Here is a 72,089-nt window from a genome sequence, read left to right as displayed (position 1 = left end):
TCTGACCACTTGGAGGAGCGCATTATAGGCCAGAAATGATCCCACTCCTAGCCTGTGAGCATCCTGCAGGTCTCGAAAAAAGCACAAGGAGCCATCATCATAGAGGTCACTAGGCTGACTATTACCACCTCATGCCAAGGAGTGGGGTCATGGTCAGTGTTCTCATACCAGGCGTGCTCCCCAGCAGCAGTTGTGACATGTAAGGTAGCATCCCATATCCAGGCTGTATGTACCTATTCCAACAGAGCTTGGTGGCCTTCCCAAAGGTAGCCAGGACCACAGTCGGGCCACCACATGAAAGCAGACAGTCCAAGATCCCAGCTGCCCCGAATAGCCCCACTCTTGCCCAGCACATCACCAGCTAACCTGCGCATGGGCCACTGCAGCTGTTCCGCCGCATATTAGAGATCAAGAACAGAAACTCCCAGACCACTGACCAGCATTGGACGCTGAAGCATCTGGATACCCTCTTATGTGCTCCATCCCAAATCAAGTCGGAAAGCAACCCGCGGAGACCACCAAAAAACACTTTGGCCAGGACCACTGGTAGTGCCGCACAGATGTAAAAGAACTACAGTAGCACAATTATCTTGCCCATGGAGGCCCGGCTTATTGAAGAGAGGGGCAAGTGCATCCAAAAGCCAAGGGATTGATGTGTTGACACTAGGATCTTTCCATGATTACTATCAAGGAGGTCTGTATCAGCGTGGTATATATTGACACCCAGATAGCGAAATGTTGCATAGCACCAGGGGAATCAGCCATCCTCTAGTCTCCTCTTCCATTTGTCTCATCTTGAGTAGAGGTAAGACACAGGACTTTGCCCAGTTCACGTGGAGACCCGCCATTTAGTGAAAGAGATCAAGCAGGTTAAATAATGCCAGAATTACTTGCTTCTGGTCCCGCAGATAAATCAGGACATCATTTGTATACAGGGATATCATATGCCGGACCGGTCCCACCCCATGCCCCAGTCCGGATGCTTCGCTCGCAGTAGGGCAGTGAGTGGCTCCATGGCCAGTACAAAGATTATGGGCGGTAAAGAACAACCCTGGTGCGTGTCCATGCCAATAACAAACTGGCGCTATATTTGACGTCCTGTTCTCACCGTGGTCCTCAGGGCAGTGTATACTAATTTGACCCAATGTAAAAACGACAGCCCAATCCCTAAAGCATCCAACACCAGGATAGGTGTGACCACCCAAAGGTGTCAAAAGCCTTTTCAAAGTCTAGGAAGACTGCCACCAGGAGGTCTCCATTCTCTATGACCACGCTCATAATATGCCACACCTGCGGTGTGCTGTAGTATGTTGCCCTATAGGGAATGAATCTGAAATGTTTAGGATGAACCAAGGTTGGAAGCAAGAGGAGCACCTGATGGGCGAGCACCTCACATAGAAATTTATAAGCAATATTGTGCATTGATAATGGGCCTCCTTTATTGAGTTGGGCAGCGGTCCACTCTGGTGAGCCTTCTGATAGACCATCAGAAACTCTGGGGCCAGAGTGGTGCTACACGTGGCATTAAATTCCACCGGGAACCCATCGGTTCCCGGGACCTTATTCCAGGCCATCTGAAGTATCACCATTTGTACCTCCTCTAGCTGTAGGGGTATCCCAGCTCTTGGATCTGCAGAGGAGGTCAAACGGGGAAGGTTGGCCCCTCAAATATAATTCCATATCAGGTCTAACGGTGGGTCTGGTTGAGGGGAATAGATTGCTTCATAGTAATGGATGAAGACCTCATTTTTGTCCACCTGTATGTTAACGATATCAGCTGCGGCTGTGGGAACTGCCCCTACCAGTGTCTTGGGCAGAGATGAATGCAAGAGCCAAGCCAAGGTACATCCTAGCTTATATCATCTGCTTGCTGGTGCACTGGAGAGGATCGGTAATCTATGTTGCTGAGGCAGCATACCTCTTCCATGGGTGGTCCCTGAAGTTCTACCAGACATGCACACACCGCTGCCACAGTCACCACTTCTAATTCCATCACCCGTAGCCGTGTCTCAAGCTTCAAGACTCTACACAGCAGGGATGATTGTTTCCCCATGTTGTCTCAATACAGTGTTTCCGCATTACAGTTTTCATTGCTTCCCATTCCAGACACCTGGACTGCACAAACCCCTCAGTTCCAGTAAAATACTGTTGTAAGTGTGCACCAGTGATGTCCAATATGCCTGATCATGCAGTGCTTCTATATGTATTCACCACGTTAATATTTGTTGAATCTGGCCCTTTTTGTTGGGTCATCCCCAAACATTTTGCATATTTCCTCCTATTGTGCTTATGTTCTCTGTCTAAATTGTATTGGTGATTGGTATATCCATCACTGGCATATTTGATATACCATTAAGTTCCTAGTGAAGTGCACAAGAGGTGCCAGGGGCCTATAAATCAAATGCTATTAGTGGGCCTGCAGTACTGATGGTGCCACCCACATGAGTAGCTCTGTAAACCTTCCTCAGACCTGCCAAAACCTTCCACTTTACTACATGTAAGTCACATGCCCCATAGGCAGAGTGCAGTGTATTTAAAAAGTAGGACATGTACTGGTGTGTTTTACATGGCCAGATAGTGAAATTCTGCATAATTTGTTTTTCACTATATCAAGGCTTATCTCTCCCATAGGTTAACATGGAGATTGCCTTTAAATAACTTTAAGTGTAGTTTCCCATTGGGAGCAGATAGAGTTAGGGGTCTCTGAATTCACAATTTAAAAATAAATCTTTTGGTAAAGTTGCTTTTTAGTTTATTAAAAAGTGGTCATTGTCATTGTCTTGCTTAGCCATTCTGTGCCTTTGGTTTGCTTCTGAATCCATGTGTGGATCAGACTAAATTCACTCTAGACAGTAAAACAAAGGGAGCTGAGGTGTATCCTGCACATCCTGATGAGTCTTCATGTACTAGAGTGGGAGGGAGGAGCTGTCACCTGCATTTGAAAGGGCTGTGTCTGTCCCCTAACAATACAGTCACCAACCCACTAGTGCATGTCTGGGGCAGAACAAGGGAGAGCACGGTCTTGTGCACTACAAAGACTTTCCTTTGAAGTTTGAAGGCAGAAATGAGTATAAGTATTGGACTGCTGACCCCAAAAATGTAGATTACTTCTGGATCAGAAGGAACCTCTGCCAAGGAGAAGAGCTTGATGTTTGAGGATGACCTGGAACTCGACCTGTTGCTTTGCTGTGCTGGCCTGCTGCTGCTGCTTCTGCCTTAGGAGTGAAAAGACTGGAGTTTGCTTTCTAAAATCCTGCTTGTGAAGTTTCTCCAAGGGCTTGGACTGAGCTTCTCCATGTTCGGAAGTCTCAGGCCCATCAAAGACTTCATCTATCAGCACCTGTGCTCTCTTGCTGAGACTCCTTCTCTGCCAAGTGGTGCTACATCCAGTCCCTAGGCCCTTGAAAGTAGAAGTTGTTGAATCCAAAGATGAAAATCAACGCAACGGAGCCGAGCAGCAGAACAATCTATGCAGTACCTGCACCATGACTGAAAAATCAACACATTGCCAGTTCAATGCAGAGTCATTGCTGCTACGCATTGTCCCTAGGTGTCAAAATATTTTAAATCACCACACGGACCCGAGGCTGCTGCCCAGAAATCAACGCATCCCTTCCCTGACACAACGCATAGCCTCACTTCTGAGTAAGGAATCTACTCATGAATTGCTTTTCCAATGCATGCTCGCCCCTGCGGCTTTATATTTGAAGCATACCAGGTACTTTGTGCTAAAACAACACCTGTAACATGTAAACTGACTGCCAACTAGAGACCCCATTTCTAACAGTATTGGTGCTCTCTTCTCCACCACTGAAAGACAACCTTAAGTGGGCTGTAATCAGACTAAGTCCTGCCTAAATACTCAGAATCAATCACCTGAGCTCAAAATTCAACATTGCACAGGATGCAATCCAACCTTGTTTGCACCTGATGTCCCTGGGCATAGTAAGGGTATTCCATCTCTCCTGAGTAGCCCATCCTCCAAATATGCAACTGTGCTGCATTCATCCATAACCTAAAATGTTTAGTTACTGGGAGGCCTTGTGTCCCAGGGAGTGGGGGCATGGAACGGTCCATGTCTGAATGATGTACACAATTAAAACCCTACCCAGATGGTCGGTGACAGGGGATTCAGGAGCAGGGCTGGTGACAGTGTGTGTAGGAGCCCACCCTGGAGTGTGTTAGGTCATATAATGACATTATCCATAGGGTCCTACTATCTTACTCCTCCTCCCAAAGTACATATCAGCCTTCAGGAGCCTTCAGGGTCCAATATTGTCCTACTTGCCACATAGGGTACTCCTTGCACGCTCCAGATCAGGACCCCTGAGCATAGGAAGAGTAACCCGTACCAAATATCTGCCCACTCCATCATCTAGTTACCTTGTCTAACTCTGTGGCAATCAGTTGTATCACCTGGAGACATGTGATATGAATGTACCTACGGCAAAGGTATGCATACACCATGGGCCGTCTCATCGGCATCGCCATGCCCCTGCTGTTCCAAGTAAAGACATTATAAGTATTCACCATGTGTGTCTGGAATACCCAGGACTCAATATCTGCGATGTGCTCCTCCACCCACAAACCCATCACTCCAACTAGTCCCCTGGTGCTGCTCTGCCCAGCCCTAACAGAAAATAAACAAGTTATCAGAACAAAAACTCCCTCGCTCTTGGTTTGGATGCTAATAGGCATAATGCCACAATACTCAATGAACCTAACATGTGTGCACAATGTGAAGCAGTCCTTATGGATGTCTCTGGAGGGGCAGGCAAAGAGTTATATGTCCAAAGAAAGATCTGTAAACAGTTGCTGCCCCGGGGCATATGTGTGAAGAACTGGCATCAATGGGTACCCATCAAGGTAAGACTAAAGATCCAGTGTCATCCACACTTCCCACATCTTGTCATCCCCAGCCTATGACAGCACATATCAACACAGCCTCCAAGAGCAAAACACTATGAGATTGGGGCCCCTGTGTGGAGCGATCTTACTGACCCAGTTGTGGATTCGCCATCTGACAGTTTGGAGCCGGGGGCCCCTGGTATCAAGCCTTGGTCAGTATCAGGAGCTAGGACTTGAAATCTTTTGGCTCCATGATGAGAGACCTTTGCCCTTTCCCTCATAGTCTGTCCTTGGTGGGACAAGATTGTGGTTGGCACTGGTGGTGTCAGCACTTGGATCCCCCAGTGGTCCACATAAGTGAAGCATCCCGGATGATCAAAGCTGCTTCTGGATTCCCTTGGAGCAAAACCAAGTCCAGACTTCAATGGGGAGGGGAAAAAATGTGTTGTGTCAGCATCGCCTACCCTAACCTTGGCAGGTAAAAGAAGTGCATATTTCAGTCCCATAGTGTGAGGCTGTGCCTTGACTGCTCCAAACGTGCTGTGGCATCTCTGAACCTATGTTGTGTAGTCCAGGTAGGCTGTGATATTATTTCCATGGTATGTCCGGGTGCCTTTGGCTCAAAATATTTGCAACAGGAGATCCCTATTTCTGTAATTGAGAAGACATGGCGGAGTCTGTGGCAGTGGGGGGTGATGAAGGATCCTGTGCGCCCTCTCATTATGAAAAAAAAATTGGTTTGCCAATACCGTTGTGGTCAGCCAGTCTTCAAGAAACAGCTCTGTGCTGGGGCCTTCTGACCCCTCAGGAATGTCCAGGAACCAGATATTGTTGCATCTGGAGTATCATTCTGTGTCTTTCTCCCTCATTTAAGATCCCACACTTCAGTCGCTAGGGCTTTCAACTGTTCCTGTACAGTGACTTTGGAGGGCAGCAATGATGTCAGGGAGGACTGCAGTTCGTTTACTTGTTCTGTAAGCTTGGAATGGTCACCCCTCAGCAGACCTGACTCAATTTGTATTACACTGAGTTGAGCCTCCATGTCTTGGATAGCCTGCATCACCCTGTCAAAGATCCTTGTATGTTTTTCAAGACTGAAATTCCAGCAGACGCATTGGATCCACTGGCACATGATAGGTTGTCACCATATCCATGATTGTTTTCTGGGGCAGCGGCTGGGAAACCTTCAGCAAGACCATTCCCTGATATCTGTCACCAGCATAATCCGGATCGCAGCAACAAAGAATGGCCTGGACTCCAGCTACAGTTCCAGAAGCGGCCAGTGATGACCAGGGCATCAGCAGGTAGGGAGCAGCAATCATGGAAAGTGTCCAGAAGAAAAGTAACAGGGCTATGTGGTCAGAGCATAGCACTCCAGAGGGGAACAGTGACTTCCAGGTTGCAGCGAGCTGCCAGCAGTGGCTCAGGCCCAGCAATCCACTCCCCAAACATTGTCAAAGAAGTAATCAATAACATCTCTGCCCTGACAGATCACCACTGAGGACACAACCAGACGAGAAGAGAGCCCTCAGCAAACCCTGGGCTGCCAGCTGACATGCGGTGTAGCTGGTAAGAAGTCTGGGGGGGCACAACACTCTCATTAATCCTAGTCCCAGGTACACATCACTTCAACAATTTAGGCTCCACGTATGTTCTCTCTCATCCGGGGACCCATACCATGTGCCTCAGGAGCCATAGTCCCAGAGTCCCACAATGCCATCCATGGCCAGCCGCGTTCTATCAAAGCACTTGCACCACTTTTTCCACAGTCCCATGTGACGCGCTCCATTTCATAAGCACTCCTTGTGCTTGTTTTGTGCATTGTGAATACATCTGAGTTCTTAGCAGCAGTTTGGCCGCGCAGCAAATGGTAAATCCACTGAGCTCCTCATAGTGGGGCAAATAGGGCGGGGACTTTCAGTTGCAACAGTGTAGAAAAGTACCGTCTTCCCTGGCATGTCACCTACATGTCTAACCCTCACTTAGTGAAGGTTAGGTGCAACGTTACTAAGTGTGAGGGTACCCTGGCACTAGCCAAGGTGCCCCCACATTGTTCAGGGCAATTTCCCCCCTACTTTGTGAGTGTGGGGACACCATTAAACGTGTGCACTACACCTAGGTCAATACCTATATGTACCTTCACAACGGTAACTCCGAATATGGCCATGTAACATGTCTAAGATCATGGAACTGTCCCCGCATGCCAAATCTGGTATTGGGGTGCCAATCCCATGCATCCCCGGGCTCCAGCATGGACCCCGGGTACTGCCAAACTAGCTCTCTGGGTTTTTCTCTGCAGCTACCGCTGCTGCCAACCCTCAGACAGGTTTCTGCCCTCCTGGGGTCTGGGCAGCCCAGTCCCAGGAAGGCAGAACAAAGGATTTCCTCTGAGAGAGGGTGTTACACCCTCTCCCTTTGGAAATAGGTGTTAAGGGCTGGGGATCAGTACACTCCCCAGCCTCTGGAAATGCTTTGAAGGGCGCAGATGGTGCCCTCCTTGCATAAGCCATTCTACACCGGTTCAGGGATCCCCCAACCCTGCTCTGGCGTGAAACTGGACAAAGGAAAGGGGAGTGACCACTCCCCTGTCCAACACCACCCCAGGGGTGGTGCCCAGAGCTCCTCCAGTGTGTCCCAGACCTCTGCCATCTTGAATGCAGAGGTGTGAGGGCACAATGGAGGCCTCTGAGTGGCCGGTGCCAGCAGGTGATGTCAGGGACCCCTCCTGATAGGTGCTTACCTGGTTAGGTGGCCAATCCTTCTCTGAGGACTATTTAGTGTCTCTCCTGTGGGTTTCTCAGACAACGAATGCAAGAGCTCACCAGAGTTCCTCTGCATCTCTTTCTTCAACTTCTGCCAAGGATTGACCGCTGACTGCTCCAGGACGCCGGCAAAACCGCAACAAAGTAGCAAGATGACCACCAGCAACATTGTAGCACCTAATCCTGCCGGCTTTCTCATCTGTTTCCTGGTGGTGCATGCTCTGAGGGCTGTCTGCCTTCACCCTGCACTGGAAGCCAAGAAGAAATCTCCCGTGGGTCGATGGGATCTTCCCCCTGCTAACGCAGGCACCAAACTTCTGCATTACCGGTCCTCTGGGTCCCCTCTCATCTTGACGAGCGTGGTCCCTGGAACACAGGAGCTGGACCCAAGTGGCCCCAACAGTCCAGTGGTCCTTCTGTCCAAATTTGGTGGAGGTAAGTCCTTGCCTTTCCACGCCAGACAGTAATCCTGTGTACTACGTGATCTGCAGCTGCTAGGGCTTCTGTGCACTTTTGCAAGGTATCCTGTGTTCACAGCACAGCTCACATCCCCAGCACTCCGTCCTGCATTGCTCAACTCGCTGAGTTGACCACAGGCTTCGTGGAACCCTCTTTTGTTGTGTTGAGACAACTGCTGTGCTCAGATTTCTTGAATGCCTATTCAAGTGCTTCTGCGGGTGCTGCCTGCTTCTGCGTGGGCTCTCTTTGTTGCTGAGTGCCCCCTCTGTCTCCTCCTCCAAGGGGCAACCTCGTGGTCCTTCCTGGGGCCGGGCAGCACCCATTATCTTGAACCATGACTCTTGCAGCTAGAAAGGCTTGTTTGCAGACTTTCTGCATAAAACAACTCTGCATCCTCCAGCAGATTGTGGACATCTTCTGACAAAAGGAAAAGTTCTGCACCTTCCGTTGATGCAGAATCTTCAGCTTCTTCTACCCGAAGGCAGCCCTTTTGCACCTTCATCCGGGGTTTAGTGGGCTCCTGCCCCCCAGACACGTGCGTGACTCTTGGACTTGGTTCCCTTCCTTTACAGGTCCTCAGGTCCAGGAATCCATCTTCAGTGCTTTGCAGTCAGTTGTTGCCTTTGCAGAATCCCGTATCTCGACTTTACTTTCTTTCTGGGGTACTACGGTAACTTTACTTCTACTTTTCAGGGTCTTGGGGTGGGGTATCTTGGACACCCTTAGTGTTTTCTTATGCTCCCAGCGACCCTCTACACACTACGCTAGGCCTGGTGTCCATTTGTGGTTCCAATCGACTTTTGGAGTATATGGTTTGTGTTGCCCCTAGGCCTATTGTCTCCTATTGCATCCTATTGTATTTTACACTGTTTGCACTACTTTTCTAACTGTTTACTTACCTTATTTTGGTTTGTGTGTATATTTTGTGTATTTTTACTTACCTCCTAAGGGAGTATATCCTCTGAGATACTTTTGGCATATTGTCACTAAAATAAAGTACCTTTATTTTTAGTAACTCTGAGTATTGTGTTTCTTATGATATAGTGCTATATGATATAAGTGGTACAGTAGGAGCTTTGCATGTCTCCTAGTTCAGCCGAAGCTGCTCTTCTATAGCTACCTCTATCAGCCTAAGCTGCTAGAACACTACTTATCTACTAATAAGGGATAACTGGACCTGGCACAAGGTGTAAGTGTCATCAGGTAACTACTATAAGCCAGGCCAGCCTCCTACAAACGGCAGCACCTTTAGATGCTCCTCCTGCTGTCACCTCTCTACATCAGTGCCAGGAACAGCATTTTTCAGCACAGCCACTGCAACACCCGAGCAGAACCAAGCACCGGTCTGCCAGGATGCACTCTCATGTAACTGCCACCTCTAGTCCAGGTCCCTCCTTTCGAGTCCTCTGCCGGTCACCTCAAAAGCACTTGTAATAGCTGGCTGCTTTCCTGGGTGATGGAAACATCGCTCTCCCTAGCCCACCACAAAGCGCAGTACAGGCATGTGCCACAAAACTAGGCCATCAGGTCGCCACTCTCGTTGCTCCATAGGCCATGACACCCCGATTATCAGTGGCACTGAGGGAGAGTCTACCCCTCACTTTGGGGAGACTTGTTCCTTTGGTTCCATACTGGATGTACAATGATGGGCCCAGATGGGAGTGGAGGCTCACAAAAAGGTGACTGCTCACAGCATCATCTTGGTTATGCCCCCACTGCCCTGTCCCTTTCTGGTAATGCACTGCATCACATTTGCTTGCTGCACTGATTTTTTTTTTTTTGGAGTCATAGCCCCATGTTGATAAACAGCTCAGACAACATGATCCATACATGTTGAAGCCTACATCTGAGTGAGAATATGTGAGTGACTAGATTGGTACAGTGATATTCAGACATACACAATACAATATATGATTTCAAAAAAAGTATTTATTGAATTATAAATTGTCATTTTTCTGTTGGTATTACCATCAATATATTTTCTGTCAATATTACAATCAATTGCTATTGATTAATAAAAAGAAATGGACACAATTTGGTTACGTCTCCCTCGACCTGCCATCGTTTGCTGTATATCTTCATCTTTGTCTGCATCCTCTTCCAGTTCCTCTGGATTTTGTGGCTCATAGTCACACACCATTTTTACTTTAAAACAGATAGTGTGCAATATTGTGCACACAAGAATGATTTTACACACCATATGGGTCGAGTACAACAGCCTTCTATCTCACATGTTCAGGCAGCAGACCCAGGACTTTCGGATCTTAGAGCTACTCTCAACAATGGTACTTGTCTTGTTCATAACAGTGTTAAATCATTTTTTGGCCTCCGTCTGAGGATTTTTTGAATGGGGTTATGAACCATGGCCGAAACCTATATCCTTGATCAAGTGAAAAGTGGAAAAATCAACAGTAAATAATTTTGTACACTGTTACTCAGACACAATTGACAATATGTGCTATGTATACTGGCAGACTAATATCCATTTCATTCACTTTTAACAGACGTGTTAGGTACTGTTGACCATTGATTTACACATGTATCTTCAAGTTCTATTTGTCATTGCACATATTGTTTGTGTCCTGAGACATTGGATAATTCTACATGCTGACTTTTATGTTTAGGCAGAGGAATACCATGAAAAGTACTTTGGAATGTTCTTAATAGCTTTCATTTGATTGCACTCACTATGTTTGCAAATTTACCACTGTATGATCAGAATCTCTGATTGACACTCACACATACATGTGTCCTTTTGTCAACAATGATGTCCTTCCTTGCCTACATGACATTGGCACAACCATCTGATTGTTGACCTGGGAAATAGCGAGGGTCTGGCCGACAGTAAGAACGTGTCCTCTTTCTAGCATTGGTACCCCCACTTTTGGCCTGTTTGACTGTGTCTACTGGGATACTGCTAATAGGACCCCAGTAGTTATGCTCTCTCCCTGAAAGTGTGGTTATAGGATCCTGGTAATCGAGTATTTCACCCACAATTGGCATATTGGTTCCCCCTTATAAGTCCCTAGTATATGGTACCTAGGTACCCAGGGCTTAGGGGTTCCAGGGGATCCCTATGAGTTGCAGCATTTCTTTTGCCACCCATAGGTAGCCCATGCAAAGGCTTCTACAGGACTGCCATTGCAGCCTGTGTGAAAAGGTGCATGCAACATTTCACTGCCATTTACACTGCACCAGGTCACTTATAAGTCACCCCTATTGCAGGCCCTCCAGCCCTGAGGGCAGGGTGCAGAGTACCTGTATGCGAGGGCACCCCTGCACTAGCAGAGGTCCCCCCACAATCTCCAGGACCATTTTCCCAGACTTTGTGAGTGTGGGGTTGCCATTTTATGTGTGTATTGGACATAGCTCACGACCTATGTCCAGCTACATAATGGTAACTCCGAACATAGGCATATTTGGTATCAAACATGTTGGAATCATAACCCAAGGCTTTTACAAGCATTGGTTGCATGATTCCATGCACTCTGGGGGCTCCCTAGAGGACCCCCAGTATTGTCATTACAGCCTTATAAGGTTTTCCAGGCAGCCCCAGCTGCTGTCACCTTTCAGACAGGTTTCTGCCCTCCTGTTGCTTGAGCAGCTCAAGCCCAGGAAGACAGAACAAAGGATTTCCTTTGGGAGAGGGGTGTTAAACTCTCTCTTTTTGGAAATATGTTTTACAGGCTTGGGGGGGAGCCTCCCCAAGCCTCCAGAAATGCTTTGAAGGGCCCTCCTTGCATTATCCAGTCTATACCAGTTCAGGGACCCCCAGTCCATGCTCTGGTGTGAAACTGGACAGAGGAAAGGGGAGTGACCACTCCCCTGTCTATCTCCACTCCAGGGGTGGTGCTCAGAGCTCCTCCAGTGGGTCCCTGGGTTTTGTCATCTTGGATTCCAAGTTGGCAGGGCACTCTGGGAGCATCTGAGTGGCCAGTGCCAGCAGGTGACGTCAAAACCCCATCCGATAGGTGTTCACCTGCTTAGCTGACCAATCCCCCTTTCAGGGCTATTTAGGGTCTCTCTCTCTTTTGGATGGTTCTTCAGATTCAGATTGCAAGACTCCAGCAGGAATCCTCTACATTCTTTACTTCACCTTCTTACAGATGAAACTGCATCTGGACCCTCCAGGAACTCTACAACTGCAACAAAGAAGCAAAGATGACTTTTGCAACATTGTATCTTCAGCTCCTGCCAGCAAACTACAAGTGTTTCCCGGTCGTGCATCCTTACAGGACACCCTGTCTTCAGCCTGCACCAGAAGAATGAAGGAATCTCCTTTGGAGTGAAGGAGTCACTCCCCTGCTTCAGCAGGCATGTCTCTGCAATGACAACCGGTCATGTGGGACCCCTCTCCTGACAAGCTGTGTGGATCCTGCATCATGGACGATGAGATCAAGTGGTCCAGATGGTCCTGACATTCACCTGTCCAACTTTGGTGCAGGTAAGAGCTTGCCTCCACGTGCAACACAATACCCCCATGCGCTGCGTGTTTTGCTATTGCCAAGGCTTGTTGGTATCCTTCCATGAACTTCTTTGTGCACCCTGCAGCTCCGGCCTCCAGCACTCCTTCCTTCGATGCACAGCTTCCTGCGTGGTTCTCCGGCAGCGTGGGATTCTTTGTTGTAGTGCTACATGGGCCTCCTTTTGCACCTTCTTTGTCCCCTACTGTGGGACTCCTGAGCACGCTACCTGGTCCTCTGAGGGCTCTTTGAGTTGCAGAGAGCCTCTTTTGACTCACCCTCCTGGGTAGAGTCCACCAGGTCCCTCCTGGTCCCAGGCAGCATCATTTTCTGCTAACCATGAGCTTTAGGTGTGCCAAGGCTTGTTGGTGGAATCCAGCGATGCAAACCAGACTGCAATCATCCCTCTGGCGTGGGACATCTTCTGCACCAACCAGGAACCCGCATCTGTCTTTTTGGGTGCAGTGGTTCTTCACCAGTGGCTCTTCTTTTACACCTTCATTTAAGCTAGCAGGGGCTACTGTTCTCCCTGGACTCTTCAGTGCTTCTTGGACTTGGTCCCCTTCTTCCACAGGTCTTCAGGTCTCTTCTGGTTCTTGCATAATCTTCTTTCTCGTGTTCTTGTGCATTCTAGGAATGTTACTGTGATTTACTCCTTCTTTCCTGGGCTCTGGGGTGGGTTCTATTACTTACCTTTGGTGTTTTCTAATACTCCCAGCGCCCCTCTACACACTACACTTGCCTAAGTGGGAAATAGACTTTCACATTCAACTTTATTAGTATATAGTTTGTGTTACCCCAGGCCCTTTTTCTAGCTATTGTGATTGTCACTATTTGCACTGTTTTATAACAGTTTTTACATTTATTTCTGCATACTAGTGTATATAATTTGTGTATTACTTACCTCCTAAGGGAGTATATTCTCTATGATATTTTTGGCATTTGTGTCACCAACATAAAGTACATTTTATTTTGTAACACTATTTTCTTTCTTGTGTGTGAGTACTGTTTGACTACAGTGGTATTGCCTGAGCTTTGCATGACTCCTAGATAAGCCTTGGCTGCTCAGCTACAGCTAACCCTAGAGAGCCTGGCTTCTACACACTGTCTACATTTCACTAATAAGAGCTAACTGGACCTGGTATAATGTGGAAGTACCTTATGTACCCACTACAAACCAGGCCAGCCTCCTACACCGGCTAATCTTGAAAGCCCCTGAGGAATTAACAAAACGCACCTGACACCCATTTGTGTCTATTGGCCGCAATAATCACCTGCTGGGACTTGAAAGTATAGAATCATAGGTGTCATCTTGAACCCAAACATGCAGTTATTCCTCTATGACATTTAGGAAAGTTTGCCTGTTGTTGATTTTGGCTGGATTAGTGATACTGTGCGCATTTATTTCCTTTACTTTTTGCTAATTGTTGGCAGGATGTTTGTTGAACTGCGTCATTTAAAAATATAATTTGAACAGGAATAAAGCATGCTCTAAAGAAAACTTCCCTACCCCTGAATTTGCCAACCTTGTGTTCCCCATACACTTTTCACATCAATAATGCTCTTCCAGTATTCATAACCTTCAACAGAAAGTTGAGAGAAAAGGAATCTGAATAGATCAATTTGGTGTCAGATAGCAACATTTTCTGTATTTTAGAAGATAGTAACTTGAAATAATATGACTCTGCATTAGTTGTACCATGCCCAGAAAAGTATGCAAATTTGTCTACATGTGTCTTGGGGCTCCCCGCAGGTAGAATTGAGCAGTGTTCCCTCTGTGTTCAATTAAATACTAATCTATGGTGGTCATTATGAACATGTCGGGAAACACCGCTCTGCCGGCGGTGGTGGAAACTGCCTCCAACAGGCTGGCAGTTTGAACCGCCAAATAATGAAGCACATGAGAAACAAGTAGCAGTCTAGCTACACACCGCCAACATTGGAGTTCCATGGAGGAGGCCGTCCACAGGCCGGGGGAAAGGCCCCACCCACCCACCAAATAATGAAGCACAAGACCGCCGTCAGTTCCGGGGCAGGAACCACCACCATGCAAAGAGTGGCGGAAATTAACAATATAAATGGAAACACTCACCATAGGCACACACAACATGCCGAAGCAGACATGGAGAGACAGTTACAAATAATGGCAGTGCTGCTCCTTGCCATTTACCTCCATGACAGTGACCGCCGATGAAGATGACGACGGTAAGTACCGCAATCTAGTACACATGGGAAGAAAGGGAACAGTTACACACCCAACCTACCCACCCTGCAACGCACCCCCAACCCCTCACACCATCGCACACCATATACACCAGGACAAGATACATTTACCCGATGCAAGGCAACAAAGTCCGTGACCAAAGTACACACATGTGCACACCACATCCCCACAATGAAACAATGAACAACGTTACCATATTGTGCCAACAGCATCATTGGGCACTCAAACTTTAATAAAACTTTAAAAAAAGGTTTGTCGGAATAAGGCCTTCGGCCAGTCCATGCAGAATACCCTGAAGGGCCCAAATAGGCCGGACTTGACTCCCACATGTGCACAGGGTACTCCACTGTAAAGGGAAATCAATGGGGCAGCCAGGCACCTCAGGGAATGGGGCAGGCGATGGCAGGGGTAGGGACTTAAACCTGGAAGGGGGTTTGGGCTTGCCCTTAGAAGGTGGGGGAGTGGGCTTGAACAGAGGGTGGCCGCGGGACCTGGGGCAACGCGGGGCTTCTTCCTCCCTGGGAAAGGAGCACCGGAATTGGAAGGGCAGACTGGGGCAGACTTGGACGAGGAAGGAGTGGACTGGGCAAGGAGATGGGCACGTTTAGGGAGGGTGGGTTTAAACAGGTCAACACAGGAGAGGAAAAGTTTCTTAGGGGCAGTTGGGGTGAATTTGGAGAAAGGTGTGGGAGTGGAGGTAGAGGGACTGCTTGTAACAGGTGTGGGTGTGCCGGACATGGATACAGGTGCCTGTATAGTATGCTGATGTGTGGTGGATGTGTGTTGTGTGGGTGTTTGTGAACGTTTGAGTGTTTTGGGAGCAGGGGTGGTGGACACAGTGGGACAAGACAGGCTGCCATTGTACATGGATGTTGTCTGGGTGTCTGCAGGTCTGGTGAGTGTGCTGCATGTGTCAGTTGATTTAGTTGTGGTGAGTGCAGGTGTGGTGTATGCAGTGCATGAATGGATGTCTGATTTTGTGGTGACTGCCAGACTGGGGTCAGCAGTAGTGACTGAGGGTGCAGTGCTTGTGGGTGTGCAGTTGAGGTAACAGACAGGGAGGTGGGAGAGGTGGACACACTGGGGGAAGTGGATGTTGTTGTGTGTGCCTTTGTATGTTGGGTGTGTGTATACCTGTGGTGGGAAGTGTTGTGCTTGTCTTTCTCTGTGTGCTTCTTGTGTGTTGAGGTGTGTGCATGGCTGTCTAAACGTGTGCTTGGGATGGGTGAAGGGAGTGGGGTGCTTGAAGGGGTAGAGGTGGTTGGAGGTGGGACGGAAAGAATAGGGACACTGGCTGCCGTCAAAGTGGAGGCCAGAGCCTGAAATGATCTCTGTAGGCCAGAGCCTGAAATGATCTCTGTAGGCCAGACATGGCAGAGTGAATGCCTTACAGGTATGCATTGCATTGCTGCATCTGGGATGCTAGCCCCTAGATGTCATTCACAATGGTTGTTTGCCCTACAGAGATGGTTCTCAGGAGGTCAATAGCCTCCTCCGTGAGGGCAGCAGGGCTGACTGGGGCCGGGGATGAGGTGCCTGGGGCGAAAGAGATGCCCACCCTCCTGGGTGAACGAGCACGGACAATTGGGTGAGGAGCAAATGGGAGGGTGGAGATAGCATGGGGGTGGCGGAAGATGACAAAGAGTGAGTGGGCCCACTAGGGTTCGCCACCACAAAGGAGCTGCCATCGGAGGAGGTATCAGAGTCTCTACCACCAGTGGTAGTTGCCTCCCCTGTGGTACTCCCCTCGCCCTCCAAACCACTGGTCCCCTTCGCCTCCACCGACTCTGTCTCCTTGGAACCGTGGGCGGCTGCATCCCCCTCGCCGGTGCCACTGCTCCCTTGCAAGATGATGCTGATGTACACAAAGGACATAAGAGCACAGGGGTGGGGAGACAAAACATGAGAGAAATCTGTAAATACCAGAATGAATGTACATTCCTTTTTCACACACACTCACATCCAGCTCACACACATACACGCAGCACCTACAACAATAGTCATGATTGTGCCCCCCGACTAGTGGCCACTACCCCACATTATACCACATTACCCACATTAATCACAAACCTGATGAACTGTGTGGACTACACACATGGGGGACCATGCCCAGCCAATGCACCCACTAGTCCATGGGCCCACAAAGCATCCAAGAGTACAGTAAGGTGAACCCCCATGGGACTATTTGGACCGTCGACACCTGCCCCACACCATTTCTGTGTCTATGGGGGGCAGGACTGCATGAATACACCTGTCAGAGTGCCTGGCGCTACACAGCATACATACCACAGCAACCAAACACATCCATCAAAGTAGTATTAAACCGTGTTGGTACTCACCCCCTTGTGGCTGCTGTGCTGCCTTCAAGTGCACATCCAAATCCGGATAGGCCACCACCAGAATGTGGGCCATTATGGGGGTCAGAGTCCGACGGGCAACCCTTTCTCACTGGGAGGCCTTCCACAACTGGGCCTCGCAGGTCTTCCTGGCACAGCGCCTCAGGTCCTCCCTCCGCTTCCTGCAGTGGGTGCTCCGTTTGTTGTAGACCCCCAGAGTCTGCACCTCCTTGGCAATGGCTTGCCACAGTCCTCTCTTCTGATGGGCGCTGACCTGTAGGCGATACACAGAACAGAAAATCAGACATCAGGATGTGGGCATCTTATACAGATGACATGTAGTCCCCTATGGGACGGACATTTCACAGAATCATGTTACCAACTCACAAACAGTACATGCCACACAATCTACGCCTGAGCAGTTACAAATCGAACACACATGGATACAGGCATCCTCCCCCTCACACACATCCAAGCAAGACAACGGCAAACTCACCTGCTCCTCTGGTCGCCTATATAACTTGGCATAAAGGGGAAGGACCCTGTCCACCAGCCTCTCGAGCTCCTTCGTGGTGAAGGCCGGGGTCCGTTCCCCTGTGACTCACGCCATTTCAGTGACAGAGTCGGGAGGCAGCAGCACAGTCAGTGGAGCACTTGAATGCACAGGAATTCGGAGTCAAGTGTCATGGGTGTGACGACATGGTGTCGGTGTGCAACCTTCACGGCCGGTGGCAATCATGATAGGCCCAGGTTCCCCATTGACAACCATGTAAACCAATGATTGGGTGCACGGCGGTGAACACCGCCTTCCACCATGATGACTACCGCCAGCGGAATGATGTCACTTCTACTCCCTCAGACCTGGATGGCAGGAGGCTGCCATTTTGCTAGCACCAGGTACATATATCCTGGCCAGGGGTCCCATTCAGGGCCTCCAAATCTCAGCCCTTAGTCGCTTAGTCAAATGAGTGACTGATCCTCACAGGCACCTGTACGAAGGTAGCCTCTTTATAGCCTTGTTACCCCCACTTTTAGCCTGTTTGTGAATATATGTCAGGGTGTTTTTACTGTCTCAATGGGATCCTGCTAGCCAGGACCCCAGTGCTCATAGTGGAAACCCTATTTGTCAGTGTGTTTTATATGTCTCACTGGGATCCTGCTAGCCAGGACCCCAGTGCTCATAGTTTGTGGCCTGAATGTGTTCCCTGTGTGGTGCCTAACTGTGTCACTGAGGCTCTGCTAACCAGAACCTCAGTGCTTATGCTCTCTCTGTCTTTAAAATTGTCACTGCAGGCTAGTGACCATTTTTACCAATTCTGATTGGCACACTGGAACACCCTCATAGTTCCCGAGTATATGGTACCTAGGTACCCAGGGTATTGGGGTTCCAGGAGATCCCTATGGGCTGCAGCATTTCTTTTGCCACCAATAGGGAGCTCAGACCATTCTTACACAGGACTGCCACTGCAGCCTGAGTGAAATAACGTCCACGTTATTTCACAGCCATTTTACACTGCACTTAAGTAACTTATAAGTCACCTATATGTCTAACCCTCACTTAGTGAAGGTTAGGTACAAAGTTACTTAGTGTGAGGGTACCCTGGCAGTAGCCAAGGTGCACCCACATAGTTCAAGGCAATTTCCCTGGACTTTGTGAGAGCGGGGACACCATTACACGCATGTACTACATATAGGTCAATACCTATATGTTGCTTCACAATGGTAACTCCGAATATGGCCATGTAACATGTCTAAGATCATGGAATTGTCCCCCCATGACAAATCTGGTGTTGGGGTACCAATCCCATGCATCCCCGGGCTCCAGCATGGACCCCGGGTACTGCCAAACTAGCTCTCTGTGGTTTTCACTGCAGCTACCGCTGCTGCCAACCCACAGACAGGCTCTGCCCTCCTTGGGACTGGGCAGCCCAGTCCCAGGAAGGCAGAACAAAGGATTTCCTCTGAGAGAGGGTGTTACACCCTCTCCCTTTGGAAATAGGTGTTAAGGGCTGGGGAGGAGTAGCCTCCCCCAGCCTCTGGAAATGCTTTGAAGGGCACAGATGGTGCCCTCCTTGCATAAGCCAGTCTACACCGGTTCAGGGATCTCCCAGCCCCTGCTCCAGAGTGAAACTGGGCAAAGGAAAGGGGAATGACCACTCCCCTGTACATCACCACCCCAGGGGTGGTGCCCAGAGCTCCTCCAGTGTGTCCCAGACCTCTGCCATCTTGAATGTAGAGGTGAGAGGGCACATTGGAGGCCTCTGAGTGGCCAGTGCCAGCAGGTGACATCAGAGTTCCTCTGCATCTCCCTCTTCGACTTCTGCCAAGGATCGACCGCTGACTGATCCAGGACGCCTTCAAAACCGCAACAAAGTAGCAAGAAGACTACCAGCAACATAGTAGCGCCTAATCCTGCTGGCTTTCTCGACTGTTCCCTGGTGGTGCATGCTCTGAGGGCTGTCTGCCTTCACCCTGCTCTGGAAGCCAAGAAGAAACCTCCTGTGGGTCGACGGAATCTTCTCCCTGCGAATGCAGGCACCAAACTTCTGCATCAACGGTCCTCTGGGTCCCCTCTCATCTTGACGAGGATGGTCCCTGGAACACAGTAGCTGAATCCAAGTGACCCCGACAGTCCAGTGGTCCATCTGTCCGAATTTGGTGGAGGTAAGTCCCTGCCTCCCCACTCCAGACAGTAATCCTGTGTACTGCGTGAACTGCAGCTGCTAGGACTTCTGTGCACTTTTGCAAGGAATCCTTTGTGCACAGCACAGCCAAGGTCCCCAGCACTCCATCCTGCATTGCTCAACTCGCTGAGTTGACCACCGGCTTCGTGGGATCCTCCTTTGTAGTGTTGAGATGACCGCCGTGCTCAGTTCACTTGAACCCATGTTCTAGTGCTTCTGTGGGTGCTGCCTGCTTCTAAATGGGCTCTGTCTGTTGCTGGGCGCCCACTCTGTCTCCTCCTCCAAGGAGCGACCTCCCGGTCCTTCCAGTACCCATTTTCTTCGACTTCGACCTTTGCAGCTAGCAAGGCTTGTTTGTGGTCTTTCTGCGTGGAAACAACTCTGCATCCTCCAGCACGCCGTGGGACATCTTCTTTGCAAAGGAGAAGTTCCTAACATTTTCTGTTGTTGCAGAATCTTCAGCTTCTTCCACCCGGAGGCAGCCATTGTGCACCTTCATCCGGGGATTAGTGAGCTCCTGCCCCCCCTGGACACTTGCGTGACTCTTGGACTTGGTCCTCTTCCTTTTCAGGTCCTCAGTTCCAGGAATCCATCTTCAGTTCTTTGCAGTCAGTTGTTGTCTTTGCAGAATCTCCGATCACGACTCTAGTGTGTTTCTGGATATGTAGGGTTACGTTACTCCTACTTTTCAGGGTCTTGGGGAGGGGTATCTTGGACACCCTTAGTGTTTTCTTACACTCCCAGCGACCCGCCACGTACTACACTAGGCCTGGGGTCCCTAAGTGGTTCGCATTCCACTTTCTTAGCATATGGTTTGTGTTGCCCCTATGCCTATTTCATCCTATTGTATTCTACAGTTTGCACTACTTTTCTAACTGTTTACTTACCTGATTTTGGTTTGTGTGTATATTTTGTGTATTTTACTTACCTCCTAAGGGAGTATATCCTCAGAGATATTTTTGGCACATTGTCACTAAAATAAAGCACCTTTTATTTTTAGTAACTTTGAGTATTATGATTCTTATGATATAGTGCTATATGATATAAGTGGTATAGTAGGAGCTTTGCATGTCTCCTAGTTCAGCCTAAGCTGCTCTGCTATAGCTATCTCTATCAGCCTAAGCTGCTAGAACACTACTAATCTACTAATAAGGGATAACTGGACCTTGCACAAGGTGTAAGTACCATCAGGTACCCACTATAGGCCAGGCCAGCCTCCTACAGCACCCATCTCATAAAATGTGTCCATACTGGGATGCCATTAGAACAGAGTTGGCTCTGCATACATGTGCCTAACGTTGTACATAATATATAGCGTGTGTGTGTAACCTACGTATTGCACATCCATTTATTCATTTACAACCTGTTTTGAATGTGTATGTGTGCCCTTCATATGTGTTCTTTCCTCCCCCATAGTTACTGACCAATGTGGCGAGGGAGGGCCACATCTGTGTACAGACCTCTTATTGATTTGGAAACCATGGATGAACATCACATCATTGTCACCTACAGACTCAATTGTGCAACAATCCATGACCTATGTGCTTTACCGGATCCTATACTTAGACCGGCTAATCGGAATCAGCATGCCGTTCCTACTGAATTGCAAGGGCTATCTGTACTTATTTTTTTGACTATGGGCTCATTTCAGGTGACAGTGGGCATCGGTGCAGGGTTCTCACAGTCAATGTTTTGCCTCATCCTGTCCAAATTCCTGGATTAATTCGTCCAACACATGCAGACATATGTCCAGTTTCCCCAAAGGGCTGAGCTCCCTGCCATCAAGTCTGGATTTTATGCCTTTGCTAACATCCCCATGTGATAGGTGCCATTGATGGAACCCACATAGCTCTCATATCACCTAGAGTGAATGAACAGGTGTACAGGAATCAGAAGAACTTCCACTCAATGAACATACAATTGGTGTTTACTGCTGACCAGTTCATATCACATGTAAATGCTAGGTTTCCAGGATCAGCCCATGATTCCTTTGTCTTGAGGAACAGCAGTGTACCACACTCTCAGGGACTACTACAAGGGGACCAAGGATGGCTCATAGGTAAGTGTGTATGACACTGGATCAGTACATAGCTGACAACTAGCCTGTATGCAAGTAATGGCAGTTTGTTTAAGTGCTCTTTCGCCCACATTTGCAAGTGATTCTGGGTACCCCAACTTGCAATGGCTCCTGACACCTGTGAGGAATCCCAGGACAGATGCAGAGAGGAATTATAATGAGGTCCATGTACGTACTAGGAGGGTGATTGAGCGCACTATAGGTCTCCTGAAGGCTAGATTTTGTTGCCTCCATGTCTCTGGGGGATCCCTGTGCTATGGCCCTGAGAAGGTGTGTAGAATTGTGGTGGCCTGCTGCATGCTGCACAACTTGGCTGTGTGGAAAGCTATCCCCCTTCTAGAGGAGGAGGGTGCTGTCCAACCAGACCTGCAACCTCTGAGAGGGGATGAGAGTAATGGTGAGGATGAAGAGGGGGACAATGTCAACTCCAGGAACCAGCTGATCTGCCTATACTTCCAGTGACTATGAGGTACTGTTCACTGATGCTATTGTCTTCACTGCATAATGTAAGACTGACTTTGCTTGGGGATGTAGTGTCTGTAGTCATTGACACTGTTAACTGAAGACTGAAGTGGCATGTGCCAGGGAAACCGAAATGGTGTACATTGTGACTTACTTCAGACACTGTTGTGTGTGGGGTACCATTCCTGCAATAAAGGTATGAATATGGAATTGACTGGCTAATGAATAGACACTCACAATTGTATACTCATTATGACAGAGGACATACGATTTGGTGTAGATGTGTTTTATTAAGTGTCACAAATTTGTAAGTGCGCTCTACAGTGATAGGGAGTGGGCTCATGTTGCATATCCATACTCTTGTACATGGGCTCAGCTGTTGGTGGCAGTGGGCATTGGTCCATTTATCCCTTGCTAGTTGGTTTGTTGGTATTGGCGGGTCAACATGGTAGCACAGTGGCACACTTGGGAGACAGTTCAGGGCAGATTCACTTCTTAGCGGGGGCCTTGGTCTTGGCTGGTGTTCCAGTGCCATATCTGGGTCTGAGGGCACATTTGAGTGACTGGTGCTCAGCTGCAGGGCTAGGGGTGCTGCTCTCTTGTGTGTCCTCTGGAAGTGCCACCAGTCCAGTAGCTGCTGCAGATGCAGATGGCAGGTCAGTGTCCTGGACAGTGGTAGGGGCTTGCAGGTGTGTGGGGGTCTCAGGCTGGCTAGGGTAGTGGTGCTGCAGCACCCCTGCAATGGTGGCCATGGTGGCATTGAGCTGTTTCCATTGCTCCATGGCCTCTTGGTGTTGTGCTATCTGCAGCCTTTGATTCTGCTCCAGGGTGCCAGGATCTGGCCCATCCTGTCTTGGGTATGTCGGTATGCTCCCAGGACCTCAGAGATCACCTCCTAGGCTGCAACATCCATCCTTTGGCCTCCCCCGTAGGCCACTGATGCCATCCCACTGGCCCTTGCCCCCTGTGCCTGTGTCCCCTGCACAGGTCTGGCAGTCCTACTTCCACTGGGGTCATCATTGTCCTGCCTGTTGGTGGGTGGGGACTCTAGCCTCTGTACATGTGGTCTGCCAGTCTGTGGCCTGGTGACAGTGGTGTGGGGTCGTTTGGCCAGAGCTGATGGTGGTGGCTGGGTGGAAGGGCTGTCAGTGGTATCCTGGATGGGGTTGCTGGAGGGTTACAGTCCAGGACTGTGTGACGTGCCAGGGTATTCATCACTGACCATACATCCCTCTCTAGTCTCCTGAGTGGGGGCTCTGTCTCCATGTGGGGCGCTGACACACCTTGGCCTTTCCGTCCGGGTGTCATGGGTGGTGGTGCCTCTGGGGGTGAATGGGCATGTATGTTACATATGTATATATTCGAAAATTGATGCACAGCTCTGCCCTATTTTGTGCTCTTATTCCCCTGTTTGGCCATGCAGGGATCTTTTGTGGAATTATCCTTTCATTGCGTGGGATGTGGAGGTGCATTGTGGGTGCAGTAGTGCCATTGCATTCAGGGGTAGGTGACTGTGCACAGGGAGAGGGAGTGGGTTTGTGGGCATGCAGGGTGACTGGATGTGGGTGTTGTGACCTGAGTATGGATGTGGTCTTGGTGGTAGTGGGAGGGGTAGGGTGGTACATGCATTACAGGCATGGTGGAGATGAAGTAATTGTAGTTGACTTACCCAAGTCCAGTCCTCCAGTGAGTCCAGTGAGGCCCTTCCGGGTGCAGTATAGCCAGTACCTTCTCCTCTCAGTCGGTATAGTCGGGGTGTAGATGGGGGTCCTCCACCAGTCTTCTGTACCACAATGTTGTGCCTGGATGCCATAGACCTCACCTTCCTGCGCAGTTCGTTCCACCTCTTGCGGATGTCGTCCCTTGTGTGTGGATAGTTTCCCACTGTGTTGACCTTGTTGACAATCGTCTGCCATAACTCCATCTTCCTGGCGATCTTTGTCTGCTGCACCTGTGCCCAGAAAAGTTGTGTCTCGACCTTCAGTATTTCATACACCATGGTCTATAGCTCCCTATCTGTGAAGCGTGGGTGCTTACAGGGTGCCATGGTGTGTTTTATGGGTGTGGTGTTATGGGTGTATTGGTGAGGGTGCTGTTGTGTTTTTGTGTGTTTGACATTTCTCATGTTGTGTTCAGTCTATGCGTGTAGTGTTGTCAGTCTCATTCATGCAATTGGCATTGCAAAGGATTGTTGGGGTGTGTATGTGAGTGTCTTATAGTGTCATGGATATATGTCAGGTGTGTGGGTTTCAAACTTGCCAATGTGTGCATTTCTTGTTGTTGGGCACCATTGCTGGCCGTGGCAGTACGTACCGCCAATGGTCGTTCGACATCCACTATCTGCCACAGTGATTTGTGCATCATTATTTGGTGGGCAGAGGATTTGTCTGCTTGGCGGTGGCAGGGTGAGCTGTACAGCCCTCCAACCATCATGGACCCTGGCAGTGGCTGGAGGCTGCAGGATTTTTGGAGGTTTTTGTTTTTGGCATCATTATACCGCGGTGCGCTGTTCACCGCCACTGGCGGTCTTCTGTTCACTGTCGCCACGGCGGTCAGCGGTGATTTCCGCCATGTTCATTATAAGGGCCTATGTCTAGTTGCTCGGTGCAGATAATAATGTCCCCAATGATTATAACAGAACATTTCCCCATAATTTGCTGCGTTCATGTACACATCATCACTTTCAAATACAGGGAAATCCTGCAGCTCAGTAAGCATGAATGCGACTGTGTGAACTTCCCAGTCGTCAGAAACAACACCGGGTATAATTGCATCAGTCACTGAAGTTTTGAATTGATATGGAATTTGAGTAACCTCAGTAGGCCCTTAAATATCAAAGGGAACTTTTTTCACAAAAAATCCCATTTGGAATTGGTACTGCTGAAATGTTCACAAGGGACAAGTCTCCTCAGACATTATGGCCCTCATTACAACCCTGGCGGTCGGTGATGAAGTGGCGCTAACACCACTATCAGGCTGGCGGTAACTACCACCAAATCATGACCATGGTGGTGAGAACTCAGATAGACACCCACTTTACCGCACCGACTGCCAGGGTGGAAACAACAGGCACCACGGCGGTAGTCGCCTACAGCCAGGTGGAAGCCAATGTTCCGCCCACTGTATTAAGACATTGGAAACCGCCACCTTTTCCGGGGCGGTACAATGACATCAAAACACTGCACAGAAGGGAAAGGACTCACCTTTGGAGACACAGGGAAGAACCACTCTGTCATGGAACCCGAGCTGCATATATTCCCAATGATTTTCAACGTTCTGCTCCACCACGAACACCACGGCGGCGAAGACGACCATGGTGAGTGCAGCCGCCTAGCACACAGGTAGAGGGGAGGAAAAAGAGAGTGACACACACAACACACACACCCCCACCCCCAACACCATACACACATACAGTTGCAGTAATAAATCATATTTACCCCGTACCCCTGATGAATAATGCAGGGACAACAGGAATGTGCTAAAGTGAGTGTAATAATATCAACACAGTAGAAATACAAAAATGCAATGTAACTGTTATATAAATATGTACAGTTCAAGGGACACTGCCCAGTCCTACTTGTGCGTGGAATACAAGGCCACAGGCCAAAGTCCAAGGCCCCACCTGTCACCTGCTGCAACACGGAGAGAACAGTGCAGGGGCATCATTTGGAAAATAGGCAGGCACCGCAGGGGGACATCATGCCCTGGGCTCTTGGTCCTGGGGAGGCTGGAGTAGGTGGGTTTCTTACCCACTGGTTCTGGAAGGGGTATTGTGCCCCATGCTCTAGGTCTTGTGGAGGCTGGGGTTGGTGGGTGTCTTACCCACTGGTTCTGGAGGGGGCATCGTGCCCTGTGCTCTTGATCCTGGGGAGTGCAAGGCCACAGTCTCTTAGGTGGGTGACTTGCCCACTGGTTCTGGAGGGGGCAACAAGCCCATTGCTCTGTCCTGGGGAGTGCACGGCCACAGCCCCTGGAGGCAGGACTACATACCATCCGCCGGTGGTGATGGCTGCTCAGTGGTGGTAGTGGTGCTGCTGGTGGTGGGAGGTTCCAGCCCATCCCCTACAGCCTTGGATGGCTGCCCACTGATGGTGGTGGTGGTGCTGCTGCTGCTGGTGGGGGGGGAAGCTCTAGCCCATCCCTTGCAGCCTTGGATGCCTGCCCACTGGTGGTGGTGGTGCTGCTGCCTCTGGTGGTGGTGGGGGAAGCTCCAGCCTATCCCCTGCAGCCTCGGAGGGCTGCATAACCATGGTTGGGGGTGGTGGCTCCTTCTGAGTCTCTGCCCCTGGCTCCTTACCCTACCTGGCAGCAGCTGGGCCTGGCTCCTTGCCCTACCTGGCAGCAGCTGGGGCTGGCTCCTTGCCCTTCCTGACAGCAGCTGGGGCTGGCTTCTTGCCCTTCCTGACAACAGCTGGGGCTGGCTCCTTACCCTTCCTGGCAGCAGCTGGGCTGGCTCCTTGGCCTTCCAGCCCGCAACTGGGGCACGTACCCTTTCCTTGATGCTGCCTGGTGCAGGCTCCTTCTCCCTCTGCACAGGGGCCCTGGATCCTTTCCCATCGCGAGTGGGTGTGGAGACTACTGGGCCTGTCGACTGGGTGGCTGAAGTGCTTGCCTGGGTTTTTGCCACCCTGGCCAGACATGAAGGACGGGGGGGTAGGGAAGAGTCAAGTTGGGCAAGGAAAAGCTTTTTAGGGACATTGGGGCGGGAAGAGGGAGAAGGTTTGGGAGTAGAGTAAGAGTGAGTGGTTGTAGGAGGTGTTTGCTGATTTTGGGTGCAGGTGCATGGGCTGGATGCTGTTGTGAGGTAGATGTCTGTTGAGTGTTTGCGTTTGTGTACTTTAGGAGGGTGGGACAGACACATTGGGAGAGGACATAGGTGATGTGTGCATGGCTGTTGTGGAGGTGTCTGGCAGTGAGGTGTGTGTTCTGCTAGGTATGGTCGTGATGCGTGTTAGTGGATGAGGATGTACTGCATGCAGGTGTAAGTGAAGACGGAACTCAGAGGGAGGTGGAGGAGGAGAAGGAGGTGGAGACAGTGGAAATTGTGGATGTTGGTATGTCTGCATCGGGATGATGCTTGTGCGCATGCCTGTGGGATTATATGTGGTGCTTCTGTTTGCCTGTGCCACTCTTGTGTGTTGTCATGTGTGCATGCTTGTCTGCCTGTATGCTTGGGATTGGTTGGGGTTGAGGGGAATGGGATTGGGAAGAGGAAGTTGGAGGGGGGAGGTCCAAAACAGGGATAATGGCTGCCATCAGAGAGGAGGCCAGAGCCTGGATCGATCTCTGTTGGGCTGCCAAGCCAGTGTGAATGCCTTCCTGAAGTGCATTAGTTTGTTGCATTTGGGCTGCCAGCCCCTGGATGGCATTCACAATGGTTGACTGCCCTACAGAGATGGATCTCAGGAGGTCAATAGTCTCCTCACTCAGGGCAGTAGGGCTAACTGGGGCAGGGCCTGAGGTGCCTGGGGCGAAAGAGATGCCCACCCTCCTTGGTGAGCAGGCACGGGCAACTCTCTGAGGGGCTGCTGAGAGGGCGGGGCTGGTTGGGGGATGGCGGCTGCACCGGTAGCTGGGGTGGTCACAGAGGTGGAAATGTTGCAGAAGCTGGAAGGAGCCGGAGAAACAATGTTGCAGGCTAAGCCTTTGTCTTTGTTGCAAATTGTCATGTCCTGGAGAGAGCAGTGCAGTTTCATTCAGAAGTCAAAGTAAGGGATGCAGAGCAATCCTGCTGGAGTCTTGCGTGCCGAATATGAGGAACCACCCAAAAGAGAGACCCTAAATAGCCCTGAAAGGGGGATTGGTCACCTAGCTGGGTGACCACCCATCAGGAGGGGACTCTGACGTCACCTGCCTGACCTAGCTACTCAGGTGCTCCCAGAGTTACCTCCCAACCTTGGATCTAAGATGGCAAAACCCAGGGATCCTCTGGAGGAGCTCTAGGCACCACCCCTGGCGTGGTGATGGACGGGGGAGTGGCCACTCCCCTTTCCATTGTCCAGTTTCACACCAGATCAGGGACTGGAGGTCCCTGAACCAGTATGGACTGGTTTATGCATGGAGGGCACCAAATGTGCCCTTTGAAGCATACCAGTGGCTTGGGGAGGCTACCCCTCCTAAACCATGTAATACCTATTTCCAAAGGGAGAAGGTGTAACACCCGTCTTTCAAAGGAAATCCTTTGCTCAAGCAGCAGGAGGGCAAAAATCTGTCTGTGAGGTGACAGTAGCTGGGGCTGCCTGGAAAACCTCAAAAGCTGTGGAAGCAATGCTGAGGATCCTCTATGGAGCCCCAGAGTGCATAGAATCATACAACCAATACTTGCAAAAGTATTGGGGTATGATTTCAACATGCCTGGGTTCGGAGTTACCATTCTGTAGCTGGATATAGGTAGTGACCTATGTTCAGTACAAGCATAAGATGGCGTCCCCACACTCACAAAGTCCAGGAAAAGGGGTCTGGAGTATTTGGGGGTACCTCTGATAGTGCAGGGGTGCCCTCACACACAGGTACATGCATTCTGCTCTCTGGACTGAGAGGGCCTACCAAAGGGGTGACTTATAGTGACTAGGTGCCGTGACCTATAGCGAAAATGGGTGCTTGTACCCAGTTCATGCAGTCTGCAATGGCAGACCTGCAGAACCCTTTGCATGGGCTCCCTATGGATGGCAGAATTACTGCTGCAGCCCATAGGGATCCCCTGGAACCCCAGTGCCCTGGGTACCTGGGTACCATATAGTAGGGGCTTACATGGGGGCACCAATATGCCAATTGTGCGATGAAATACAGAGTTTTGGGAGAGAGAGCATAATCACTGGGGTCCTGGATAGCAGGATCCCAGTGAACACAGTCAAACACTAACATCAGGCAGAAAAAAGGGGTAACCATGCCAAGAAAGAGGGTACTTTCCTACACCTGTGCTCTGTAGGATGGGTCAAATTCCTTCTTCACAGCCATCTTCTCACAAACTACATCCCCAACTTTAGGGCTCTAGCCTATAGATGTTGGTGGCACATCCCTTATTTCTAAGGTGGCAGCACTGGCGGATTAATTACCATTACAGAATTGCTGAACCTCCTGTAAAACAGTGAGATGTTCATTTATGTTAAAAGGTGTGTCTGCTGCCACCATACCAGGGCCATCTAGATCTGAAACATACATCGGTATCCCAAAGAGGACCTCATAGGTAGTATGTCCTCCCAAGGACCGTCTTGGCAGATTATTCAGTGCTCTATGGCCCCCATATAGGTGATACAGTCATGATTCCTCCTCTCCACAACACTGTTACCCTCAGGATGATAAAGAGAAGAGTATTGGAGTTCAACTCCCATTCCCCTCATGGTGTCCCTGAATGCCCTGAAGGCAAAAGCAGGGCCTTGGTCTGAGTGGGATGCTGCTATCGCATATGTACTGATAAAGACCAGCAAGTCTTTTATAATGGGGCCCTAGAACAAGAATTAATAGCAACTAAGATGTCTTTGTATGCACCATCAAGCTGGAAGGGACCACAGAAATTCAGGTACACACATTGTAGTGGCCTGTTGGACAGTAAGAGTGATGTCTGTGTTGGGCATTTGATCTTTGAGCCTTTTATTTGCTTGCAAATGTCATAGCAAAGGACACATTGCTTGGTCTGTTTGTATTGACCTGGACACCAGAAGTGTTTCTGCAAGAGTGATATTGTGGCCACCACACTAGCATGAGCAAATGTGACACCCTCATTTGCTGCTTTGATGAGATCTAATCTCTGGTCTTCGTTGGGGATCACTCCATCTTCAACCCCAGAAATTGTCACAAAGGCAACATTCTGTGCACTGATATGGTATGAATATTTAGTAGGGTATGCTTTTGGAAGAGGCTTGCCTTCAACTGAAGCTTTTACGGCAGCCTGTATTTCATTATCAAATCTCATGTGGGAATGAGTCACTGCACCAACAGAAGCCGGGCCTACTGCAGATTTGGCTGCTTCATCAGATTTGCGGGGACACCATTACACGCGTGCACTACATATAGGTCACTACCTATGTGTAGCGTCACAATGGTAACTCCGAACAAGGCCATGTAACATGTCTAAGATCATGGAATTGTCACCCCAATACCATTCTGGTATTGGGGGAACAATTCCATGATCCCCCGGGTCTGTAGCACAGAACCCGGGTACTGCCAAACTGCCTTTCTGGGGCTTCCACTGCAGCTGCTGCCAACCCCTTAGACAGGTTTCTGCCCCCCTGGGGTCCAGGCAGCCCTGGCCCAGGAAGGCAGAACAAAGGATTTCCTCTGAGAGAGGGTGTTACACCCTCTCCATTTTGGAAATAGGTGTGAAGGCTGGGGAGGAGTAGCCTCCCTCAGCCTCTGGAAATGCTTTGATGGGCACAGATGGTGCCCATCTCTGCATAAGCCAGTCTACATCGGTTCAGGGATCCCCCAGCCCTGCTCTGGCGCGAAACTGGACAAAGGAAAGGGGAGTGACCACTCCCCTGACCAGTACCTCCCAGGGGAGGTGCCCAGTGCTCCTCCAGTGTGTCCCAGACCTCTGCCATCTTGGAAACAGAGGTGTTTGTGGCACACTGGACTGCTCCGAGTGGCCAGTGCAAGCAGGTGATGTCAGAGGCTACTTCTGATAGGCTCTTACCTCTCTTGGTAGCCAATCCTCCTTCCTAGGTAGCCAAACCTCCTTTTCTGGCTATTAAGGGTCTCTGCTTTGGGGATCTCACCAAATAGCGAATGCAAGAGCTCATTAGAGTTCCTCTGCATCTCCCTCTTCACCTTCTGCCAAAGGATCGACCGCTGACTGCTCAGGACGCCTGCAAAACCGCAGCAAAGTAGCAAGACGACTACTAGCAACCTTGTATCGCTTCATCCTGCCGGCTTTCTTGACTGTTTCCAGGTGGTGCATGCTCTGGGGGTAGCCTGCCTCCTCTCTGCACCAGGAGCTCTGAAGAAATCTCCTGTGAGTCGATGGAATCTTCCCCCTGCAACCGCAGGCACCAAAAGACTGCATCACTGGTCCTCTGGGTCCCCTCTCAGCATGACGAGCGTGGTCCCTGGAACTCAGCAACTCTGTTCAAGTGACTCCCACAGTCCAGTGACTCTTCAGTCCAAGTTTGTTGGAGGTAAGTCCTTGCCTTCTCACGCTAGGCTGCATTGCTGGGTACAGCGTGGTTTGCAGCTGCTCCGGCTCCTGTGCACTCTTCCAGGATTTCCTTCCTGCACAGCCAAGCCTGGGTCCCCGACACTCTAACCTGCAGTGCACAAACTTCTGAGTTGTCCTCCGGCGTCGTGGGACTCCCTTTTGTGACTTTACATGGACTCCGGTTCACTCTTCTTCCAAGTGCCTCTTCAGGTACTTCTTTGGGTGCTGCCTGCTTCTGTGAGGGCACCCTGAGTTGCTGGGCACCCCCTCTGTCTCCTCCTCCAAGTGGTGACATCCTGGTCCCTCCTGGGCCACAGCAGCACCCAAAAACCTTTACTGCGACCCTTGCAGCTAGCAAGGCTTGTTTGCTGTCTTTCTGCGTGGGAACACCTCTGCAAGCTTCATCGCGACGTAGAACATCCATCCTCCAAATGAGAAGTTCCTAGTCCTCTTCTTTCTTGCAGAACTCCAATCTTTTTCCAACAGGAGGCAGCTTCCTTGCATCCTCAGCTGGCATTTCCTGGGCTCCTGCTCACTCTCAACACTGTTGCGACTATTGGACTTGGTCCCCTTGTCTTACAGGTACTCAGGTCCGGAAATCCACTGTTGTTGCATTGCTGGTGTTTTTTCTTCCTGCAGAGTCCCCCTATCATGACTTCTGTGCTCTCTGGGGGTAATAGGTGCACTTTACACCTACCTTTCAGGGTCTTGGGGTGGGCTATTTTTCTAACCCTCACTGTTTTCTTATAGTCCCAGCGACCCTCTACAAGCTCACATAGGTTTGGGGTCCATTCGTGGTTCGCATTCCACTTTTGGAGCATATGGTTTGTGTTGCCCCTATACCTATGTGCTCCTATTGCAATCTATTGTAACTTTACACTGCTTGCATTACTTTTCTTGCTATTACCTGCATAATTTTGGTTTGTGTACATATATCTTGTGTATATAACTTATCCTCATACTGAGGGTACTCACTGAGATACTTTTGGCATATTGTCATAAAAATAAAGTACCTTTATTTTTAGTACTTCTGTGTATTGTGTTTTCTTATGATATTGTGCATATGACACCAGTGGTATAGAAGGAGCTTTACATGTCTCCTAGTTTAGCCTAAGCTGCTTTGCCATAGCTACCTTCTATCAGCCTAAGCTGCTAGAAACACCTCTTCTACACTAATAAGGGATAACTGGACCTGACACAAGGTGAAGAAATACACAAACAAGCCTTGCTAGCTGCAAGAGTAATGGTTGAGGATTTTGGGTGCTGCTGGGGCCCAGGAAGGACCAGGATGTCGCCCCTTGGAGGAGGAGACAGAGGGGGTGTTCAGCAACTCAGAGAGCCCCGACAGAAGCAGGCAGCATCCGCAGAAGTACCGGAACAGGCACTTAGAAGATCTGAGGACAGCAGTTGACTCAGAGTCACAAAGGAGGGTCCCACGACGTCGGAGTCCAACTCAGTGAGCTGGGCAATGCAGGATGGAGTGATGGGACCCAGGCTAGGCTGTGCACAAAGGAATCCTTGGAAAAGTGCACAGAAACCTGGAGCAGCTGCAGATCACGCAGTACACAGGATTAATGTCTGGCGTGAGGAGGCAAGGACTTACCTCCACCAAATTTGGACAAAAGGGCCACTGGACTGTGGGAGACACTTGGACCCAGCTCCTGTGTTCCAGGGACCATGCTCGTCAGGATGAGTGGGGACCCAGAGGACTGGTGACGCAGAAGTTTGGTGTCTGAGTTAGCAGGGGGAAGATTCTGTAGACCCACTGGAGATTTCTTCTTGGCTTCCAGTGCAGGGTGAAGGCTGACAGCCCTCAGAGCATGCACCACCAGGAAACAGTTGAGAAAGCCGGCAGAATGAGTCGTACAATGTTGCTGGTAGTCGTCTTGCTACTTTGTTGAGGTTTTGCAGACATCCTGGAGCAGTCAGCTGTCGATCCTTGTCAGAAGTTGAAGAGGGAAGTGCAGAGGAACTCTGGTGATCTCTTGCATTCGTTATCTGAGGAATAGCCCAGAGGAGAAACCCTAAATAGCCCAGAAAGTAGGATTGGCTCCTGAGAAAGGTAAGCACCTATCAGAGGGGGTCTCTGACGTCACCTGCTGGCACTGGCCACTCAGAGCTGTCCATTGTGCCCCAACGCCTCTGTATCTAAGATGGCAGAGGTCTGGGACACACTGGAGGAGATCTGGGCACCTCCCCTGGGAGGTGCTGGTCAGGGGAGTGGTGACTCCCCTTTCCTTTGACCAGTTTCGCGCCAGAGCAGGGCTGGGGTATCCCTGAACCGGTGTAGACTGGCTTATGCAGAGAGGGCACCATCTGTGCCCATCAAAGCATTTCCAGAGGCTGGGGAAGGCTCCTCCTCCCCAGCCCTTCACACCTATTTCCAAAGGGATGAAATTCCTTTTCTGCCTTCCTGGGACCAGGCTGCCCAGGCCCCAGGGGGGCAGAAACCTGTCTGAGAGGTTGGCAGCAGCAGCGGCTGCAGTGGAGACCCCGGAAAGCAAGTTTGGCAGTACCCGGGTTTTGTGCTAGAGACCCGGGGATGCATGGAATTGTCCCCCCAATACCAGAATGGTATTGGGGGGACAATTCCATGATCCTAGACATGTTACATGGCCATGTTCGGAGTTACCATGGTGACGAAACATATAGGTATTGACCTATATGTAGTGCACGCGTGTAATGGTGTCCCCACACTCACAAAGTCCGGGGAATTTTCCCTGAACGATGTGGGGACACCATGGCTAGTGCCAGGGTGCCCTCACACTAAGTAACTTGGCACCCAACCTTCACCAAGTGAGGGTTAGACATATAGGTGACTTATAAGTTACTTATGTGCAGTGAAAATGGCTGTGAAATAACGTGGACGTTATATCACTCAAGCTGCAGTGGCAGTCCTGTGTAAGAATTGTCTGAGCTCCCTATAGGTGGCAAAATAAATGCTGCAGCCCATAGGGATCTCCTGGAACCCCAATACCCTGGGTACCTTGGTACCATATACAAGAGAATTATAAGGGTGTTCCAGTGTGCTAATGAAAATTGGTAAAATTAGTCACTAGCCTGTAGTGACAATTTTAAAAGCAGAGAAAGAGCATAAACACTGAGGTTCTGGTTAGCAGAGCCTCAGTGATACAGTTAGGCATCACACAGGGAACACATATAGGCCACAAACATATGAGCACTGGGGTCCTGGCTAGCAGGATCCCAGTGACACATATCAAACATACTGACAACATAGGGTTTTCACTATTAGCACTGGGCCCTGGCTAGCAGGATCCCAGTGAGACAGTAAAAACACCCTGATATATACTCAAAAACAGGCCAAAAATGGGGGTAACAAGGCTAGAAAGAGGCTACCTTCCTACACCAGGCACTTCTTTTTGGCAGGTTGAAGGTTCAGGGATTCTTCACCAGTGGTATCTTGTCCAGGAGTGTCTGACTTCAGAAGTGTCTTGAGAAGTAGACGTGTCTGAGTTGGTAGGGTCAGAGGCCCTGTATAAATACCCAAATGTGCCTTTGAAGTGGGGGAGACTTCAAAGAGTGGCTTAGAAGTGCACCAGGTCACCTTTCAGTTCCATCCTGTCTGCCATGGTCCAAGAGGGTGTGTGTCAGTCCTTTGTGTGAGGGCAAACTACTGTCCTTTGATCATGTAAGTGGCAGGCCTTCCACCCTCCCAGCCCAGGAAGACCCATTAAATATGCAGATGTGTGCAAGTGAGACTGAGCATCCTGTGTTTGGGGTTGTCTGAGTGGATGCACAAGGGAGCTGTCAACTAAACCTAGCCAGACATGGATTGGAAGGCACTGAAGGATTTAAGTGTAGAGAAATGCTCACTTTCTAAAAGTAGCATTTCTAAAATAGTAGTATAAAATCCAACTTCATCATTAAGCAGGATTTTGTCTCACCATTCTGACCATAATAAATATGACCTGGCTACTCCTTTCAGATTAGGATCTACCACTCAAACAGTATATAAGCGTAGCCCAAATGCTATCCTTTGAAAGGAGCAGGCCTCACAGCAGTGTAAAAATTAATTTACGAGTTTTACACTACCAGGACATATAGAACTCACTTGTTCTTGTCCTGCCTTTTATCTACATAGCACCCTGCCCTATGGGCTACCTAGGGCCTACCCTAGGGGTGACTTATATGTAGAAAAAGGGGAGTTTAAGGCTTGGCAATTACTTTTAAATGCAAAGTCGAAGTGGCAGTGAAACTGCACACACAGGCCCTGCAATGGCAGGCCTGAGACGTGGTTAGGGGGCTTTCTATGTGGGTGGCACAACCAGTACTGCAGCCCACTAGTAGCATGTAATTAACAGGCCCTGGGCACATGTATTGCACTTGACTAGGGACATACAAGTAAATTAAATAAGCCAATTGGGTATGAGCCAATGTCACCAAGTTTTTAAGGAGAGAACATATGCACTTTAACACTGATTAGCAGTGGTAAAGTGTGCAGAGTCCTAAAGACAGCAAAGATTAGGTAACAAAAAGAGAAGGAGATAGGGCTAAATGTTTGGGGGTGACCCTGCAGAAAGACCATTTCCAACAAGAAAGAGTTTTCGTTTCCTGTAAAAGACATTAGTAGTTTGTATATTTGTGAACTTTTGAACTGCTCTCCAGAGAAACCTGGAAACTTCTTACTTCTGGAGAAAATAAGATATGTAGTTAACATTGTTGTCTTGGAGAGAGGCTAGTCTCTCAAAAGATCCATGTTAGGAGAACTATAAGTACAAGACCAAAGAGGGTCCCTGACATCAAATCAGTAGCTCAACCAGGGAAATAATAGCTTAAGCTGTAAAAGAGTACTAAGAGCTTCTCTCGAATGCCACTATACAGATACATATAAAGAAAGGCATCAAGATATAAATGAATTCAACTTGCTATGTATGTCAACAATTATTTAATGGCTATATGACCAATCCAAGGCTACATCAATGTCATAACCTTCACTTCAACAAATCACATTTCCTAGAATCATAGAATTGTTTCAACAATATTTTATTATATAATACCAAATAGAAATTCAGAAAAAAATACATTAAATCAATCACACCACATTCATGCAATCATTATATATACATCAATATACAAAAATACAATAAAAAAATATATTTATAAAATATATAAATTCTTATAATGTTATAATAATAATACAAATATATACACATACAAAAAGCTCTAAAGTCCAGCATCTGATGTCACAATTTTCTAGTACAATAGTACAAGGACATAGTAGGAACCCAAAGCCCACACGAGTTTCGGTAATCCTCTCATTAGGAGGCCACCTTCATCAGGGCAGTTCTCAACCATATGATCAAATGTAGATAAAGATGCCATGGAAAAGGACACATGAACAGAACAATATGGCCATTTTTTTTTTTATATATGCCAATTCCATAGATAATATCTGCAGATATTTATGGATAGATATTTTCATAGAGGATAAACCGTCTTTCAAGGGGGAAAGGGAGGGAGAGAACCACTGTCCACACAACGTGAAGACCACGCCAATGATTGTAATAGAGGAGAACTATAGAATTGGGTGAATGTGAATGGCTGAACAGTTGCATGCAAAGTAGGAAAGTACTTGTCTATGCTCTTATCACCCAACTGCAGTTCCTTCCTTTAAAGAAATCCCAATAAGAAGAAAGGTACAGGTTTTCAGAGGCACACAATGAATATCCTATATTCAAGTGGGAAACACAGGCTGGAACTGGACCTGGAGGCGGTCTCTCTTTTTCAATTCCCATTGCACTTTCCCCCTAGTGGATGCAGGGTTCAGAAAATCAGTTAAAGTCTAAGAACGCATCTTTTGGAGGGAGTTCGGTAAAAGGCATCTGCTCCTGTGGAAGTTTGATTTAATGGGTAATCTCCTGACAGGCCGCAACAGAAATCTTGGCGGAAACAGAAATTAAAAAGGAGATACCACACTTCCAGGAACAGAGATGCGGCCGCCATGGCAAACTAACTGCTTATCTTCCCAGCGTTGTATCTTGCCATAAACCTTCAGGGACAACAATGAAGATGACAACCGTAAGTAGGCCTAGCACAGAGTGGAGGACATGGCAGTGATACACACCCACACTAACACGCACTCCCAACACAGACAGCGAAGGCCACACACTCGCGCATACAAACGTACCATAACAGCACACACATCCACACTCACACAGGCATACACAAAATATGTCAAAGCCAAGTACCCAAAACACACACAAAGCCAAGCAGATACGTGCCAAACATAGAGCACAACACACAGCAACGCATTCACACACATCCATACACAACACTCCATAACCACACAATGACAACTAAACCATAAATAGCTCAACACAGGCATTGACAGACACGTTGTGAAACACCACACATACACACACACCAGAAACTGTATGTCGCAATGACACACAATCAACAGTGAACGCACATCCAATCAATGACATTGGTGACATGTCGTGTACAAACAACATACATGGAAATCCACACATGCAGCATCATACACACGGATGCACACAACAACCTATACAATCCCACAAGCAAACAGTCAGACGCATAACAACTTGCACATGGCACAACTTATGCACCCAGAGCATGCAACAACACAGACACAACCCATACACAGAACACACACACCGCTGCACAGAGATGACACACCACCATATAGAAGGAAACCAGGACAAGCATCTCAACTTGCCAAGCACAGCAATGTGGGCAGATGTATTTAAAAAATATATATATGACAGTAAACTACATACAAAATGTGCCAAATGGCAAGTTCAATGTCCGGTAATGTAGAACAAATTGTCCAGATATCATTGCCCCAACTTTACTCCTGGAAGCATTTAGGCCTCCACGGCATAAAGGCATCAATGGGACAGGCAAGCACCTCGGGGGGGGGGTGGTGGGTGTTGGGATGGCTTTGATTTGGAAGGGGCATGTCTGGGTCTGGGCTTGGGAGGGAGAACTTTGGCTCTGGGAGGGGTGGATTTTTTGCTGGGTGGAGGAGCAGGGGAAATAAAAGAGGGGGGCATCAGAGGAATGGGAGCTGAAGGGACCCGGGAGGGACAAAAAGTTTAGCGGTAACACGAGGTGGAAGGAGAGTAGGGGAGAGGTCAAGGGTGACAAGGAAGACTTTTTTTAAGTACACAAGGGCGGTCAAATGAATGAGGGTTGGGAATGGAGGCAGAGGGAGTGCTCATTTGTTGTGTTGGTGTGCTGCACGTGGATGCTGGTGTGTGCAATGTGTGCATGTCTGTGGTGGTTGAATGTTGGGTGGATTGAGTGAGGTTGTGTGCATTCATTGGGAAGAGGGGGTAGAGATGCAGAGAGAGGGAATGGGAGATGTGTGAGGGAATGATGGGGTGGTGTGTGCAAGTGAGGTGGATGTGCTGCAGATGGCAGAGAAGGTAGTCGTGGTGAGTGCAGATGTGGTGTGTGGGGTGGGTGTCTGTGAGTCTGCTGTTGAGGTGATTGAGAATATGACAAGAATGCTAGCAGGACCAGTGTGTGATGATGCAGTGCTGGCAGGTGTGAGTAGAGATGTGACTGTAAGGGACGAGGTGGTGGGGGAAGTATCTGTTGTTGTGTATGCAGATGTGTGTTGTGTGTGTGCATGCCTGTGGGTTCATTTGTGATACTTATGCCTGTCTGTGCACCTTGTCCGTGTATGCTGGCCTGTATGTGTGCCCTGGATGGGTGTAGAGAGAGGGGTTGTGGTTTGGGAACAGGTAGCTGGAGGGGGGATGGAAGATGAAGGGACACTGGCTGTAGTCAACGAGGAGGCCAGAGCCTGAAACGATCTCTATAGGCCAGACAAGGCACCGTGAATGCCTTCCAGGAATGCATTGGACAGCTGCATCTGGGATGCCAGTCCCTTGATGGCATTCATGATGGTTGTCTGCCCCACAGAAATGGACCTCAGGAGATCAATAGCCTCCTCATTGAGGGCAGCAGGAGACGCCCACCCTCCTGGGTGAGAGGCATGGGCAACTGGGTGAGGACCTACAGGGAGGGCGGTGCTGGCTAGGGAGGTGGCAGACAAGGATGGTGCTCGGGTGATCCCAGAGGGGCCCACCACCATCAGAGAGCTGTCATCGGAGGAGAAATCTGAATCTGATGTTGTGGTTGCTCCAGTCTCCCCCAATGTGCACCCCTCACCCTCCATCCCACTGGTCCCCTCGGCTTCGCTGGTGCCAGCCTCCTGGGTCCTGTGAGCTGCTGCATCCTCACTCGCCGGTGCCCTTTATCCTTCGCCAGATGATGCTAATGCACACATAGACAGAGGTGGAGACAGAAGGAGGGTGGGAGAACAGAAAGGGATGAAATAGTGATAACCCACACATCCACTTCACATACAAACAATACATAAAAGAACCCCTGCAGAGGGAAACTACTACATGCCTGTCAACTGGCTAAATGACTGATTCAACAGTTCAACCCAAGAACGTACCCAGCCACATGTCATCCGTTACAGGATGAACCAAATCTGAGCTCAGAGGAACTGTGCACACAAACGAACTGACAGGATTTTGTGGAGTACATGTGGTACAGAGGTCCATTGATGTTACAATTGAAGCAATTGCAATGTTAACGAAACATACCTGTCATTACCCAAATACAGTGCCACTATGGCCACCTTGTAGTACTACAGTACACGCAGAGATGGAGGATGCAGCCAGTGACATGAAAGAACATTTGAGCGACCCATACGTACATTTGAATGTGTGTCAAAGTACCACCACTTCTGTTCCTGCATGGCTCTACATAGCTAACATGTCACACTCCTACATGGTTGGTGTGACAACCAGGACTGTACACTCCCTAAATCTCATCAGACCATGTAAATCTCAAGTCTAGTGAGGGTCACAGTACACAACCATGCAGAAGTCACCGAACAGTCTACACTTCCCCCCTTGTGGCTGCTGTGCTGCCCTCAAGTGTCCATCAAACGCTGGGTAGGCCACCACCAGTATGCAGGTCATTAGGGGGCTCGGGGGTCGGTGGGCACCCCTTTCAAGTAGGGAGGCCGTCCCCAGCTGGACGTATGTGGTCTTCCGGGCCCAGCATCTCAGGTCCTCCCACTGCTTCCTGCAGTGGGTGCTCTGTCGGCTATGGTCTCCCAGGGTCCACACTTCCTTGGCGATGGCTCTCCATAAGCCTTTCTTCTGGTGGGCGCTGACCTGCGTGGGACACATTAAAAAAATGGGGGAAATGCTGTAAATGATACCAATACAGCTACAACCTTTGGTGACACACAACATACACAGACCATGCACACTGCTAATATTTCACTCACATCATGTGCATGCAAAATTCCAAATCAGTCATTACATGTCAATGTGCACACACATTCATCTTCAAACACCACCTGAAATATGGGACAAAGGATGTTGTACTGACCTGTTGCCCTGGATCACTTTACAAATGCCCATACAGGGGTAGGAGCCCTTCCACCAGTTTCTCTAGCTCCTCACTTGTGAAGGCTGGGGCCCTCTCCCCTTCAGCGCGTGCCATTGTTGCTCCAAGAATCACGACACAGCCGCACATGAAGTGGAGGTCTTCCTTGCCCGAATGCCAGAAGTCAAGTGAGCTGTCCCATACAAAATGGCAGTTACGGATGCATCTGACATGACTGTCAGCGCCAGCGGTGATCGTCATTGGTCCCAATTTGCCATAGACATCGATGTTACCCAATGAGGAGTTGCACAGCGGTTCCGACCGCCTTCTGCCATGACCACTGGCGACGACAGAATGATGTCACTTCCATCTGTCCAATGCATGCAGGACAGGAGGATGCCATTTTAGTCTGTTACATGACTTTCCTGGGTTCACACTGTGTCATCACTTACATATGGTCACAAATTCATTCATTTCGGTTACACTTTGTGGATAATCACATACGTAGTGAGTGTCAGGTTACATCACCACTCTTGTCACTACATTTGTCAGTATTGACAATTCATATGGTGGAACATATGGAAGGTGTATATTTACATGTCCGGTAAACATCCATTGTCACAGGGATTATGTGGCATGGTCTGATTGGGAATGGAGTCTGGAGTTATATGTCTTCCAACAACATGACATCCAACCTACATGATCAATTATTTGTGATTGTCGTATGTCATACTTGGTGTTCAACATTGTTGATGTTTCCAGATTGTTTTTTGTCCCCCTACCTAGATATCGCCAAAATGGAGTGATGAGGAATGCTCCAGTTTACCGGCCACTCGTAGATCTTGAAATTATGGAAGATCGCTGCTTCATCCTGACCTATCGACTTAACCATTTGTGCATCAGGGAACTGGTTGACCAATTGAAGGCAGACCTCCTGCCGGCTTTGAGAAATGCCTATGCCATCCCTCCAACAGTCCAGGTGTTGTCAGTCCTGCATTTTTTGTCAAGTGGCTCTACAGAAACCCAAAGAGTTCTTCTTCGCTCAATGTACAAGTGGTGTGTCTTGCAGTTGAGTACATAACACATTTAAACATAAAATTCCCAGGATCAGTACATGATTCCTACATCCTGAGGAACAGCAGTGTCCCTCCATTGATGTCACAGCTACAGAGAGAAATGGCCTGGCTCATAGATATGTGTACCGCTCTCCATTTCAAATGTTTGTGCCCCTCCCTACACCGTCTGCACTCTGCCTAACATTGTTACCTATAGTTATGTCCCATTTTCACACAGGTGACTTTGGATACCCAACCTGCCCTGGCTCCTGACACCTGTTAGACATCCAACTACAGGAAGGGAGAACAGGTACAATGATGTACATGGCTGGGTGAGGCGAGTGATTGAAAGGACTTTTGGCCTCTTGAAAGCTAGATTTCTTTGTCTCCATGTGCCCGGTGGTGCCCTACAATACCGACCGGGGAAAGTCTGCTAGATCTTTGTTGCATGGTACATGTTCCATAATCTGGCCCTCAGAAGGCACATTCCACTGTTGGAGGAGGGGGACATTGATGCTGGAGCAGTGTTTGGGGCAGGTGACTCTGATGCTGAGGAGGAGACTGATAAGGATGATGCACATGACAACATCACTGACCTGATTCATCACTACTTTCAATGATGAACAGATATGTGTGATTTGTATGTCATCTGCACTTGGAAAATGCATTGTTAATGCCAGTCTGTAACCAGATTTTGCAAGGATCAAGGTGTGTGTGCGGACTACAGCCTTACATCTTATTTTCCGACCCTTAAAGGTAGCTGACTTACCATGAGGGGTAGTGTAAATGCTTTGCTGCTAATGACGTGTGGAATGCTGGTGCCATTATGGAACATCCTTATGGTTGCAACAAAGATTTTGAGTCCACAGTCTGCCTTTTTGGGGTAATGTAAGGGAGACTTATCAGTCTTATCCTGCTGTGTAGGCATGTCATGCTGCATTGTCAGCTGCAGTGTGGCAACTACCTGTTCCTGACTACTCAGGGAGGTGAACAGTAGAGGATGTTACCTATGTGACATCTTTCCTGTCCAACACATGTGTGTGAGTGACAATACAGGCCCTTACATATGTGGTATCATAGCTTCTGGGACAGTCATCCTGTGTTTGTGTTCAACTGATGTTGATGTATGACTGTGGATTACATACCTTACAACATTGTGCCTAATTCAATTTAATTTCCCTCTTCAGGTCTGTTGGATTTATGCCCTTTTGCAGGGTGATCCCCAATCTTTTTGCCTCCTGCCTCCTATTTTCTCTGACCTGTTGTTGTTGGTTTTTGAACTCTGAGCACTTTACCACTGCTAACTAGTGCTAAAGTGCAAATGCTCTCTGTGTAAATTGTACTGTTGATTGGTTTATCCATGATTGGCATATTTAATGTACTAGTAAGTCCCTAGTAAAGTGCACTAGAGGTGCTCAGGGCCTGTAAATCAAATGCTACTAGTGGGCCTACAGCACTGGTTTTGCCACCCACATAAGTAGCCCTGTAATCATGTCTCAGACCTGCCACTGCAGAGTCTGAGTGTGCAGTTTTAACTATAAATTCGACTTAGCAAGTGTACCCACTTGCCAGGCCTAAACCTTCCCTTTTCTTACATGTAAGGTACTCCTAAGGTGGGCCCTAGGTAGCCCCAAGGGCAAGGTGCAGTGTATGGTTAAGATAGCACATATGGTAATGTGTTTTATTTGTCCTGACAGTGAAATACTGCTAAATTAATTTTTCACTGATGCAAGGCCTGTCCCTCTCATAGGTTAACATGGGGGCTAACTTTAAATATGATTAAAGTGTAGATTCCATTTGGGAGCCGATAGACATGAGGAGTTTGGGTTCTCTGAGCTCACAATTTAAAAATACATCTTTTAGTAAAGTTGATTTTATGATTGTGTGTTTGAAAATGCCTCTTTTAGAAAGTGGGCATTTTCTTGCTTAAACCATTTCTGTGACTCTGCCTTTTTGTGGATTCCCTGTCTGGGTCAGTTTGACAGTTGGGCTGGTTGCACCTCTCTCTAGACAGTGACACAAAGGGAGCTGGGGTGTAGTCTGCATTTCCTGATGAGCCATCTGTGCTAGGAGGGAGGGGAGGAGTGGTCACTCACACCTGAAAGGGCTGTGCCTGCCCTCACACAATGCAGTCTCCAACCCATTGGTTTGTGTCTGGGGCCTGGCCTGGGCAAGGCAGGATTTCACAAACAAGAGCGACTTTCCTTTGAAGTAGGTCTACTTTAAAGGGTAAAATGGGTAAAAGAAGGGCACCCAAAACCACAGACTTTAGAACACTTCTGGAAATCAAGAGGCATCTCTGCCTGGAGAAGAGCTGAAGTGCTGAGGAAGAAGAGCTGCCCTGTCTGTGACTGTGCTTTGTGGAGCTATCCTGCAGTTGCTGCTTCCGCTTGTGCTAGAGGACAAAGACTGGACTTTGTGTTGCCTTCCTTCTTGTGAAGATCTCCAAGGGCTTGATTTAGAGCTTGCCTCCTGTTTGAAGTCTCAGGGACAGCAAAGACTTCTCTCTGCCAGCACCTGGAGCTTCTGGAGAGACTCCTACTCTGCCAAGTGGTGCCCATCCAGTTCCTGGGACCCTGAGAAGAAAAGCTGGCAGCCCAAGAGTGAGGAATTCACGCACAGACCGCCGTGTGGGGAAAAGATCGATGCAACTCTGATCTGCGGTTGAAAAATCAATGTGACTCCAGCTTCATGGCTGAAAATCGACGCTCGCCTGCAACGCAACCGGAAGATCGACGCCCACGGCTGGAGAAATGACACGCAGCATTGCTGACGGAGGCTGGTGAGATTGCAACCCGCGCTTTGTGGTTTTCGGACCATCGTGAGGCTGAATTTCTGACGCAAACACCGCTGGGCATGGAAAAACGACTCAAGGCCTGCCCGGACCCGAGAGTGCTGACCGGATCGACGCATCGCTCTCCTGTGGAGATAAGATACGACGCACACCGACCCGACTAAACAATGCAAGATCTTGCGTGTGATTGAAATCAACGCATCGCAGGCCCTTTTTGACGCACACTCACACATGCAGGGTTATTTTTGACGCGTCCAAGGTACATTTTCATGCTAACAGAGTTAGTGTGTGTTTAAAATTACGGGAAGATTCTTTTTACATTTTTATTGATAACTTGACTTGTGTATTGTGGATCTTTGTCATTTTGGTCTTGTTTTGCTTAGAAAATATTTTCTATTTTTCTAAACCTGTGTTGTCATTTGGTAGCGTTTTCATTAAGTTACTGTTTGTGTTGGTACAAATACTTTACACCTAGCACTCTGAAGTTAAGCCTTCTACTCGTGCCATCCTACCAAGGGGGTGAGCGGGTTCTAGCTAAGGGTGATTCTCTTTTACCCTAATTAGAGTGAGGGTCCTTGCTTGGACAGGGGGTAACCTGACTGCCAACCAAAGACCCCATTTCTAGCAAGGTCACATCTCTGTTTGCAATCTGCTTACTGAATTGCATCTCAGCATCGTTGACAGTGGATGTTTCAACAATATGGATGTACTTACATACCTGCTAGAGTATCCCACTACATGTGTCACTTTTACATTACATTGTGTCGACATGTTTATATATTTGTTGCTTGTAAACAGAATTACCACTACATACAATGAAGAGAAATGCACCATGTATTGAGATAATTGATGTTTATTTAGTGTTTAAAATCACAGTCCAGATGAGTGGGGTAATGGTCTGGGTGAGGAATAGAGTGGGTGGTACAGTTGTTTGTTTCACAGGTCCTGTATCCATTTGCCTCAGAATGATGGGAACGTGGTGTTGGACAGCCAACAGGGTGTAGCAGTGGCACACAAGGGTGACAGTTCAGAAGAGGGATCACTTCCTGGTGGGTGGGTTGGTCTTTGCCTCATGTCCTGCAAGATATCTGAATGGCCGACCTCTTTTACGGAGGGGGTCCCTCAGCTGCAGGGGTAAGGGTGCTGGTGGCCTGTGGGTCCTCCTGCTGGGCCTTCATTCCAGTAGCAGGTGCTGATGTTGAGGGCAGTGGTGTTGACTGACTACCGGATGTGGCCTGCTGTTTGGTGGAGGATGTCCGCAGGATGTTGTTCAGTTCCTTGAACTCCCCTAATATGGAGACCATGGTGGCATTTGAGTGCCTGCCACTGCTGGATGGTCTCCTTGTGTATTCCCCTTGCAGCCTTTGGGTGTCCTGCAAAGTGGTGAGTATCTGGCCTATCTTGTCCTGGCGATTGCTGGTAGGCTCCCAGGACTCTGGTGACTGCCTCCTGGCCAGTCATCTCCTGTACCTACCTCATCCCTTGGCCCACGGTTGCCCTCCCACTGGCCCTTGCACCCCGTGCTGTCCCCCCTCCCACTGACACCAGGACCATCATTGTCTTCGGTTTGCACCGCTGACTCCCGCCCCTGTCCTGTGGGGCCATTGATGATTGATGTGATCTTGGGACACAGGTTTGGGAAGGTGGGATCTGATGTGCAATGGATGCCACAGGGGAGGTTGTTTCAGTTATGGGCAGGGTGAGGCTGGTGTTGGCGATGGACTGACCGCTCATGCTGGATGGGCTAGGTTTGTTATCCATATCCAGACATCCAGGTGATTCGTCAACTATTGGACCTGCTTCCAGGCCTGGGCTTTCTGTCACTGGCCTCCTTTGCTGTGTGACAGTACTTGGGAGACCTGTGGAACAAGAGGCAGTGTGTCACAAGATGGTATAGTGAAGTGATACACATGGTTGTATGCCATCATTGACTGGATTTGCAGGGCAGTAATGGCATTGACAGTTAAAGGACCACTGCTTGTATTTCCAGCAGTGGAATGTTGCAATGGTCCTATTTTGGGGAATAGTTTATGCTTGTCTCGCTATTGTCATTGCCATGTACTGATGTGCTTTTCAAATACTTGTTTGGTGATGGGAGGGTCATGGTTTAATGTTCAAGTGCTGAGATGTGAAGTAGTTGTAGCAGTAATGCAAGGGTAGGGAGTGTTGCATTGTGGTAGTTGTAGTGCCTGCTGCAGTGTGGGGTATCCATGCAGTAGGTAGGCTTGTGAGGGAATGGTGTCAATAGGAAGCTGTGGCATGCAAGAGTGGGCATTGGGTCCATGGTGGGTTTGTGAACGTTAGGGTGGTATGAGGGGGTGAGAGGGTGGTGGGGGTACATGTTGTGCATGGGTACATGTTGGCTGGGGTGTGTAGTTGACTTACCAGTGTCTAGTCCACAAGGTATTCATGTCAGCCCTTCTGAGTGTAGGATGGCCAAGACCTTCTTCTCCCACATTGATAATTCTGGCGGAGGCAGTGTGGAGCCGCCACCAGTCCTCATGACGGCGATTTGGTGCCTGGAAGCCATGGCCTGAACCTTCCCCGGTAGGTCGTTCAACCTATTCCTAATGTCCTCCATTGTGCACGGATGTTTCTCCACAGCGCTCATCCAGATTACTTTAATCTGCCACAAGTCGTTCTCCCGAGCAATCGATGTCTGCTGGACCTGTGCTCCAAACAGTTTGGGCTCCACTCTGATGATTTCGTCATCCATTACCCTCAGCTCCTCATCTGTGAATCTGGATTTTTTTTGTGGTGCCATGGTGGTTGGGTTGTGGGTGAGGGGTGTGTGTTGTGCAGGGATGCTGGGTGTGCTGTTTGTTTGTGTGAGTTAGGATAAGGAGATGTGCATGTGGTTTGTGGTTTTTGTGTGCAGTGGTGTGTTGTGTGATGAGTGTTCAATGTGATTGTGCCTCTGATATCTAGGTGCAGTGCCTTCTTTCAGTGTGCTTTTGCCTTGCTCTCACAAAGTTTCTGGGTGCAAAGGGTTCTGGTTATGTGTGAGGATGTGTTTTGTAGTGCTGTGGTGGGGTGTGTATGTGTACCAGGTGTGGGGTTATGATATCGTCCAATGTGGTGCAGTGTTCTGGTGGAGGGCCATTTCTTTCTGCGGCAGTTGGCTGTTTTGATACCGCAGTGCAGATTTGTGATTTGTTATTTGGCAGGAGGGATGTTCTCTGCATGGCGGTGCTGATGGTACAGACACCTCCTTCACACCATTGTTTCGGCCGATGGTGTTGTTGTTCATTTGAATTTTAGGCGGTGTTGTGTTGGTGACTCGTAATGCTGCTGTCTTCAGGCCACCATCACTGGCAGACTTTCAGCAGCTGCTTACACGATGGCCTTCAGTAAAGACCACCAAAGTCAGTGTAACTACCTAAATGTCCAATAAAAAAGCATTCTGTTTTCTCATTATTAAATTTGCACCAATGGCTCTATACCTACTTACTTATGCTGATTTTCTATTTTTGGAAAGGTAAAGGCAAGAGGAGTCACTCAAGCCCTTAGCAGAAATACATTTCCAACCAGTTCCAGGGTTGCCTTAGAGACAACCTGCCACAATGCCATACTTCATCATCACTAAGTTTTGCAGAACGTGAATAAACTTCCCTTACTTGCAACGGTTTTGTGAACTTACTACACCACTTCCTTCTTTTGAGTCCCACTTATACTTGTACCCAGTCTCCCCATCCTAGGAGGACCTCATTTACATCATGCTCTTACCATAATATCCATTATAAATCCTTTGTGCTACATTCACGTTTGTTTTTACGACAGAAGGAGATCATTTACTCTGAAGTTCTAAGGTCATCCATGCATTAGTGTGGTTCCTCTCTCAGTACCCTTAAAAGGCCAGATTCCTTTTACAATTGGAGTAATTTTGTAAGATCAAATCTGTTTTCAGCGTTCCTTTTCCCAATCCTTCCCAATCCTCCGAAAATATTAATGGCAGCCTCAACATTTCCCATTATCACTCTGTTAAAGTGCTCCACCATTCCATTCGCTTCCGGGTGGTATAAAGGAGTATATTTAAGTTTAATTCCATTGATAACAAGAAATTAGTTAGCCCTTTCCACTGTGAACCAGTTGGAAAAAAAACCTTATCTTAAGAACACTCACTCAAGAAAGGAGACAACCACTGCAGAATCAACTTTGGTTAATATTATTTTCAGACCATCTACAATACTCATCCATCAGGACAGGTAATTACTTTGGTATCCCCTTGGCATTTAGAATAGTACCAAGGATATCTATGGTCAAAATCTCTGAATAATTATTCAGACACTCCATCTGACAAAGTGAGGCATCATGCAGACTGAGATTTGTCAAAGTTAACACATTTCTTGCAAGAACGCACAAATTTCTCCATATCTGAATCTATTCCTGACCACCAATGCAAGCTTTCATCCTTTTCTCGATTTTTTCTTTTCTCGTGTGCCCATCATGTGTAATAGACAGAGGGCTGGATTTATAGTTTGGTGGAGGGGGTTACTCTATCACAAATGTGACAGATAACCTGTCTACCATATTATGATCCTATAATAGCCCATGGAGATCATAATACGGCGGATGGGATATCAGTCAAGTTTGTGACATAGTAACCCATCTTCCAAACTATAAACAGGCCCCGAATCCTTTCCCTTAAGCTGATCCCACATGGAAGAAGACAACCACTGCAGAATAAACTTTAATTTGAATATTGATTTCAGGCCATTTACAATAGCCATCCATCAGTACAAGTATTTACTTTGGTATCCCCCATCTAGAATACCCTCAAGGATATCTATGATTAAATTCTCTGAATAATTATCTGGACAATCTATGAGGCCAAACTGAGGCTTTACACAGTCTAAGACTTGTCAAAATTAACACACTGTTCGCAAGATCTTACACATTTCTCTATATCCAAATTGATGCCTGACCACCAATCTTGATTTTTACTATTCTCATGTGCCCTTCATGTGTAAAAGACAGAAACTTATGCCTAAGGCTTCTACGAAGTATTACCCTATGTCCTTTCAGAAATCATTGACCACATAAAGAAAATTATACTTAAGTTCTCAAAAGTCCTTGCATTCCTCTGCTAGCTTGCTTTTGCTGAGCCAGCCATGTATAACATTCTTCTTCGCCTGACACAAGACAATATCACTTTCATAGCCAATCCTAATCGCTTGAAGAAACTTCCATTAAGGAGAAGAGTGACCTACTCAAGTAATCCACCATCGTGGTTTCTTCCCCAGCAAATACTTAACATCATAAGTATAGTACAGAAGCCTCAAGGACAGTATGACCATATGTGGAGTCACTTTAATCAAAACCTTGATCAGTGGCCTGTGATCCATGTTTAACACGAATGTTGAACCCCATAGGTACTGCCTAAATTTCTCTATTTCCCATACACAAGCCAACATCTCCCTCTCAATCACATAGGCCCATATTTATACTTTTTGACGCAAAACTGCACCAGCGCAGTTTTGCGTCAAAAATATTACCGCCGGCTAAAGCCATTTTGTTGCGCCGTGCGGGCATCATATTTATACTTTGACACACGGCGGCGCAAACCACAGGTGGGAGTCATTATTCTTGACACACACCGCAGCGTCAAGTCGTAAAGCAAAACAACATTAACGTGGCGGAAATGACTGTGAGTCGATTTATGACCCCGCAAACCGGATATGCAGCGTTTTTTGACGCAATAGCGTAAAAAAAAACACGAACACCGCCATTACACCAGAGGAGAGCCAAAATGTATCCCAGATGCCACTACAGACCCCAGGAAGATGACAGCAGACCAGGAACCAGCCAGGAGGACCCACACAAGAACCAGGACACTTTTAAGAAGAAAAGAAAGTGTCGCTTTAATGCAGAGGAGCAGGAAATTCTGGTTAAAGAGGTGACGGAACACCAGCACCAACTGGTGCCTCAAAGTTGCCAATCAGTAGGAGAGAGGCTATATGGCAACAGATTGTCGACAAGATTAACAATGTGGCTGAAGTACGCAGAACTGTCATTGAGTGCAAGAAACGCTGGCATGACTGCAAGCGCAGGACCAAGAAAAAGATGGCCAGGAACAGGAAGGCAGCACTGCAGACTGGAGGTGGGAGTCCAGCACACCAGGAGGCCCTGGACCACATGGAGGAGATGGTCGCAGCCGTCATCCCTGAGGAGATCGTCACAGGGATTCAAGGACAGGACAGCGCAGACTACCAGGAGACAACACACATGCAGGGTAAGTCGCATGGGGAATTATAATGCAATAATGTCAACTGTGAGCAGGGGGGATACCGACCACAAAATGCATGGAAGTCATCTAATACATGGAGTGGCATGGGTAAAGGGGCACGGCATGGGAGCATGGCCCGTTCTGAGAAGACCTGGGGCACACCATTACACAACACCAACAACAGTCCCATGGGGGCATGCTGTCATGCCAACGATGGAGCAAAGGGAAAGCCACGCCAGGAGGGAAGGCCACAACGTCAAACTGACATCCTGGCACACGTCAGCCACCATACCCCCTGCATTAACTAGGGCCCTCTTAACAACCTCTAGCTATACCGACAACTGGAATGTAACTGCGACAACAGTTGCCACTACCACCTCTGCTCTGTGTGCAGCTCAAGTAGCCAATGGCAGTAACCTCCCCATGGATCATACACACCTAAATTAGGGGGTGAGGATGACAACTACAACAATCCCCAGAAACAAGACAAAGGCCCGAGTACTCTCAAATGTCAATGCCCATAGTTGTCGCAAACATCAGCCAATTTCAACAACAATAGGAGCTACACAGCACTAAGGACACACCCATACTGCATATGTCTGGGTCCATCCTGTGCCTGGGTAACAATGCAACATCCCAAATGTCATACTGCTCAGACAACAGCATTGAGGGGGGGACATATGTAACTGGTCACTGAAATACACCTGCACAGTCAGAGGAGGAAATAGGACACTGATACGATTATCAGGGCAATCCAATGTAACACACATTCCCCAACATTAGCAGTACACATTACCAATGTCAACATCCATATCAGATCATAACATAGCCATGCATAGGATATGCCACATGTCAATTACATTTAAGTGGATGTGAAAGATCAGAGATTGGGGCAGGTCCAGATTGTTAAGTGTGCTGCCAGGGCCATCAGTACACCCACAGCCAGTGAAAGGTCTCACCATGAGAATGGATGTAGATGGAGGGTTGAGTAGGACAAGAAGGTGGCAATTCTCTATTTGGCATAAACCAACACCTAGAGGCGATGAGGCTGACAAGTCTGATAACTCAATAACATACATGTGACATACAGGTGGGCCATAGGCCTGGAAGAATGCCCATCTGAAGGACTGGAGAAATTAACACAAAACAAGATCACAAAGTGAATTAATCAAAAGGCATGCACGTCACATAAAAATAGCCACAACACAGACACACTAATTGTACCCTGTTTCGTTACCGTGGAAGATGGATATCCTGCGGATATGCCTGTCCCAGATTTCCCTGATGACATGGATGACGAGCCGATAAACATTCCCCAGGAGACTATCCAAAAGGTCCTTGACACCCTCCAGACCCCACCTTCAGTCACAAGGAGGAGCACAGAACAAGCAGCCATCGCAGAGGATCTACCCACCACCCCAATTGTAAGACCTGCCAGCTCCAATACAGCTGAGGACTCAGACGACACTGGCACCAGCTTTGAGAGAACTGTAGTTGGAGGACAGCGGGAGCTGGCCAAGGAGGTGCAGGTGGGGATGCAAAATATGGCAGCCAGCCTTGAGGGAATGCGTTCGTGCATGATGTCATCTGCAGATCAGGCAGCAGCTATGCAAGCCCTCACATCCATCCTGCAAGGACTACAAGAAACTGTCAAGGAATTCACCACTGCAGTAAGGGAGTTGCCACAACACCTGGCACCCCAAACCTTCCACTGCATGCACAAATGCAATCATGACCCCCTCAGGGCCGACCTGGCTGCCTACCATCATGATGTGGCTGCTATTCTCAAGAACCAGCAGACCCTCCTTGCTGCAGTACTGCCCTTAAGACCTTCACAGGGAGCAGCGACCGGGATGTCTGACTCCACGTCTTCTAACACTGAGGTGTGTGTTGCCCCTTCACAACCAACAACAACAAGGACAGAGGAGGCAACACACACATCAGAAGAAGAAGACATGGAACAGATCACATTCACAAGGAAAATGACCCGGAAGCACTAGTCCCTGCCACATGGCCCACATTTACCAAGGTCCTGCACTTTGTAACTTGCCAGTCTTGCAACAACTTTACTCAAGCACTGTTCTGCAAACCACAGTATATCTTGTCACCCAGCCCAGTGATTGTCTCTCTCCTACTCATTGGCAAATCCTGTCCCTCTGCACTGTCTGAAACATCAACCCCAGCATGTCAAAAGCATTTCCGTAACCCCTTGTGTAGGATCACAATGTAAGATGTCACTATAATGGACTCACAATCATGGACAATGTACAGATAGCACTACAGCACTTTTCAATAAATAGCACTTACACAACAAATCTGTCTCTGGGTAATGTGACATATCAACTGTGCAGTAGATAACTGAAATGTGCCTACTGTCAAATTACTTAGCTTGTCAATACAACTGTCCTGATATTATGTAGTCAGATAAATCTGCACAGTGCCCATGATTGCATCATACTCTGCCCATCCTGAGGGACAAACCCGATGAAGTGAGAAACCATACACCATCATGCTGTGTTGGACAGAAGAATGCTTCATCAGGGGATAACTAAGTCATCAAATAGTGGCGCAAAATTTTGTCAACATGGAAATATAACACAAATAACATGGCACACTAATCTAAGTAAACACTACAAAAACTGCATAAATAAAGGTGTCTGAGTTAACATACAAATATGTAATCATGCTGAACTGTGTCACAAATGATGTATGAGGGTCATGAAGACAAGAATACAAGATTGTCAATGAGAACTCATCTTATAAGGGTGTCCATGATCATCACACTGCAGTTAGACCTAAAACTGTTTCCCCAATACCAAGTCTGGAAGCACTGTTTGTGATTTTGAAAACACACTTATCAACAGAAACACATTGTCATCCATATTAACTGTGATTGGTGGTTGCAACGAACGGTCGACACTTTGCAAGGTAGCTCTGCGCTAGCTGCCAATCGTACAGCTCAGTTGGGATTTGTTTGTAGCATAGGACCCATATGTTATAGTACAAAATTGATGTACACTGAATCCAAACCCACGATCAAGTACCATTCAACACATACTATTAAGGGTTAACCAAATATTTATTAAATGCTAATCACAGATGAGGAAACTGAGGGAAAAATCTTGCCTACCCTAATCTACTCTGACTACTCATTACCCACAACTGTCCCTAACTAACCTAAGCTACACTTACTTATCACATGTAACAAAACGTTCTAAACATCTACCCCCCACCCCCCTTATGAGACGGGACACATGGAGGACAACACATACTAACCTAAACACATACTATACTATCCTATACAAATATATATTTTTTTGTATTTGTTTTGTAATTTTGTAAGTTTTTGGGGATTTTTTTTTTTAAACACAAAAGGACCCCAACATAGACCCCCACCCACCCACCCACACACTTAAGAATTAAATATATCAAGACTGTGTACCTCCCCACCCACTAACACTAACTAAACTAACAGCCTATACTAACCCAACACTAAGCCCCCTAAGCCCACTAACTATAAGAACAAGGAAAGAGGAGGGAGGGGAGGGAATCATGTCCAACTATAAATGTCTAGAGGTTGGCCCTCCGGAGGGTCCTCTTAATAGACTTAACACGCCGGTTAATGTGGCGCACATCCCGGCTCAGGTGGCTCAACTTGCGCAGCACACGGTCCATCTTCCGTTCCAATTGGTTGAAGGCTGCAGGGTCAACAGATGGAGCTGTGGCAGTCTGGGTACCGGTGGAGGAGGTCTGTGTGGGTGTGGTGCCAGGCCTAGTGGGCTGTCCTGCACCGGTGGCAATGCTAGGGCCTGGAAGTCCAGCAGATGTCGGTCCAACAGTGTCAGCTATGGGTGGGGCCACCTGGCTCGGATTGATGGTTGTACTGGTGGTGTCTGTGGTGGGCAAAGTAGGCCCACCCTGTGGGAAGGCTCTCCATGACCCAGAGGCCCATTCATGGCGATATCGCCGGCCCATCCTCCGGAACCCCGACTCCACCAGCAGGATGTGCTGGTATCGCATGGCCCGGTGCTGAAATTCACGGACCTGGTCTGGAGTCATGTTGGCAGCTGTGAAGACAAATGCAGATATTCTACATTAGTAACTGCATTGTGTGAAATGGCACAAGAAGTTAATCAGACAATACATCTATTGTACTTGTAACAGCTCATATCACAATACAGATCATTGAATGTCCCTGAGGAAGTACATGGCAGGCCAGACTACAAAGGTCACATCACACATAGCACATCCATAACCTACAAGATGAGTAACAACTGGCTTTGACTTGCAATCTGAGTTCTGCCAGTTATCAGCTAAGATTCATGCTGCATATCCTCCGCCAAGACCTGGGCTACAAATGTCAGTGTACGGAAATCAAAACTAATGCCACATGGTCTACGAGTTGTAACTGGACTTGCAGTATAGTACCAAGTGCCAAACCTGAGTGTGTATACTAGTTTGCAACCAAACCGTCACTTATTCACATGTATGTGTAACATACTGGTAGCATCAGTACTAGGTACCCCATTCACAAACCCATGCACGTGTTTGAGGGTGGGGGGGGTGGATAAACAACTATAATTTGCCAACAACATGTACACCGAGGAGTGTATAGAAAACTCCACACATGTTTGTCTCTACAGACACACCAAAGGTAAGGTCTATCAACAATTATGAGTCAGCAAACCCTCGAGAACTCGTAGGGCCACACATGTCAGGAAATGCAGAACTTGGTACAAAACATATACTTCCAGTGAGGCCTGACTTACATCACACACATAGTTGCTAGAACACCCATGATCATGAATTGCATGCACATCTAGGCTATTGCACTCAAGTTCCACATTCTTGTAGCACTACATGTGGAAGTACATGCTGCTAGGAGGTTCTACCTACTGTTTCATGATTGCGTAGGTAAATAGGGAAGCAGATGTCTATTGGAAAGCAATTTGCTGTACCAATCTTGGAGAATGTGGGTCTGACAGGCTGACTAAATCGGAGCTGACTTCCAGTGCGGCTCTTGGTGATACAAGTGTCATCCACATGACTATCCCATGTACTCACAGTGGGGCCTACAGGAATGGCCTACAATCCCTACATAATACCATTGGATACGCATTGGCCAACTCAAAACATGTAAGAAACTGAATTCCCACTCATGGAACAAGAGAAAAGCTTGCCCAACGTATCACCCCTTGCTATGCGTCCAACTCACATGAGTCCATAACCAGCAAACACAACACATAACAGACATATCAACACTTACTAGAGTGGTCGTGGTCCTCAAATGTCGCCACCTCTCCCACAGTGTAGGGTGCCGGTCCACCTGTAAGGTATGGAAGGAAGAAATGTGCTCAAAATCTGTGCACAGCGCAACAATTTCATAAACATATACAATGTGTAGGCTGAATAAGAAAATGGCAGCCATTCAGACATGATGATTCTGCATCTGATATATCACGGCCAACTTGTACATAGCATGGGTCTCCTGTGACAGTTACACACATATCTGCACACATACATTGGCCCTAACTATCATGTGGTTGCAAACATGCCCCGTAATTGGTGACCAGAAAAAAATGATGGAGTGTAATTGTCTCATCATGTGCATCCAAGAGAGACATCCATAGCCTGGTTACTTGAGGACTGCATTACCAGTCAAACATGTCTTGTGGCCATGACACATTAATGACACATAGGTACAATGTACAGAGGGAGGGGCAGGGACTTTCGTGAGCCATCCTGTTGTTACAGTTTATTCAATTGATGTGGCCCAGCTATGGTGATTTGCACCAACCATGGAGATGTGAAGCCATGTGCATACCTTTGGACTGCCATCCCTAATTGGAATGTGGCACAACTAACTCCAACAAACATTCTAAGATGTTAGCTGAGGGCACCTTACACCTTTTCACGATGTTTTCAAATCCAGATCTGACATGTATCCAAAAAGATCAAGGAACACAATAATCCCACACATTCATAGTACTTCCGTGAACGCTTTCCTTCCACACTCACCAGACTCACATGAGACATATGTCTGAGCCACTTTGCTATTATCAATTGACGTGAAGGCAGCACTCATTTTCAGCATCATGTAGTGATTCTAAAGTCAGTCTAGCAATTCTGGCAACAAGTTTGGCCTAAATGTTGGTACATCTGTACTTCTCTGTCAATAGTACCCTATATAGACATGATTGGCTCCTATTTTGTTTGCTTTTCTGACAAAAAGGCCGCATCAATTTCCTTCATGGAAAAGTAACCTGTAAGTTTGCTGAGCGCGTGCTACCTGACAGCTAGCAATTGTGATCCTTGCCATAGTGCATCAATTATCCCTTTATGTTTCCCCAGCATTACACACAGTCAGCAAGTTAGCTGGCAGACATTGTACTAATCCCCTTATGTCACTACAGAGCATTTAATCGTGCACATTAACATGATTCATACTCACCAACAGTGCCACCAATCATGATTCCCAGGTGGTCCAAGAGATCCTGCTCCCTGGTGATGAGGTCAGCCCACCGGTGCTTCAGCTGGTGGTCACTCCTCTGGCTGGCATACACACGCTGCAGGTGATGCAGCACCTTTCCCCACCGGATTCTGCGCGCCTCTGTTAGATACCCCTGTATCACCCTGCCCCCTGCCTGGATCATGAGCGGCAAGAAATGGCACACAAGCCAGATGAACCCCCCCAATTCCTCTTCCCCCATCCTGCCAAGACGTGGCCTACCAGACATACTTGTGAAGTGAAAGGGAATAGGAGTAAAAGAAATAGAAAGGGGAAAAGGGGGAAAGTAGGGGTACAAATACAGATGAAAAGTAAACTTAACCACTAAAAGAGCCCAACTATCCCCATACTAACACTACCCACAACAGACTCCCACAAACAACAAAAACACAAGATAAATGGACAAATGTAGACAAAACACAGTAATACAGTATACAGCAACAATATTTATTTCACAAATGGACTTTACAGATTGCACAGAGGACAAAAACAGCACAAAATCTCAGGACAACACTCTCTACACAGCCACACAGTCTAGAAGGATCATAGACTGCAAAGTAAAAGTGAAAGTACACCCACTGTACATGATCTGTAAACAGGATAACCTATTACATCACTTCCTGTATGAAAAGTCCCGCCTTTTTCGCGTTATGCGTCATTTTTTGTTTACCAAAACTGTATTTGCGTCATTTTATTTTACGCACAGAAGTGAAAATTAACCTGCATCCACATAATAGTACAAGGCCTGTACAAATTTCTGGATGCGGGCTAAATTTCACTTCTGTGCGTCCCAAAAAATGACGCAAATACAGTTTTGGTAGACAAAAAATGACGCATAACGCTAGGAACGTCAAAATTACAGTGCATTAACTGGTTTTGGGCAATTTTTCTTGTTTTTTGGTTATGTTACATTTGGGACACATCAGAGATACGCTGATTGAAGACACTATGGAGTTGATGATGTATGTTCACATGTGTGACATCATACTGCAGCGGACCATGATCCGCTACTCCCTTCCAGTATTTTTACGGTTGGCTGACGCAATAGTTGGTCATAAGTGTGGCCTACATATATGTGTTGCAGAAATTGTGCATGTTTGGCATAAAGAGAGGATAGCAATGTGACACACATATGTACAATACCTTAATGCCTTGGGCTCAAAATGTATTTGTTGACCAAGTGTGTGTGTATCACATGAAGCATTTTTGTACATATGCTTGTATGATTGTGACGTCCATGTGTCCAATCCTTAGATGCAAGTCAGTGTGGAAATGAGAGAGGGCATGTGTTAGTCATATATGTAACAACACCCGTAAAGTGGACTTCCAAGATTTAGGGTCACGTAGACACCACATGTGACATAGCATGCACCAGATGGATGGCAGACGCTTGTCCATGTCAATGGTCCACATTTTCTACATCCTATGTCCTAGAGTATTGGTAAGAGCTTCCTAGACACTAGTTGGTGAATCCCACAGTGAGTCATACACATACATTGAGGAAGTGGGTACCATGTTGTTTGCACACACAGACAAGGGTGAATCTCAAATGTATGATGACACCACAGTTGAGGCCATAGAAGTGAGCCCAAACTATCAAGTGGCTGTGGTGGACCAGCATACGAGGCAGCACGTGTTCACATATTTCCAGTGATCAATTGCACATAGGTGTCTTTTTCATGTGTGTGGTCCAATGATGATCCTGTATATTGTTTGGGGTGTAATTTGTCACAGTTCGGTCCGGGACTCATCATGAGTCATTGGCAGCTATTCCTGTATCTACTGAGTATTCTTGGTTGATCAATGTGAGTAAAGTGCATGTTGACATGTAAACCAACATGTGGATGGTCCCACCCTGTCACTAAAGACGTGTAAAGAGACAGTCAACAGGGCAACCTTGGTGTGCTGAGTGAGATAATGTCTCAGGTGTCAAGTTCCGGCAAGTGTCATTACAACATTTGTACACAGGTTAGCATCTGCAATTCCCACTGCATCTGGGAACATCATAGCCTCTGTGCTGATTATTCTCGCAGCTATTAACCACACACGGCCCATCACTATGTTATGAGCACTGTGATTCTGTGTGTGAACTGTCATGGTCCTGACATTTGTGTATTATTCATGGACATTATCAGAGGTTGCTGGTTGTGCTGAAAGCCCGTACCCAATCCCTGCTTACGGCCCTGGGACACTGTCACACTTTGTCATTCATGCATAAATGCAACCCAGACAAGGGATGGGCCATGAATTTTGCTTTTCCAAGAGGATGTAACTCAAACGGTACAGTTAAAAGCCAGATGATGCTATACAATGTATTTGTTTATGCATTGAAGAAGCCCATGCCCAATACCCCCTGATGAATGAGAGGTTTGCTAACGCAAGTGTGGTACATATGTAGACACAGGGATACATTAGTGTGACGCACAGACAGACGCCAGTCAGGCTGACAGAATGCAAGGTGATTCAGGATCCAGCAATTGCACAAGTCACATAATCAGTGGTCTGACTAAGACTGTTTGGAGGACAAATTAGAAAGGTGACATGTCAAACTGCGTATGTCCTGTGTTTTTGAAGGTGACAAATGAACCCAGTGGCTGTGTTACACGGCTTAATTAGTATCAATGCTTAATGCTGTGTTTGACATAATGGCAACTCCTATGCTGTTCCAGGCATCAGCAGGGGCAGTGCTTTTTTAAATGGGTGGTGTGCATGGAGGTGATCACAGGTGTGGGCTGCATCTGTTTCTCACCAGTCCTGTAGGTGAGACTTGCATTCTAAGGGCCAACAGACATTTTCACATGGGAAGCAATCTACATGTGCTAACAGGGCTTTCAAACTAGAAGACAGTGTATAAATTAACCTGACGTCCATGCAGTCAGATGTTCTATGACAATGGCATACCATAGGAAAGGGTGTAGCACACTGGTTTGCTGATGTTGGTCTGTGTGTGTAGAGGAGGGAATATCAGGGTACACATCTTAGTATTCCAGGGACCTCTTCCGACAGGTGGGTTGTGACCAGGTGCATGGGTGTGTCAGGAGTTAAGAAATGGGCTGACATGTACATGGAATGTCATGTGCGCAATGCTTGTCATATGTGTGGCACTTGTGCTGTCTATGTTCTGCTTCTAGGGAACTCTAGTCACAGATAGTCCTTGCAAAGATTGGATGCAGTTGGACTTACTGCTGTCAAGGGTCTGGTCAGGCATTCCTGTTACTGATGCCAAAGCACATTGACTGCCTCATGTATGAGGCTTGTTTTCCCCTTATTGAGTGATGGTGTCTTAGTTGTGTGCCATATGCTGCGTTGGACCTTGATTTCAACATGCATGTGTGAAATAGTTGTGGTCCTCTGCTATTGGCCTTCAAAGGAGAAATGTGCATGATATATGTCATTAAGAGTGTGTGTGTATGTGACCATTGTATGTTAGGCATCACATTAGCTCTGGGATGTTCAGGGTCCTACTCAGTATCTCAGCAATGCTCCATGAGGCAACACTCTTATTCTGATAAGTAGAGATGAAGGTGTGCAAAAATGAATAGCCAGACCATTATATGGTGATTATAATAGGTGTTTATTTATATTAGTTAACTAAAGTGGTGAAGGTGATCATATTCAAAAGAAATTGTTGACGATCTGTTGCCGCCTACGTATATCAGCGGCCGTGTTCTGTAGTTCCCCCTCATGTTGCAGGTCAGGATCCTCCTCTTCAGGCATGTGTGGCTATGGTTCCAGGAGGGGAATGTTCCTTTTGATGCAAACGTTGCGCAATATTCCACATGTTAGGATGATCCTACAGACCATCTCCGGGGAATATAGGAGGCTACCACCAGTGATGTCGAGGCACCGGAACCTTGACTTGAGGGTGTGAAAGGTCCTCTCGACAATGCTGAGTGTCATCCTATGTGCGTCGTTGTAGGCACACTCTGCAGGAGTACTTGGGTTTCCAAATGGTGTCATAATCCATGGCTGGATGCCATACCCCTGATCAGCTGCAAGAGAAAATGATTGGGATCATGTTGATGTAGCTGGCACTATTGAAATGACCTTTCATGGCAGTAGTTGTCTTGTGTTGTCTGTGACTCTTTTGTGTAATAATGTAGCATCCTAGGGTTGTAGGATGTACCATCTGCATTGTGTTGTTTCCTTGGCTGAACGAGTGTTTGTCTGCTAACCGTTTGTCAGCAGTATGTTTAGGGATTTGCAGTACAGTGTGCCCTCCCTAGCATTGTGACTTGTGATACAGGTGTCCCTGTGTCTTCACTGGGGGTGAGATGATATTTCCATACACAGTTAAAATTGGCAGTGTTGTTAACACGTTCATATCAATGTACCCTGGACATCCCATACCTTTAGACTTAGGCAATGGATTAATGTAAAGGTCATTGGGACACTTACATTTTGCAAGGTGACATTTGGGCAACCCACTCCACACGTTGTGATCTTTGACGTCTTAACATTAGACTGTACACTAATTTCCAATGTGTGACAGGTTCAATGGTGACCTAAGAAACATGGCTAGCGATGTCACGATCTCAGTATGTTCCTGTCCACATGTTGCTGTTGTGGTTTATGTGTTGTGTGTCCTAGAGGGTTGCTGTGCAGTGTGTATATAAGTAGGTTTTTGTACTTACCAACAAGTAGTCCATTGCCATACCGTCCATCCTGGAAGTGTTGATTGATGGTGCAGTGACGGAAGATGTATGAGTCATGGACACTCCCAGGATATTTAGCCACGATGTTGGTGATCAATCCTTGGTGATCGACTATGGCCTACACGTTGATGGAATGTGTGTGCTTCCTGTTGCGGTAGAGGTGTTCAGTTGCAGCAGGAGGCACAAGGCGTACATGTGTGCAGTCGATTGCACCAAGGACGTGTGGGAAGCCACTGATGAGGTAGAACCCATGTTTTGTTTCCTGCTGCTTCTGCAGTGTGTTAGGGAAGCAGATGTGGCGGGGTGTCAGTCCAATGATGGCATCCAGTACTTTGGGTAAAAAGGCGGAGAATGATGGTTGTGATATTCCGCCAACCAGGGCACCAGTTGTTTGGAAAGAGCCACTTGCCAGCATATGAAGTACGGCAAGCAGCTTGGTTTCTGTTGGGATGGTGCGGGGTGTCACCAAAGTGGGGGCCAACTGAGGTTCAATGTTGCGCAGCAGCTGCTGAATGGCCTGCCAGTTCAACCAGTACCTCTGGATGATGTTGTGTTCCCTCAGGCCCTGAAGGGTGGTTCTTGGGCGGAATATCCTCTCCTGCCTTCTGCGCTGCCTTTGGGGTCCCTGCTGGTGTTGTTGTAGCTGCTGTTGTTGCTGCTGGGCTCTACATCTGCGTGCACGCTGGATTAGAATCACCTCCATGTCTCCCTGTTGCTGCTCTGCTGCTCTGCTGTTTGTTCTGTGTGTTCTGATTAAATACAGGTGTTTGCCCCATTTTAACGCCTGCCCTGACCCAGGTGTTAAATTTTTACGCAAATCGGGCTGTGCGTCATTTCCTGGTTCCGCCTCCCGGCCGTGCGTCATTTTTGCCCGAAAGCATAAATGTGACGCACTGCCGTTTAAGCCATTTTTTGAACGGGAACGCCTACCTTGCATATGATTAACGCAAGGCGGGTTGCCGCATCCAAAAAATGACACACACAGCGGAATTTTGTCGTGCTCAGGCTTGGGCGTCAAAGTTTAAATACGGGGCAACGTTTGCGCTGAATGTGTATCAACATTTTTGATGCACAATTGGCGAAGACGGAATATAAATATGCCCCCAAATATTTCTCTTCTATAGGTGATAAAGAATGAGAAGCAAAGGACACAGTGTATTCTAATCCAGTCTCCAAAATATGTGATTGGTCCTCCCCTAACCCCCCTTCCATAACATCTGTGGTCAGTATACTGCAAGCAGTAGAATCAAAACTTGCAAGGGAACCACAGTGCAAACATCTTTTTTTATACTCTCAAATTCCTTCTGCAAGTCCTCATTCCACAAGAATTTTTGGCGCTCTTTCAATAATTGTCTTAGCCCATATATCTTCTCCACAATATTTTGCACAAGTTTAGAGTAAACCTCTGACAGACCTATGAAGAAACTTACATCATCATTCCAATTGATTTTGTGCAATCAATTATGGACTCAATAATCTCCTTCTTAAGATAAATTCCAGCTTCACTCATCTCATGTCCCAAATTCATAACAGATGACATTTCCTCCATTCAGCTGTCAAGCCCTCATTAGCCAATCACTAAAAACAGTTCTTAATGTACATTAACGCTCTAAATGATCTCTCCCCATTACCAATATGTTATCTTGGGAATATATCACCCCCTTAAGATCCTAGAATAACTTCTGCACAGGTCGTAGGAAAACAGCTGCAGCTAAGGCGAGGCCAAATGGCATACACACAATCCTGTAGCAACCAAAGGCAGTGGTAAGGCAAAAAGGAGTGTACTAGCGGAATGGAGAGGTATCTGGTGATATGCAGAAGTCGAATAAATTGTAGAAAACCATTTTATGCTCTTGGTTTTAGTCAGCATTCTATTTTTGGCAGGTGAATCTTATCCACCATTTTCTTTTTTTAGCTCTCTGAAATATATTCACAATTTAATTTGTCCATTAACTTTCCTAGCAACCACAAGGGGTACCAACTATTCTGCACACTGCACGGCCTCAAAGATTTAACTTCACACCCATTTTACCAACTTGTTAGCAACTTTGTCTCTCAAACTTAACAGTTTATTCCTTACTTTGTGATTAACTGATTTGGCATCAACCTTGAGTGTGGTGTTATGTAAAAATCAATTTATTTTTCCTGCTTTACCCGAAAATACATTGAACAATTCCTTCTGATTCTTCTATTCTTTTCCTGTTTCCAATTCACCTAACCATAATACTTGTTCCTTGATGTTGGGATCCAAGGTAATACCTAAGGCTTTTTGGCCTATCCAACCTAAGACTGCTTCATACAACTTTCCAACATTTCTCTAATGCTGAATTTCAAACTTTAAGGCTCTATACTCTGTCATAAGAACCATCACCCCTGAAAGGTTACTGGATGAGTATCTGCAGGGACCAAATATTTCCCTAAAACATTTGAAAAGTTGTTTCCCCACACAGATTTATCAATGGCTTGTCAATAATAGTATAACGTGACCTTGAGTCCACTACTATTAGTATTTCTACCCCTCTAATTCTCATCAAACATGCTGGCTTGTCTTTAGACTTCCGGTCAACCAATGTTCAAAAACTCATCTGCTTTTATCTTCATCAACAGACTGCTCAAAGTCAGACTCACGTGTTAAACACTTCACAGTTTGATTTGCACATTTATTTCTACACACTTTCACAGAGTGACCCATTACTTCACAATGAGAGCATTTCAAATTAATCACAAGGCAGTCCTTGTCTCATGCCTAGTGTTTGGTGTTACGACATCTGAAACAATGAGGGCATTTGTCAGTTTCTAATTTGCTGTTTTGATGATGTGTGGTAATAATCTTTGGTTTTTCTTTCTTATTTATAATCTTGGATAGGCCACCTGAAACTTTGCAAATGGTGACAGAGTCCTTGCCCAGGAAGAATTATTCACAGCTTCTTTAGCCTATCTCTTCTTGGATAGTTCAGCTATTGTTCACAATGGCAACTGTTTCTTTGAGTGAAGATTCTAAACTCGCCCATAACTGCCCCTGAATGTTAGGGTCATTGGTAAGTATTATGATCTTGTCTTTAATAAGATCTTTATGTAAGGAGCCTAATTTACATGAAATAGAGATTTTTAAGAGCAGGTACACAGGGCCTAATTAAGAGTCTGGCGGACCCATCAGTCAAACACCTGACAAGGTGGCCGCTGCCTTTGTGGCGATCACCCTGCCTGAGTAATTAGGAGTTTCATGGTAGGTCAGTGGGTGTAAACCTCAGTTTCTGCCCGCCACTGTAGCGAGAAACAGGCTACACCATTGTCTCTGGCCTGTAATTGAGCCAACAGCAATGCCATAGCCCGCAGGGTACACCAGCACCCTCTCAATGTTCACTGTCTGCAAAGTAGATAGTGAACATTGCGATGGTGCTGGGCAGGAGGGCCTGCTGCACCTGTTTTTTGCCAGCCTTTACATGGCAGTGTTACCACCACTGAAAAGGCATGCATGCAGCGCTGCTCTGGTGGATTAGGATCTCTGCCACAGCCAGGCCGCCAGGTTTCTGGATCCTGGCGGTGCTGGCTGGACTCTGGTGGTATGACTACAGGGTTTTAATGTGGCAGTCTGAAGACTGCCACACTAGTAATGAGAGCCATAGTCTTCAACAGTCTCCAAATTCCCTTGTTTATGCAAAACAAATATATCTAGCCATAACTGCTCATCCAGTTAGTTGATAATAATTGTTTAAGTCTTCCAAAGAATGTTTAAAAACATCAGTATCATTCTCAACTCAAGCTTGTTTTCCATCTGGCCAGAAACGTGTAACCTTTCTCAACCAAAGATAGACAGTAAACTTTTATTTTCTGTGGTGGAGTACAGACTTCTGTACCTTCTTCTTCTATAGCTGAGATATAGTTGAGGAAGTACTGCTTACATTCCAGCCATTTCCCTTGTAATCACCTGGAAGTGGAGGAAAATATAGGGGCATGAGCCTAAAGGTATGGGAACACATCACTAAAAGTAGGTCCTGATACGCATGTAATTAGTGTATAACAGTCAAGAACAGTATTGTAATTTGCATGAACCTGAAATTATTTCCATTCTGATAGGTGATGTGTAAGTTATCATGTCAGTGCAGAGTATAGAAGGTAACACATTTCATAAAGGTGTGCATATCAACAAATAATTTCTCTGCTACTCAAGAACAGTATTTGTAATATGCCTGGCCCTGTAATTATTTGTACTTTAGTAGGTAAAGGGTTGTGTGCCACCACAGAATACAAAAGGTAACATGTCTCACAGAGGTGTGCGCATCACCATACAATTTTCTGTTCTTCTATTTTGAAACATAGTTAAATGTCAGCGCTCCCTGCACTTCACACTGTTGCATCCTGGCCCAATCCAAGATAGTATCTCTGAATTTGGGGGTCCAATGAATCTTTTCTTTCTCAGCTGCAAGGGGTGAAGAGACATAAATCAAATTATTCACATGAATTACAGTGTAGCTCTATGAGCCACACATTGAATCCGGAGACCAAATTAAAGATTCAACGGGCTTTAATCAGTCTCAAAGTCAAACTTAAACATAAATGATTCTCATAACCATTTTACAGATGTACAAAATCACTGAAGGAGAATTAAACATCATACAACATTGAATTTATTCAGCATGCGCAGAACCAATATTTCAATAGCAAAAATGCAGGAATTGAGAAAATGCTTCTGATGCTTAAAATCCAAAATCAAATTCTCCTGCCTTACCATTGAATCTAGATTTCTAACTATTCTAAATACTAAAAGGATTTCAAACAAAAGGTCAGCATAACAGAAATTCTATAGAAGTTTCTCTCAAGAGAGGTTAGATTAGTATGAAGCTTCTTAGACATTAAAGTGTGTGGTGTGTACCTCAGCAAGGTCCATTATGTTCAAGGGATGGGGAGAATCTGAAACTGCCACTAGCTAAATCACACGTAAATCTCAATTCTTCGAGGGGCTGACATCATCATCAAAACATTCCGCTGAAAAACAATGTTACAAATCACACATTTTAAGTGCCATCTTAGTCCTTTCCTGTTGTTTCGATTCAAACTTGATGCACTCTCGCACTCAGCAATTTCAGAAGAATTACACTTGCCAACTCAGGATACTTCTTCTGTCCTTGTAACGCTTCTTCAGGCTCCCTTATCTCTTGCACACAATAGGCCCCTTATAATCCTCAAGGCTTGTACCATGGCAGCTGCAGCTTAGAAAAATATGCAATAAAACAAGCTTTGGCATTGAAGGATAGAAGTATAAAAGAACTCAATCCTTCATTCTAGCAAGGCCAAAATAAACATGAATACACTTTTAGTTCAGATGATTTCCACAAACTTCTCATAGTGAATATAAAATGATTATGGAAAAAAATTCTAAAACACTATAACATAAACACTCTTTCAAAACAATAAGTAAATATGGTTTACATGAAAAGATATATATTCATACATGCACTTTACTTGCATGCATTTCAGTGCACCACGTTATATCAAAATTCATTTATACACATTTGCATATTAAAGGAATAACTCCTTTGCTTTGTGTTTTATGAAACATAATGGCACAGCCAAATTTTGATATCTCAATACTCCCTCTGATGACATAAAGTCACCCACTTCATTCTTGAATGAGACTCTCCAAAACCTTGTTGTTTTAAACATTTTTCAGCTCGACTCCCCCAAATGTTTCATATCATAAAAGGTACTCACTGTCTTCTAGCTCAACCTGTGCTGTCTTTCTTTCCTTTTCTAATTCATTCTCCAGAAAATCTTGTATCCAACCAACAGAACTATTACTCATATCAAATAATCAATAATTGTTGGAGGCTGGCCTGGTTTGTAGTCGGTACCTTGGGTACTTACACCTTACACCAGGTCCAGTTATCCCATGTTAGTAAATGTAGTAGTGTTCTTCTTAGCTTAGCTGATAAAGGTAACTATAGCTAGGAGACATGCAAAGCTCATGCAATACCACTTATAGTTACACAGTACTTACACACAAGTAAAGACAATACTCAGTGTTACCAAAAATAAAGGTATTTATTTGGGTGACACAGTACAAAAAATATTGTAGAGACAATACTCCTTCTGGAGGTAAGTATTATACACAATAGACACCAAAAATAGACAAGTAAATAGTCATGGAACTATGCAAACAGTAGGAAATCCTATAGAATGCAATGGAAGAAAATAGGTCTGGGGCAACACAAACCATATACTAAAAAAGTGGAATGTGAATGACGAATTCCCCCCTAGACAAGTGTAGTGTGTGCAGAATCGCTGGGAGTGTAAAAATACAGTAAAGGTAAGTAAATTACCCCACCTCAGAGCCAAGAAAAGCAGGAGTAAAGTACCGCAGGTTTCCTTAGGACAAACTACACCTCGTTTTCATGATTTTGAAGCAGCCAACCAAGTCTTCAAACAACAACTGCTGGATTTTTGGACCTGAAGACCTGCAAAGGAAGGGGACCAAGTCCAGTAGCTGAAAGAAGTTCCAGGAAGGACAGTAGCCTCTGACAACCCAGAAAAGGGTGCAAAAGAAGAATCCATGGTTAGTTGAGGACTACAGAAATTCACCCTAGGAAGATACCAGCGGGTTCCTGCATAATGCAAAAGATGTCCACGGCATGAAAATTGTTGCAGATGAGATTTCGTGTTGAAAGGCGCCAACAAGCCTTGGCCACAACAAAAGTGTGTTTTTCATCAAAATGGCACTGGATGGACCCAGGAGGCATCTGGGGGCCTCTTTTCTATGTGAAGAGGAAGAAGGGGCTCTCTGAACTTAAGAGAGCCCTCAGGATGCCAGCCAGCACCCCCAGAAGCCGCAGGATCTGGGTTCAAAGGAGGTGCAAAACACAGTTGATGCAACAGAACTAAAGAAGGTCCCACACGAGTTGAGCATTGCAGGGTGGAGTGCTGGGGACCTCGGCCAGGCTGTGCATGAAGGAATTTTGCAAAGAGTGCACAGAGGCCTCAGGAGGTGAAGAAGACACAATACACAGGGGTACCATCGTTCTCAGGGAAGGTAAGATCTTACCTCCTCCGAATTGAGTCAGCAGGGCCTCAGGACAGTCTATGTTAATGATGTCCATCCTCTGTGTCCTTAGGAGCATGCTCGTCACCGTGAGAGGAGTCCCAGGGTACCAGTCGTCACCTTGGAAGGTGCCTGCTTGGAGCAGGGTAGTGACTCCATCACTCCACTGGAGATTTCTTCAGTCCTTCTGGTGCAGGATGAAGACAGGGAGTCCCCAGCACATGCACACTGTGGAAGATGTTGCCGTTGCTGACTTGGAGCTGAGGTTGCTGAAGAAAAGTGTCTCTTGTAGACACGTTGTTGCAGTTACAGCGTTTCTTGGAGCAGGCTGCGGTTGATCTGAGGTCAGAGGATGCTGAAGTTGTTGCAAAGGATTCCTGAAGGAAACTTGCAAGCAGAATCTGCAGAGAACCCACAGGAGAGACCCTAAATAGCCCTGAGAGGGGGATTGGCTACCTTATCAGGTATGGAACTATCAGGAGGGGTCTCTGATGTCACCTCCTGGCACTGTCCACTCAGAGCCCTCCAGAGTGCCCCTACACCTTGCAGAGCAAGTTGGCTGAAGACTGGGACACACTGGAGGAGCTCTGGGCACCACCCCAGGGTTGGTGATGGACAGGGGAGTGGCCACTCCACTTTCCTTTGTCTAGTTTACCGCCAGAGCAGGGGAGAATAGGTCCCTGAACCGGTGTAGACTGGTTTATGCAAGGAGGGCACCATCTGTGCTCTTCAAAGCATTTCCAGAGGCTGAGGGAGGCTACTTCTCCCCAGCCTTTAACACCTATTTCCAAAGGGAGAGGGTGTAACACCCTGCTCTCAGAGGAAATGCTTTGTTCTGCCTTCCTGGGACTGTGCTGCCCAGACCCCAGGAGGACAGAGCCCTGTCTGTGAGGTGGCAGCTGCAGCAGCTGCAGTGCAAGCCTCAGAGAGCTGGTTTGGCAGTACTGGGGGTCCATGGTGGAGCCCCCAGGATGCTTGGAATTGGCACACCAATACCAGATTTGGAATGGGGGGACGATTCCATGATCTTAGACATGTTACATGGCCATATTCGGAGTTTACGCGTGTAATGGTGTAATGGTGTCCCACATTCACAAACTCCTATGTGCCCTCACACTTAGTAACTGTGCACCTAACCTTCAGCAAGTGAAGGTTAGACATATAGGTGACTTATAAGTTACTTAAGTGCAGTGAAAATGGCTGTGAAATAGTGTGTGCACTATTTCATGCAGGCTGCAATGGCAGTCCTGTGTAAGGGTTTGTCTGAGCTCCCTATGGGTGGCAAAAGAAATGCTGCAGCCCATATGGATCTCCTGGAACCCCAATGCTCTGGGTACCTAGGTACCATATACTAGGGACTTATAAGGGGAGTCCAGTGTGCCAATTGACTGGCCTACAGTGACAAATTTAAAAGCAGAGAGAGCATAAGCACTGAGGTTCTGATTAGCAGAGCCTCAGTGACACAGTTAGGCACTACACAGGCATACATTTTAGGCCACAAACTATGAGCACTTGGGTCCTGGCTAGCAGGATCCCAGTGAGACAGGCAAAACACACTGACATATAGGTTTTTATCTATGAGCACTGGGGTCCTGGCTAGCAGGATCCCAGTGACACAGTAAAAACACACTGACACACACTCACAAACAGGCCAAAAGTGGGGGTAACCATGCTAGAAAGAGGCTACTTTCCTACAACAATGGCCTCAACATGGAACCTAAAGCTCCACTTCTCAAGTTCCCAAACAATCTGCCTATAGCAGAAAATCTATCTCCAACAGCTTGCCATGCACCTGTTGCTTTCAACTCCTGTAAACCTTTGTCAACCCTGAAATATTCTTGATATACTTCTGCAAATTCTTATTTTTGTCAGGAATATTAGTACAACGTTGCTGGAGATTCAGCATTCAACAAACTCCGCCCTCTTTTACAAGCAACAAACCGAGCACAAGTTGATTTTGTAAACCCATTGAACTTATCGCCACCATCTCTGTGATTACCAGCAACAATTAATTCTCTGTGCTAGTAGCTAACTGAGCCACTACTGTAGACAACCTTCTGATTTTCAGGTCATTCAGAATCACTCTTACTGATTGAATCAATGCACTTTATATTTGAATGCTGCCCACAAATAAAATATACTCCAGGGAACACAGGATCCTTTCCATCCATAAAGAATTCACTCTCACATCACAAACATGTTCACAATCACTCTTCCCTATGAACAACGGGTCTATGTAGCTCTGGTCAATATATATGCAAACTTTCCTCTTGTGTTGCTAGTCTAAAGTTAAAGCTGGTAAATTCCCTTGCACTCAATGATTTATTTCTTCCTTCTTTCGTTTGTGTTGTGCTCTAAGATTTTTATCTGTTTTGAATTTAGTTTCTAATGCTCTCCTTCAGCCATTCACTAAGTTCAGAAATTTCTTTTTAATCTCGATGATTGAACAGGTCAGATTGTGTCTGTGTGCATAAGCAATGTCTAAAGGTTTCAATAATATGAAATATTCTCCTGAAATTTCTGCTCCTTTAAAGTAAGGGTTCTTATTCAGGTGCTTAAACAAAGGAACTTCTGTCAACACTAGGTCATAATTTGAGAAATAATATATAATTATTATTATATAATATATATATAAGTATAATGCTTTCTCATCTAACATGGAGTGATTATCATCTTTAGGATTAAGAGTTTGAGGGTAAACATTGGGAGATAACTTCTTTTCTACAGAAGGTGTAAAGGGAAACGCTCCTTTTAACAACAGGGCTAATATCACAAGAGAAATAAGCAACAAAGCACCTAATATGTATCTACATCTATTTTTCTTATCTGACTCATTACGATGTCAGAATCAGATTTATTATCAAATAAGTGCAGCAGCATCAAGGAATTCTTTATTGATTTCACTAGTGTGAACAGCAAACAGAGTTCAAATGTTCAAAGTTTGTCTACCTACCATATGTAAATCTTT

The sequence above is a fragment of the Pleurodeles waltl genome, chromosome 4_2, assembly GCF_031143425.1.
Source record: "Pleurodeles waltl isolate 20211129_DDA chromosome 4_2, aPleWal1.hap1.20221129, whole genome shotgun sequence".
NCBI classification, from domain to species: domain Eukaryota; kingdom Metazoa; phylum Chordata; class Amphibia; order Caudata; family Salamandridae; genus Pleurodeles; species Pleurodeles waltl.
This window is presented reverse-complemented; position numbering follows the sequence as displayed.